Below are 71,565 nucleotides of genomic sequence, written 5' to 3'. Positions count from 1 at the left end.
ATGGAAAAATCTTCTCAATGCCTATAGGTGAAAATGAATAGTGATTTCGCCTACCCACGTCACCATTCAAATTTCAAAATTTCATCGTATGGTCACGATTGTCTAATAGTGTTTTATTTTTCATTTTCTTTCTACAAATCAGAATGACCTAAAATTGGGAACCTATGTACATCTTACTGAGGCGCATCTAATAAAAATATATAAAAAAATTATCCGCCAAAAAACAATTGACCAAAATACCCTAAAATCAATTTTTTTTTTTTTCAAGTAAAATATTTTTTTTATATTTTTCAAAGATTCTCCTATTTTTTATGAATACACGCTGTAAATTTCAGATCATTCTGATTTGTAGAAAAAAAAATAAAAAATGAAACACTACTCGACAATCGTGCCCATGCGATGAACTTTGGACGGTGATAGGGATAGGCGAGAGCACTGTTCATTTTCGCCTATAGGCGTTGTGTAGTGTTTTCCTCACTCTCTCTATATATATATATATATATAAAGCTCAAATTTGAGGCCTAAATATTTCTGACTAGAGTGTATTTATAAAAAATACAAACAAATGTAATAAAATAAACAAACGTATACATTTTTGGTTTTTTTTATTGAATTATTATTTTATATATTTTTAACACGTGTATGATGGTGAGAAATGAGAAGTATAAGATCCAAATTTGACGATTAATCAAATAAAATAAAATTAAAAGACAAAAAGAAGGACTTGAGTGTGAAATATGAAATATATTGTTCTAACTTTAGTCTTAGGTTTTGTCTTTCTAATTTCAGCATCGATATTTTATCTACTGTACTTAATTATGTTTCGAAATGGACGATAAATTGTTTAGCCGTTTAATGGTGATTTTGAAAAAATTAACAGGTTAATCCGCTTCTCACGGGTGACCGCCAAACTCGCCTATATGCATACTGGACAGTAAGCTTTTCTGTTGCTGAAAATGAATTTTTTAGCTGACAATCAATTTATAAATCCGAAAGTTATTAGTGAATTACATAAACATTTTGTTCATCAATTGTCATTACTGATGTTAAGTGGTGCTTCATTGATACATAACAGCGTGATGGATCCAAACAAGACATGCTGCTATAATCTCTTATGTGCAGGATTCATTCAAACAAGCACTGCAATAAGCTTGGGCATCTCTTTGCACCCAGTTTCATCTTATGGGGGAGACCAATATGACATGTTTACTGATATCTATAAGGTAATAAGAGATGGTATATATGTAATCAATTTCAAAAAAATTCTCAACAATTTTTATCGTTGAATGTTGCGTTTTCACGAGATCTCTCTCTTTTTTTCGCATTGATATTATTCATGCAATGCTTATAATTTCTGATTCAAATGTCTACTGGAAAAAGCATTTATTCATTTCATGAGTCAATGTTGAAATATGCCACTAGTTTCACAAATGAGCACTAGCTAATATGTTTTTCAAAACACATGCAAACACACAACAATAAACCCTGTAACATCCACTAAACCCTGTAACATCCACTCGATGTGCGATCCCAGGACAGTCAAAGTGATAATTGGTGGTTATCATTCGGGGGTGACGATGTCGGGTACTGGCCTGCCTCCCTTTTTAACAACTTGACATGGGCTAACAGGATCCAGTGGGGAGGAGAGGTCAAGAACCTAAAATATGGTGGGTAGCACACAACCACGCAAATGGGTAGCGGTCACTTCCCTGTCGAGGGCATAACCAAAGCTAGTTTCTTCTTCAAAATGGGCTATATAACCTGCCAATCTTCCTCGCCTGATTCAGGCGAAGAATATGAAACATTCACAGACCAGCCTGGTTGCTATGAAGTTGCTCTCAATGGTGATTACTTTTTCTATGGGGGACCTGGTAGAAATCCCAATTGCCCTTGAGGGATAAGCATAAATATGGATTAATATTCAATGAATTGTTCATATCAATTCCACGGTCCGTTCTTCTCAACAAAATAGTACACATTTTATTTTTCCTCAACAAAAAATGGAAGAGATATGAACTAGTGGTGACTATGCAAAATTGCAAGTTACTCTCAAAATTAAACCATCCAATTAATAATGTCTAAACTTTTCAAAATTTTAGATTTATGGTTGTTCTTAGCCGACCCTAATTAATTGGTGTGTTTTATGTGTTTTGATAGCACTCGATTTTATGATTGTATTCATCTATTTGGTATTTAGCCAACTGTATATGCATTCTGAGGTGGAATCCAGGTATTTGCGATTCCTGGTTACAAGGGGTTCCCGATGACCCAATGGATACTACTAGGAATCGGGCTTAAGTCTGAGTAGTTAGCATTCGGCATTAGCAATGCTACATCTCAAGTTCAATTTCCTACCGCTAAACTAACCAAAAAAAAATTCAGATGCTATTGATCAACATATGCAATTGGTATCATCTAGTGTTGTATGGAGTACAACCTTGAAACTAGAGTTTTTAAATCTTTCTCTTTCTCATTGTTGGTAAGATTATATTGAGGAGGGTTAATTATCATTGGTGGTAATGAAAAAGGGACACTACTACGAGCAAAGAATTAATGTTGTCGTAATGTTCCCTTCATACCTAACGAATGCATATATTTAAGATGGTGATTTATAGCCCTGTGATAATTCCCTTGAACCATGTAACTAATTAAATTCACGTGTTGGGCATATACCACTCAGTATTTTAAAAAAGGAAAAGTTTAAATAAGGTTGCAATTTTAAAATATAGAATTAATGTGCACCCCAAAAATAGGCAATAAGATGAGAGAGGATAGACTTAGGTTGGTTGGCTATGTGTAAGACAAACCGAGTACAACACTTGTTAGGAGGTACAACTTAGTTCAAGTGGCAGGCTAAAAAGGGATGAAAGGTAGGCCCAAAAGGATATAATTTGAAGTAGTGATAAAATATATAGCGATTTATAGCTTCACTAAGAGTATGATCCTTAATAGAGCAGAATGGTGGACCAAGATTTGTATAGCCGACCCCAATTAGTTGGGAAAAAACTTTGATGATGATAATGATGATGAAGGTGCACATCAAAAATCCATCACAAAAAGATGTTTTGATGTTGGAAAACTCTCTAATCGATAGTCTCGAAATTGATATGTCTTAATATGAAAAAAAACATAATGTTTTGAATACTAAAAATAGTGTATCTTGCAACATATTATCTAGACCATCCATTTTCAAGATTTTAATGTCTTTATAGCTCTTCTTGATTTGAACTATTCCATCATAAACAATTTGGACACCAAAATTACGTAAAAATTATATATACATAGAATTTGGAGGTATGCCTTACTTTGATTGTTTGAGGTTACAACTTTATGCAAACCACACCCTAAAAACAAGATAAAATTTTATATTTAATCATTTAAAAAAATGTAGAAATCAACTAACCCTTATAAATAGGATGTGATAGCGGATGATCATTTAAGCCTATGAGATCTTAAATCAATTATTGTAAATAAATCATGCCTTGCCATCTTTCCCTCCAACAAAGGAACCACGTTATGCTTGGCTAAGTTTACACAAACTATAGAAGATTTTCCCCAAATTTTCAAGATCACTAGTAGAACTTTCCCATCAATGTTCTTGTGAACGAGTCTCTAAGAAGATTTTCTCCAAAATTTCAAGATCACTAGAAGAACTTTCCCATCAATATTCTTGTGAACAATTCTCTCTCTCTCCCTCCAAAACTTCTTGAACAATAAAAATTTTCGTTCATAAAATATTATCATAATTCTCTTGGAATTCATATGAGAGAATAACCTTAGGACGCGTTTTGATGGAAGGGAATATTAGATATTTGAAATCCATGGATTTTCAGTATCAAGGATTCTTGTCATGGATTCCTCAAATCTCTTCTTTGGATAAACTATACAAAATTCATAGATTCCTTACAATCATTTCCACTTTCATTGTTTGGTAATCAAACGTATTTTCATAGATTTTCAATTTGTTAAGAACAAAAAAAATGGTAGTAATTTAATGAAACATGATTATTAGGTAAATAGTTGTTACAAAATACTATCCAATTATTTAATAATACATGACATTTTTAGAAAACACGAAAATAAACCAAGACAATTATTAATTATTATTTAATAATACATAATTACTCGACAAGACATAATTATTCTACACTATTCATGACCATCACCTGCCCTACAAACCCATCAAATATTTCATCATAATATTGACAACCATCACATTTATCATTTATAACATTCACGACCATCATATTCCCTACCATTTATTATTAACAAATCATGATTATCTAACAAATATGATTTTTATTAAAAATACATATTTCATAAAACACAATTATTCAATAAGCATGATTACTCAACAAGACATAGTTATTCTACAATATTCATGACCATCACCTGCCCTACAAACCCATCAAATATTTCATAATATTGATGGCCATCACGTTTCCTACCATTCATGACCACCATATTCCCTACCATTCATAACATTCATGATCATTTCAGTGTATAAAACTTAATTGCGTTTGATAACTTTCATACAATCCATAACAATCATAGTCGATAATATTCTATAGCATTTACAAAATTCATGGCCTTAACAACCTACAACAATCAAACACAATCCAAAAACAGTCGTCAAAATCAATACAACTTTCATATATCTATTTGACTCATCATTATGTATTTTTAATAGATTACAAATCAATCACTAGCATCAAGTAGAAATGGCAACCAGTCCTTGCGTACCTCCAACTCCATATCTATGAACATTGCTACAATATCAGGGTATTCGACAAGATATTTAATTGCTTTATAATAATCATGGGATGTAAGTCCCTCGACCCTCTTCAGTCATGTCATCAACTCCTTATTATTTACAACTCTCTGCCTCCTCTTAGTCATTTGTTCCATTGCATTATCAAAAGCAACCGTGATCTCAAAAATAGAAGTGACAATTGCTTCACCCACACGACTTCCCTTCTTTTCTGGTTGTTTTATCTTTGAAGCTAATGAAGTAGTATCTTGTCGGGATATACCATCTCCATGCATAGAAGTCGTTGATTCACCGAGGTCATAGTCATCACCCCCTCACTGTTACATCCAATATCATCTATAGGGGGCCTATTACCTTCCAAATCTGTCCCAACCACACCATATCTTCCATCGGTTTTATCATCCCCAAGTACAATGGGCAAAGAACTAAAGAAGGGTATCATCTTGGTTCTATACATCTTAACTCTTGGATAATCCTACCATTGAGAAATACATATATTTATAAGAAAATAATATTTGCATTGATAAAATTAAAAATACATAAATAACAACTATTATACTATTAGGTACTCACTCCATAGTTCCTCCGGAGCTGTGACCTTGTGTACTTTAGCATCCAACCAAAGCCACTGTTGGTCATCATAACATTCACTTGATCGTATCGTCGCTTCCAATTCTTCATTCTATTTTTTACATATTCGGAAGTTAATACAATCCTAGTTACTTTCTCAAATTCATCGCATATTTCACTATATAAACCATTTTCAACTCTACACCCCAAATGCACTTGTTTGAGTAACTCATCGCATATTTCAGTATACACCTTACGCCTGAAACCATTTTCAACTCTACATCCCAAATGCACTTGTTTAAGTAGCTGGTCCACAAGGCAGTTGTCCATTTCATCTGTCCACATTAGATTTTTCTCTTTATTATCCATTTTTTCCTTCTCTTTGTGTTTTTTATTCTTCTCCATTCCTCTTATGAAGTTCCAAAAAAATACACAAACACATCAATTCAAATGCACTACATCGAATAAGACAATTCTATATTGTGAAGTTTGACATGAATTTATTTATTTATAATATACATAAAATAATTTACAATCAGTTTGACATTTAGTATGTTAGCTTTCAAAATCTGAATTACTTAAGCAAGTATGTAAGCACACCTGCAAATGCACAACATATGCAAACACATGGGATGGATCATATATGTGCACTTGTACTCTGCATGACTGTTGCACACAGCACAGACCATAGACCATATGGTACATTATGATCTCTAATTTATACCATTTGAAGTATAAACAATGTTCAAACATAACATTGCATATATGTGACAACAACATACATAAGTCATATTAAACAGCTCAGAGTAAATGTCTTTTGGTCAAAGAAAGCCTATACTCTAAGAAACACAATTGTCTATACAATACCAATACTAATAACTTGCAAATGACACATGCACAATGAAAAGATAAAACTTGCATAAAATAATAAACATTTATCAAATGTGTAACATTGATACCAGAGCAAAATCGAGCAAATTTTTATAGCAATCGGCAGACAAAAGTTTCAGCTTGTATCCATAAAAGAGTCACTTCACAGCTTTCCTATACTTATACAACTCTCATTTAATCAAATGGAGGAGAACCCATCAGAAATGCATAAAATATGCAACCAATGAGAGGGTTTGACCATGCTTAAATTATTTTTGCATCAAGGTTTCAGTGTGCTGAATTTTCCTCGGCATATATGTTGGTGATTCTTTGGATAACAATTCACATCTTAATGAAAGCATATATGTTGAAATTAACAAAAACCAATAACACAAGGCAAAAACCTTAATTATTGATAACTAAAAAAAGAAGTCTACATTACATTTATTAAAAAAATTGTTCATGCAAACCTTCAAATGTCATAAAGCTAGCAAAAGAACGTAATTAATTCTTTGCATATTAATAACTGTTGTTGCAACTTTCTTGAGATTGATCAATTAGGTGCAACTGATGGACCGACTGGATGGATTAGTATAAGATATATGCCCAATGAAATCACTCAGAGTGGAGAAATCTTACACAGCAACTCAACCCTAAAAAAGAATCCTACAAGTCTAGTAATCCATCAAATATGAATTTAAAGCAACTTCAAAGCAAGTTCTGCTCAAGATCAACTCCAAATAAAGAAATAGAACTAAGCATTAAAATGAAAAGTGAACAAGATCAACTCCAAATGAAGAAGCATTCAATTGCAAACTTTGATCATACATTGTATGATGTAATTTTAGCAAATTGATGTTCAAATCGAGGTCAATTCATTTCATTAAGCTACTGATTTTGTAGGAAACAAAATCAGCAACATATGCTCAAGATATTGAACCAAATCATCCATGAACTTTGAGCATTATGACCTTATGATCCAACTCAAACAAGAATCAAGCAAACTGTCTAGAAAACACAATCAAGCGATGATCTAAATGAGGGCAAATGACATGAAATTGAGACTGATACAACATGGTACAAAATGAGCCATGGAAATTTGACATATGGACCTAAATCTTCACGAACTTGAAGCAAATTGAATATAAACACTTCCAATTCTTGAGTCAAAAGCTAGCGATGAAATCCATTATTGCTATATTTCACATTCAACCATGAATAACAAAAAAAAAAAGAAAAGAAAAGAAAAAGGGTATCACCGGCTATTATGAACCAAATACAAAATACACATGCATAAAACTACGAGCCAATCCATAAGAACAAATAACATCTCAACATTGTCATTTAACATTTGTGAGCCAATCTTTAAAAAAGAAGAATATCTACATTCAAGTTCATACAATTCTTCAAAATTGCATGTGATAAACAAAATAAATGACTACGCCCGATAGTCATTCTACATCAGCTCAGCTAGTTCATCCCTTTTCCTTCTCCACTCATCCCTCGCTCGTTGTGACCTACCCCATACTATATCGAATTCTTGATCGATATTGTTCTCATCTTACACCCTACTTCCTCAATATTATCCATGGTAAATTGATCGCCCTCTACCTCCCTGATGAGGTTATGTAAAATTCAACAAGCTATGACAATCTTAGCTTGTGTTTGAACATTGTACATTGATGGTGTTTTGAGGACAGGGAAATACCCTTTTACCACTCCAAAAGCGCGTTCTACAATATTCCTTAACGATTAATGGTGTAGGTTAAATAATTCTCTAGCAGATTGAGGGGTAGAACTAGTCTTAAAAGCATTCAAGTGGTACCGAGTACGACGATATGGAATGAGGAAATCAGTTGTCTCTTACCCTTGGGATGAACCAGCCTATTTTTTCAACTGATTGTGGAGTGCAGTACTGGTGCATCAGATGTTGATCCTTCCCAACCAGCAAGTACGTATTGGAATTTCATATCGAAAGTGACCGCTGCCATAACATTTAGTGCTATAAATTGCTTCATGTTACGAAACCTTGCATGTTCGTGAGCAGTAATATGGGCTGGGATGTATGTCCCATCGATTGCACCAACACAATCCTATTTAAATTCATCATAAATAAGGTAGTAAGCATGATATTAGGAAGCTCTACATATTTAAAAACAAAGTGAGATTGTGATAGATAATCCACCACAAAGAAGGTAGTCATGGTGGCATTATGAAGGCTCTACATATCTGAAAATAATGTGAGATTGTGATAGGCAATCACCTTAAAATATGGGGCAAATGACTGTTATTGCGTATCTCTGGAGGAGTTGTGGAGCTAGCATGTTCACAAAGTTTGAGTAGAAGCTCATATAGCATTGAAATGTAAACTAACCATTTCGCCAGAATGAGAAAATCGGTTGCCGATCACTCTCTTTTTAACATTGTGGCTAAGAGTGTGCATAAATATTACTAAGTGTTCTTCTACAGACACCCTTCTTGTGGGACGCAAAAGGCCTCTATCCCGTAAGATGTTACGAAGATAAACAGAGGCACACTTACTCAATCTAAATTTGTTCCGACATTGTATATCTGATACATTAATGATTCCATCTATGTATTTGTTTTTTTCTAGGTCCCTATCCATATTTGGTTATCTATCTATGTAACTTGTATGGTACTAGGCCGCAGCTGTATATTTGGTTTTCTATTTATGTAACTTGTATGATACCAGGCCGCAGCTGCAGTACACGTAGTTGCAACTACCAACATAAGCATGGTTAACATATCAAATTCATCGTCCTCTTCTGTTTCCATTTCATTAGTCCAAACATTTTCCCCATAGTTGTTAGACATCTATCATTTTCCCCATGGCTGTTAGACATCTTCCGTTCTCAGATAATTCATTCTTAAAAACTACATAGAACTTAAATAACTTGCAAGAATATAAGAAACAAAGCTAAACATCAAATGTGAAACTAAACAGTAAAGTACGAACAATAAAGAAGTCGTTATACTAAAATCCAAATGCATCCAAATTGGAATGGAGATGCACAATATTAGTTCCAATCGCAAAAACATAGTCTCCCAAAATGTAGTGTTCACACTATAAAAATCCATGCCCCAAATTTGGTAATATCCAAGATAATATAAATCCATGCCCCAAAATGCATGTACCCAAACAGGCCCTTAGCGAATTCCACTTCAAATCTTTTATGGCATTTTAAGCATATTGGTTATGTGGTGTATGAAGCATAAAAATGTATGCAGTATGGACTATCTAGCTCGGTATGGTTGCTAGTGTAGTTTAAGGCAGAATTAGGCTATTTTGGTGGGTTGGAGGCTAGATTTTTGGACCAGGAAAATTTAGGGTAGGCAAGTAGGTCTAGATCATTTTCGGGCACATTGGAGACCAATGAGTAGGTCTACTAGAGTTCATTGCCAGTCAAGAATAGGAATATCTTCTTCTAATTTTGTAATACTTGTAATGCATCTTTGATCTAATAATATACAATACTCTTGTCAAAAAAAAGTAAAAAAGAATAGGAATATCTTCCAAATGGAAGCCGGTACCAGTGACCTCAGGGAACCATGAAACATTGAGGATGGGATTAAAAAATGGTAATAGAAAGTTGTATTCCAAATGTTATGCAATTTGTAAATCATATGAGGCAAATATGGAAATTTCCAGTTGCCCGACAACATTGAATTTTTTAATTAGTCAGACTCGGGTCTAATCCGTGTAACTTGGGCCCGACTCAAGCTTGGATCAAGTGTTGGGTCCAGCTTTAAGTTAGGCCTCATCAGGTTAGATCGTGGTACTTGACCCATTCCCACCCGCAGCGATGGAATAGTGGACCCCATCAAAAAGTCACTAAATTTATAGGAAAAGTTTATATAAGGTTGCAACTTTAAAATGTAGCAGTACAGATGCACCTCAAAAATCAATCGAAAAAGATTTTTTTAATGTTGCAAGACCCTCTAATTGATCATCTCGACATCTAGATGTATGAATGTGTAAAAAAAAAGAAGTTGAGTCATATAAATAATGCATCTTACAACACATTATCTAGACCGTCCATTCTCAAGACTTTCACATTGTATAGATCTACATGATTTTAACTATTTTTGGAGTTTAAAATTTTATAATTAGATATGAAAATGCATATTTAGATAATACTAATAATATTTTACACCAAAATTACATGTTATAATAAAATTTGGTGGTGCGCCTTAGTTGGATTGTTTAAGGTTGCAACCTTATTGAAACCGCACCCCTAATTTATTGGCACATACCACTATCCCTCTACCACCGTCAAACACATTTGAACCGACGGTGACGATCCACATGGTCACTTTATCATGACCATTTGAATCACAATATATTTTTGCTATAGAAAGTTGAAAATTACAAGTGTATCTCTCAAAATTTATGTTATTCATTAATACCCATTTTTGCATTTATTTTTGAATTACTTCAAATTTTCAAAGTCCAAATGTTAAAATTTGCAAAATAGCTAAAAACAAACTTTCAACCTTCAAAGTCTCAAGTTAAACAAATAAAAAATAAACTGATTATATATATATATATCATATTTTTAAGGACTGCAGTTTAAGTTTTCTATGTCAATTCAAAATATAAGAATATTTCAGATAAGTTAAAATTCGGACTTTTAAGGCTCAAAATTAAAAACTTCGATCATTCAATTTATAAGGTTTTGAGTTTTTTTTTGTGCTAGTTTATAAAAAGCACATCTTTGGACCTTCCGAAGTAAAACTCACATTGAAGGGAAATTTTGATGAAAGTTTTTTAACGTCCGTTGTTTCGAACGTCCTTAGACCTGAATTGAAAACGGAACAATTATGAAAATTGGGTGGGGTTCATAGGGAACATCAAACCTTGGAAAACGTACCCATTTTCACCACCACCTTCTAGAAGCTACTCGGTCCCATTATTCACACATTCCTAAGAATAAGGTGCTCCTACCTGTCGTTCCGGACACGAGCTTCGTCACACGTCCCTATCTAGAGTCCGTTTCTCTCTCTGGAAGATGAGTATTCTCTCTCTACCGCAAATGGATAAACTACGACTCCAATTTTGGCTTGCGTACAAACCCCTACTTCGTCACGTAACGGCAACGAAAATCAGAAAACCGTTTCAAAAATGAATAAAAATAGAGAGAGATATAAGTTGCAAAATAGGGTAAAACAGATTTAAAATTGAAGAAAAAAGTTGTGGAAATAGGAAAAAACGGTCCTTAAATTGAATAAAACTGGGTAAAGAGAGAGAGAGAGACGATAGGGGCAAATTAACGGTAATACATTATGACCATTTCTTAGTGAGCACGTAAACTATGCTCCCCCGACCGAGGAAGCATAATTTATGGGGGAGCAGAGTTTATTCTCACACACCCTACCTACTTGGAAGGATGGTCGGTTTCAATCAGAAATATAGGGAACTACTGTTTGAGAATTATTAGATGATTATTCGAGAATAAAATTTGAATTTAGAGTAGGAAGGATTGTTTCAATCTGAAATTTAGAGAACCGCTTGAGAACACTATTAGATAATTATTTTAGAATAAAATTCTAATTTAAATTTTTGACATTTAGATTTTAATATCTAAAAATTAAATGGTGTATGCTCAATCTCAAGATAAATTTTTTTTCATTTTTTTTTTTTTTTCAACTGCATAGATGGTACAGAATAAAACTTTTTTATCTAGGTAATCGGTTGAAGAGGTTGCATCCTCAAGTTCTAAACTTTTGATTCTAGATGGGTTTAACCTGAAGGAGTAAATGGACAATATACACCCGCAAAAGTATAATGTCTTTTGCCTTTCTTAATGTTTCCTGATGTGACCATATAACTGCGGCCCTTTAATGGTGTAGTTCAGCGGACTTCATTTATCTGGTGTGAGTGAGGCCGCATTATAACAGCACCATCTCTTTGCTTCTCTGTTGCTCCGGTATCCAAACTTCCTCAGAGATTGGGCTTCTTCTGCTTTTGAGGGAGACAGAGAGAGAGAGACTTAGAGAGAGATGGGAAGCAAGGGGAGGACGGCGATGGAGGTTGGACCAGATGGGGTGGCTCTTATAACCATCATTAATCCGCCTGTTAATTCTCTCTCCATTGATGGTAATGAAGTTGCAATTCCCTTGATTTATTTGTTCCTTTTTTTAAATTTTCCCCATCTTTTCCATCTCTGTGTCTGTTTTTTGTTTGGTCCCTAGCTTCGGAATTTTCTTCTTTGGCTTTTTTTACAACTTTCTGTGATCGCCTGATAATTTGATATCTATGTTTTCAATTGGTGTTACTTGCCTTGGCGTGCTTCATTTATTTTTGAATTAGTATTTTTTTTAATAATTTTTGTTTATTTTCTCCCCAACTTGGAAGTTATAGTGATTTTTCACAAGGTTGGTGGATTATTTATTTATTTCTATTGTTTATGGTGGGGCTTTTTTTTTTGATTCCCGCTATTTTGTTTTCTCAAAACCTGATGTTCCAATGTCTTTTATATTTTGTGGGGAAAATTCAAAAGCCTCTTTATTTATTATCACTTGTATCAGCTAGAACCCATATTTGCTTTGTCCTGATTTCACATGAGTAATCGATTTTAAACTCTCTATGTTTGATTACACATTATTTTGTGCTTATTTCTGATTTTTTTTCTCATTTTGTTTTTGACAACTATCATATTTATTATTTTTTCCTTGTGACGGCAAGCATGTTTTGAGCTTATTACCAAATATATTTGAAACCATGAGATCACTGTTCATCTATAAGAGCAAGTAAGTTGTATGATATCGATTTATATCTGCTCATGTAAATCTTCGGCATTGTATTTAGGTTGCTTGTCTGATTCGAGCTTCTTGGATATCTGTACTGTTGTATTAGCTCAGTTGAAATTCTTGGGTATAAAAAAAAAGGATCGTATTTAATCATTTCTTATAAATTTTAAGTTAGAACATCGCAGAATTTGTTGGAAAATAAATTGGTTTAATGATGGACCTTTCTGAGTTGCTTTTTTGATAAGTAACAATGACATAAATATTCAGATGTTTGTCGTAACATACTGTTCTCTTTTCTCAGTGTTGCAAAGTATAAAGGCAAATTATGAGGAAGCTTTACAAAGAAATGATGTGAAGGCGATTGTTATTACGGGTAATACTGATGACTGATATCTTTTCAGTAACCGGTTGGATAAATTTTTTGGGTTTAGTCTTACATCTTTCCTGTCTTTCTATGATCAGGTTCGAAAGGAAAATTTTCTGGAGGTTTTGACATCACTAATATAGAGGGAATTCAAATGGGAAAGGGTAATTTTATCATTATTTTGAACCACATTGAAAGGAACAAGATTGTTGTGTTTTAAATATGAACTGAAACTAAACTGCATTGAGTCTGTCTCCACCCTTATTGTACAGGGGCACAGCCAAAGAAGGGTTACATTTCTGTGGAAATCATCACCGATTTGTTGGAAGGTATTTCTTATTTCTTCCTTTTTTGTTTTTTTTTTTTGGGAAGTTCAGTTTTAGGAATCGAACTTGAGATGTAGCGTTGCTTAAGGTCAACTGCTAACCACTCACGCCCAAGCCCAATTCCTTCTTATATCGCTTTCTTTTAATTCTGTGATCGATGCCTTAGTTTGGCCTGTTTAGCCTAATACACTTATGTGGCCTGTTTTTTTTTTTAATTATCTCTTGGTTAGGGTAGAGGGAAAAAAAACAGAAAAAAAAACTTCCATTGATAAGAAAGTCAACGCTTTATGCTTTGTGGCAATTTTACTAAATGGGTTTGTATGTCAGGAGCACGGAAACCATCTGTGGCAGCAGTTGATGGCCTTGCTTTAGGTGGTGGACTTGAGATTGCAATGGTCAGAAACTTGGTTTTTGTTTTCAAAATCTTGTGCCTAAAATATTGATACTTTACTGCATGGATTGAAAGAACCAATGGCTATTCTAATATAGGTCAATATTTGCAGGCTTGTCATGCCAGAATCTCAACTTCTTCTGCTCAACTCGGATTGCCAGAGCTTCAACTAGGAATAATTCCTGGATTTGGAGGTAGACTGACAACACCAGTTCTTGGTTTTTTAAATGTGCATTCTGTATATGTAGATATGCCCCTTAAACATCATATAAACAAAGTGATTGTGTGAATCTGTTTGCGCATGCTATTTATCCAAATTGACAATATATTATAATCCAATGGATTCATCGTTAAGTATATCATAAGTCAATGGACTATGGAAATTGGAAATCCATGGTCCAATCGGATTATTGCCATCCAAGGAAACGATGGATAGTTTTGGAGGGAAGTGTGAATCACAAGCAGTGTCCTGTTCTGGTGTGTCTCAGTTGCTCTTCATTACTATCATATCATTGGATGGCCATGACCCCAATAGACTTTGGTTTTCTATAGACTATTGAGTTGTAGTATTACTTTTACACATCTGAATAGTGCAGTGGTCTATTTCAAGCTTTGTTAATTTGTGAGGAGTGACACCCCATAATAGTATTTGTTTGAGATGCTAACCCATATCTTTCTTTTCCTGAAAATACCGAAAGCTGTGAGATGTAAGTTTGGATACTTGAATCTTGAACGGTACACCACTTTATATAGGGAAAGCATTCCACTATTTAAGAGACAAAAAATAAATACACAGGTGGTGTATTTCAAGCTTTGTTAATTTGTGGGGAGTGACACCCCATAATAGTATTAAAGATGTGAGATATAAGTTTGGATACTTGAATCTTGATCGGTACACCACTTTATAAAGAGAAAGCATTGCATTATTTAAGAGAGAGAAAAATAAATAAAAATAAAAATAAAACCATTATAACAATTCTGTACCCCAGTTTAGTTTCTGAGATCTCTGTTTTGTCCTTCTTTTCCTTTTGAAATGAGAAACAAACACACTCCTCTTATCTATTTATTAAAATCCATGTCCTAGATTTTCTTGGATACTTGACAGCAATTCTCAAAGTCTGGAAATTTGTTGTCTTTGCAATTAAAGATACACAAGATGCCGGCCAAGCAAATTTAGTATTAACCTTTATGAAAATATTGATTAGTAATGGATGTCGGATACATGTCTATAAGCAATTTCTTGAGCATTTTTTTCTAGCATATTGTTATCAAGAACTTTTCACAATCTTTGGTCTTGTTTCTTACATGAGAGCTAGACGCATCTTGTACTTCCAGGCGGTCAATGGTTGTTGCACATGCAAAGATATACGGAACCTCAACTTTTCCTTTTTGGACTTCATGAATCCCTAAACAGTATATTCTATACATTTATGTGCTGTGCATAGTATTAGATCATCACCATCATCTTTCTCAAGAATGCATGATGGAGATGAATCAGTCTTTCACTCAACAGAGTAATGGGAGACTTTAACAGAAGAAAGGTCCATCTCCACCTTTAGTTGTTGAGACTGTCAGTGTAGATGATCTAAGAGTACTGTAGCCACTGTCTATGTAATGTGTATGGTATACTTTGCCAAAATGAAAAGATGCTAGCAAGGAAGTGTATTTTGGGGGTCGAGTTCCTTGTACCCCCTAGGTTGCCTGTTGCTTTGATATCATGAGTCTCATTGTGAGATGAATGGCTTAATTCATAGATTAGGCCATTTTCTATACCCTGGCAAAAGGTGGAAAGACATGAACACTGTGCAACCTAAAATGATGTTACATGGAGAGAAAGAGCACTGACTATTTAAAATGTGTCCAGATAACAGAAACGCCATTGAATGTAAATAATGCAAATGTGCATATGGATTACTTACACCCTAATTCAAAGGTGCAATGCTGAATTAAATTCCCTAATTGGAAAAAATGTGTTTGATTAAAAAATAAAGGGAAATTGACGTATAAATCCTTTTTTTTGGAATTAAAAATAATCCCCCTTCTTCATATTTTATGCCCAGGTTTTCTTTTTTGTCAGTTTTTTATTTTTCTTAATACAACTGTGGTCCAATACTTCGACTACTGGACTGTATGCAAGAGTTTTTCTTCCATAACTCAGTCCGGCACTTGAAGTACGGATCGCCTCTATTATTACTGCAAGTTCAGCACTTCCAGTACCAGCCCAACCTTTACCAACTTTGACTGGCTTTTTGCAAAAAAAGAAAAGAAAAAAAGGAAACAGTGAGGGAATATATTTTTTTCATCATTCAAACCAGTCTATTACCCCAAGTATCGAACTAGCTTCATGAAACATACAGCAAATATAGAGGACTTGGTATGGTACTTCCAAGTGCCGGACCGAATTTTGGAAGAAATAACTTTACAGGCAGTGCTGTACTCGAAATCGGGATCTAGCTTATTTTGGGCAAAATAGAAAATTGAAAAAAAAGGGTATCCCCAATGTAAAATATGAAAAATTGGGATTTACTGCTTAATTATGAAGAATACATTAATTTCCCAACAATAAAATAAGGAATTGAAATTTGAAATGGATGAACTCTAGTACCTTGTGTTCTTTTTTTCTTTTTTTAGCCTAGTGGGGATTTATGGCCTCACTGAGGGTATGGTCCTTGATAGAGGAAAATGGCAGAACAAGATTTGTTTAGCCGAACCCAAATAGTTGGGAAAAAGCTCTGATGATGATGATGATGTTATGCTCAGTTCAGTGACTGCTGAAAGTGGCTATTTGCTAATTCCTTGGGTCCAGAATATTATATTTTAACTTTAACATTGTGTTTCAAATGTTGCTTTCATAATGCACTAACGATTGGCATTTGCTTTTCAAGGCACTCAGCGACTTCCTCGCCTTGTGGGTCTTACAAAGGCCCTTGAAATGATCCTGGTAATTTCTCACTGTCTGTATTGTGTATTCTACATTTTTCTTTATCAACTTTTGTTTATGTGTAAGGAGGTCAAGTACACTATAGTCTAATAGAGTATGGAAAATCATAGTTCACTGAATCATCACTGTCAAAGGCAATGATGAACAGTGATAATGAGCCTGTGGCCCACCATTAGGGTCATCTCATTGTCCATCATTCATTGGACCATGATGGCCCCAATTGACTATGGTGTTCTGAGGTCCATTAGACTATATTACAGTTTCTCAAAGAATAAGTTCCTCTACTTTATGACAAAATTAGATGAGATGTCTGGTATCATTTTGATGTGTAGCTGTCCAAGCCAATAAAGGGTGAGGAGGCCCATAATCTTGGGCTTGTGGATGAATTGGCCCCACCAGATAAATTGGTGAATACTGCCAGACGTTGGGCGCTGGACATTGCTGAGTTCAGAAAGCCATGGGTCGCCAGTCTCTACAAAAGTGACAAGCTGGAGCCCTTAGGCGAAGCAAAGCAGATACTCAAGTTTGCAAGAGTTCAGGCACAAAAACAAGCTGCCAATCTCCAACATCCATTGGTCTGCATTGATGTTATTGAAGAGGGTATTGTTTCTGGTCCCCGAGCTGGACTTTGGAAGGTACTAGTTGTTGTCATGTATGTTTAATTGAAATAAAAAGGTCTAACGATGTAGAAATCTAAAGAGGAAAAAAAAGATAGCAAAGATGATCACACAAGAGTTTGAATGTTGAAATTGATGAAAGAAAAATAGAAGTAGGACAATGATGGAAGATGAACTTGAAGATAATTTTTGGTTGACTTTAATTTCAACAAAAAAAAGAAGAAGAAAAAATTTGTGTGATTTTATGGATCAATGAAGTTCAGGAAGTTATTCAAAATTCAGTAATCATACTACTATTTTAAGACTTTCAGTTCTGAATGGAAAAACTGGCTATAATAGTTGGAGAATATTCTGTACTCTGGACAATGCTCCTTTTCTATTCCATCTTACCGAAAGCTAATGGTGTTTAGGGTTTAGATATTTATGTTATGCTTCCTCTTTTGGATGAAAATGGAAGTTATTTTTTGTTTTGAACAAAGTCCAATGTTAATCACCTACGGTATGCTGATAGTCCATAGAAGTAAGGATAATGAGAGAGAGAGAGAGAGAGAGAGAGAGAGAATAACACAACCCCGTTGGCCTTTAGAACTCTCTCCATTACTAGCAAACTTCCTAGGAAGGTTATGTCCCTTATGCACTATGTTTTTCCATAGTCATGGGTTATTAACCCCAATTCTTTTCAAAGGATGGTGTGTGCTCAACCTTTACATGACATTCTCCATTTGCAGGAGGCTGATGCTTTCCAGCAATTGCTGTTCTCCGACACTGCAAAGAGCTTGGTTCATATTTTCTTTGCACAGCGTGCTACCTCAAAGGTATTGCTTCTTTGAGTGTGCTATATAGTTAAAACTCTGATCTTTGTCTTTTTTCTTTGTTGGATAAAGCCTAAACTTATTCGCCATTTTGCTATCTATTATATCCTTTTCTAAAGTCGAGAAACCTTGTACAGGTGCCTGGAATAACTGACCTGGGCTTGATGCCAAGAAAGATACACAAGGTTGCTATTATTGGCGGGGGGTTGATGGGTTCTGGAATTGCAACTGCCTTGATACTGAGTGGCTATCCTGTCCTCGTCAAGGAAGTAAATGCTCAATTCCTACAGGCAGGAATGGACCGTGTCAAAGGTGAGAATTTAAATAATAATGCATATCTGTTTTATTGGCAAGTTGCATTTGGGTATACAAGCTCCATCCAATTGACCCATGGTTTCAACTGTGTTTAAAAACATGTACCCGGGCATGAATTATGTAGAGGGCAGGTCGGAGTGGGCTCACTGAGTACTGTCTCTGACAATTCATGACTCGAACTGGACTCACTCTTATTTTAAAGACCTGGACAGACTCGATCAGGACTTGGATCAGCCATGTCGCGGTCATCCGAAACTGGCTTCCTGCCGTTTTCGAGTGACTTAGGCGAGTCCGACTTGCCTGGTCTCATAGAGTTTTTTGACTGTGGTTTCAAATCCAAAAAAAATTTACTGTGGTTCTTCCTTTTTTCTTTCTTTCTCTTTTTTTTTTTTTTTGAGAAACAGTATTGACTATAAAGTTCTCTTTTCATGTTGATGCTCGGTTTGCAGCAAATTTACAAAGTCGTGTCAAGAAAGGAAAAATGACACAGGAGAAGTTTGAGCGGACATTCTCTCTGATTAAAGGTGTTCTTGATTATGAAAGCTTTAGAGATGTGGACATGGTCATTGAGGTGAAAATTGGTTTTATACTTTTAGGAAATTCAGTTATGTGATTCTTTATAATTAGATACTGTTCTTCTATGAACAGTTGAATAATCTAGAACCTGCATTTCTAGTGATGAGATCTGCCATTCACTCTTTAAAATAGTACAAAAAGGACAATAGTGATAATCAGCGGTTTAAAAAACGGATTGGTGCCCTGGATCGGGCACCCCAAAAACCCATCCGGATCGGTGAATTCGGCGATCCGGATCGGGAATCGACTGAATCGGTCGGTTTTAGTCTTAAAAAAAATCCAAAAAAATTATTAAAATTCATTATAATTGTTGTTTTTTAAGAATCCAATAAAAAATGGGGGTACTCTATGATCCAAAATTATTACAACCTAACTAATTATAATATTATATACTTAAATTGAAATTGTTGGTTTACATTTTATAATTATTTTATTATACAAATGATAACAAATCCAAAATATCTTATAATATCATCCAACTTAAAATATATTATTGACAACTTTAAGAAAAAATAGTACATTGCATAATTTATAATGCAATTTTTTTTCCAAAAATCTAGTTTTTTAGGTTTCTAAAATAAATTTAGTGGAAAAGATTGTTAGTATAGAGAGAGAGATAGATATTTCAAATAGCTGCAGTGTATGAACCCCATCTTTAAATTAATATTCTTGAATTTATGTTAAAGACCATTGTGTTATAAAAATAAAAAAATATAATTAGACCATTTATTCTGAAGCAAAAAAAAAATCTAACCAAGTCATTCATATATGAGAGAGAAAAAAAGAGCTAACATGCTTCAAGCTTATATTGTATTACCTTTATATATCTAATTTAAGCTTATGATAATCGCAGCTCAAATGCATGTTTGAAAAATATGATACTTGTTGTATTAACTTTTATTTATTTTTTGACAAGAAATACTTGTTGTATTACTTTTTTTTTTTTTTTTGACAAGAAAAATAAGAATATGGTGTTGCTTAGGTACCTATTATTTATTTTTTGACAAAAATAATTTGTTTTTGACAAAAAGAACTTGTTTTTGACAAGAAAAATAAGAAGATGGTACTTTTTATTTTATTTTATTTTTTGATAAAAAAATTTGTTTTTGACAAGAACAATAAGAAGATGGTACGTTTTAATTTTTTTAAAACAAAATGATGCCCGAGAGAATTCAAACTAGAGACCTCTGCCATCAAAGACGGACATGATAGCCACTACGCCACAACATGTGATAGCTTTCATAATAAAATCATATAGTACCTTTTCAAACTGGCAGTGGGAATTGTCCCACATCGAAAAATTCAAGGACTGTTAATGGGTATAAAAGACCTGAGGACGCTCTTATCAATAGAAAATGCATGGGCATGGGGCCTCTTGATGGTCGTGGTGACTATCCATAATAGATTAAACCTTGTTTTTAAAAACAATATCCCAATTACCCTCGGGCAGTTCGGCGGTTTACTATTGAGACTAGAGCGGACCTGCCTGTTTTCCGGTAGAACCGGGCAGTTTACTGTAGAGACTCTAGCAGACTCGTCGATTCTTGTCTAGACTCGCCCGATTTCCGATATTGCATAGGAGTCGGCACGGCGTAGCCGATTCCCGTGACGACCCGGGTGATTCCGGGTCAACTCGCCGACTTTTAAATCCTTGGTGATGATATAACTAGAGGAATGCATGTACTCACAAAAGACTTATATGAGGTGTCTTTATTCTTTATGTTTTGGTTTCTATCTACAGTTAATCAAAAAATAGTGTGCTTGTATTTCATGTTCTAATTCATTGTTCTCCGCACCTATCCTGATCAGGCTGTTATTGAGAAAGTGTCGCTCAAGCAACAAATTTTTGCGGATCTTGAAAAGTACTGCCCACCCCATTGCGTCCTTGCTACTAATACTTCCACAATTGACTTGAATTTGATTGGGCAACAGACAAACTCTCGTGAGCGCATAGTTGGTGCTCATTTTTTCAGGTGATTTCCATTTGGCAACTGTTAGTATTATTGCATGCATGAGCATGCTTCATGTTCTCCATTTCCTGACTAAGTCCCATATATGTTCCATTTTGGAAATTTATGCTTATTACATGGTCACCCCATGTTTGTCCCCCCATTTTTTCTGACAATGCTATTAAGCTCCATTTTAGAACAGATATGCTTTATGTGGCCACCCCATTTTTTATTCTTCACCATTCTCTGACTGAGTGATTATGTATTGACAGCCCTGCTCATATCATGCCACTCTTGGAAATAGTGAGAGCAGAAAGGACTTCACCCCAAGTGATTGTTGACCTGATGGATGTTGGAAAGAAAATTCGTAAGACTCCCATTGTGGTTGGAAACTGCACTGGGTTTGCAGTCAACCGGATGTTCTTCCCTTACACGCAGTCGGCTCTCCTGTTGGTTGATCATGGTCTTGATGTTTATCAGATTGATCGTGCAATCACCAAATTTGGAATGCCGATGGGACCGTTCAGGTATTGAAATTGTGAATTTGCCATATTTTGGACTTTATATAATGGAAAACATTGCCTGGAACACCAGGCATAGGTTATGCAGGTGTGCAAATTTAAATATCAGGACAGCCCCTGAAGCCATAAACTATGTTGACAATTTTACCCATGTCAAGAGTGCTATTCCATCTTTTCTCCCATACTTATCATAGTTAATGCACTGGACTAGTCCAGGGGTAAAATAGTTTGTTATAATAAATTGTCCTGATTTTTAAAATTCTGGACCACCTACATAATTATGGAGTTTTTCCAGGCATAATTGTGTATTTATACAAGTTTCTATGGAAAATACATGGTCAGTTATAGTCTGGATTGTCTCAAATGGCAGCTTTTAGCTTTTCACATCCATATGGTTACAATAAGTCCCTGTCTGGACTGTCCTAAATTACTGCTACTGGAAACTCCAGCCCCTCTTTTCATGGTCTTATGCTAATCTATACTAGTTTATTTGATGAATTAAAAAGTATATTATGATTTCCTCTTTCTTTTTTTAGAAAAACTACAGAAGTTCCCTTACAATCAAAATGGCCATGATGCGCCTTTTTTTTCCATATACAACCCAACATACCAGCTGAGATTACTTTGTGTTTTAGAGGTTTTTAAATTTTGTAGTCCATTTGGAATTACTTCAACAGAATGCTTTTATCGACTCTTTTTCCTTTTGCCCTTCTTTTATTTTTTTGGCAGCAGGTGCATTGTTCAATTTGTAAATACATATCATCATGCACACTTGTTATTTGGCAACTCAACAACCTTTTAAAACTACCCATTCTGCTAGCAATGAGACATTCATATGGCGATCGATTCATATGGCGATCGATAGCGAGCTATATTTAGGCTGGTTCTTCCCTGATCTTTTATTTGTTATTCATGCAGGTTGGTTGATCTGGTTGGTTTCGAGGTGGCAGTTGCGACAGGCATCCAATACCTGGAAAACTTCCCTGAAAGAGTTTACAAATCAATGCTGATACCGATTATGGCTGAAGACAAGAGGGCAGGTCAGCTTGATTTTCTTCTTGCGTGTGTTTGTTCTTCGAGCTCTAAGTGAGTTCCTTTTATTTTGTTGACCAGTGCAACTTTCATTGATGATTGCAATGCCTCTCTTCAGGTGAAAAGACCAAAAAAGGTTTCTACATATACGATGATAAGCGCAAGGCCCGTCCAGACCCTGCAATAAAGAAATACATTGAGAAGTCACAATCAATGGCTGGAATCAATCTCGACCCCAAGGTATATTTCATTGGCCCGTACTCTTCTTGTTGGTATTCCAAATTTCTAAATCCTTTACACTATTATACCTCAGATTGTAGACTCTGGGATAACATTCTTCCTTCACTTATTGCCATCTCTTACACAGTTGATGAAATTGTCGGATAAAGATATCATAGAGATGGTTTTCTTTCCGGTCGTCAACGAGGCTTGTCGTGTCCTTGCTGAAGGAATCGCAGTTAAAGCATCTGATCTCGACATTGCCTCTGTTATGGGCATGGGGTTCCCCCCATACAGGTATGTTGCTATCAAAAAATTTACTGTGGTCCTATGGACCATGGAGAAGTAGTACCCGAGGGTCATGGCTACTAATCATATGATGTATGGATGGATGGGAGAAAGATTGCGGGATGTGGGATCCAAAAGAGCAGAACAATTGGCTGCTACGATATGTCCTATCCCAGCATCATATAATCGGATGGCCATGACATCAATGGACTCAGTTCCCATACTCTTTGGGATTATTGATATACTTTTCCACGTTGCTATTTCCCCCACTTTTCAGAACAATAGGGTTAACAGGATAATCTGTTTTGTGCCAAGATTTGTGTATATAAACTAAGATAATTTTGCCACAATGGAATTAGGGGAGGAGTTGTGTTTTGGGCCGATTCGTTTGGAGCCAAGTACATCTGCTCAAGATTGGCGGAGTGGTCGAGAACATATGGTGGTTTCTTTAAACCATGTGCCTACTTGGAAGAAAGGGCAGCTGGTGGCTTATCTCTGGTAATGTCTGTTCTTGTTCACCCATGTCTTAATTTGAGGTTATGGTTTAATAATTTAACACAGTTGGGTGGCTGCGTGGGGATTGGGCAGGGGCATGAGGGAGGGTGAGAGAGATTTTCAATATAATTGGATCACAAGCCAATCTATATACCCATGTTAGCTTATGCGGTGCCCGAAAATGCATCTTAAATTTGCTAAAACTTTGGTCCATGGTTTTTGGTCCTCATGGCTTTTGACTATACATCTCGAGCAGGAATAGACAGGGACACCATGTTAACCTCATTGTGCCATATCTGGCTGATAGTCTCCTTTACTGCTTTTATTTTTAGCAGTGTTCGCAAAACCGGCCGATCTAACTGCTAACCACTTAGTTAGATCAGAACCGATCACACTGATCGGTTCCAGTTTTGGTGATCAACCAGTATTTTAAACGTTAAATAGAATACTACTTTAAATTGAAAACAATTGTTTTAGAATGGATTATTGGTTAGCGTTGAGGATTGCCTTTTAAGTGAATCAGGGTTCAAATCCCTTTGAGCCAACGCTTTTTTCTTTTGGTTGCGTTTTTCCTTTATTTCATTTCGAAGGTTCAAAAAATTTACCTCCTCCATGTCGAAGGTTCAAAAAATTTTCCGGCTCAAAAAATTTGCCAGCCCAATAGAATTGAACTAGAAAACTTCTAGTAAGAAAGTCCTTTATTTATTTCGAAGGTTCAAAAAATTTACCTCCTTCATTTCGAAGGTTCAAAAAATTTACCTGCCCAATAGAATTGAACTAGAAAACTTCTAGTAAGAAAGTCCTTTATTATTAGACCCACTAACCAATACACCATTTATTATTTAGTTGATAAAAAGAAGGGTTTATATTATATGTAATTTAATTTTGTTTTCATTTTCTTTTAAAAAAAGAGTTTGTCAAGTTGATTTTTTTAACACTATTTTAATATTCATTACATTATGGTAAAGATTAAAAAAAAATTAGTCATATAATCACTTTTATATTTTCTCTTTTTTTTAAGAAAATTTTAAAAATAACCCTGGGGAAAAATCGATTTGTTAAACTCCATTTTTTCATTAACTTTCAGCTTCATTTGAGTGTGTTTTGTTTTAATCACATTCTTATATGCTTTTCATATTTTAGTAGATTTTTTTTTGTATCTTTTTTTTTTTTTTTTCAACACTTTTTTATCGTTCAGGACTTTTTCGGTTAGAACGGTTGAATAGGCCGGTTTATCGGTTGGGCCGGTTAAATCTCTTTCGGGCCCATGTCCGGTTAACCGTTCCGGTTCGATTTTGTGAACACTGATTCTTAGGGGTATCACTAATTTGCTGATGAGACCATCATCTTCTTGTTTCTTACTCTGATTGATTATCAATCTGATTTGCAGAGTGCCCCACTCCAGCAAGCAAGACCTCGAATGTAAGTCTCAGCTTGAAGAACATTAGCAGTTGGTTTAATGTTTGCTTCTTTTTCTTGTCCATTGGCTCCAAATCACCCTATAGATCGAAGGGTGGGCCAAGGATACAGTCAATAATGGGAGGGAAGATCTAGAGAAGCCATTGTTGTTTTCTGCTAATAACCGACCACGTAACAAGCCTAGTTTTAGTTGATGAGTTCATATAATTGGCATATAAGGACTGCATGTATTTCTAATGAACTTATATAATGTAATGCTGGTGAATGGTATGGGAGTTTCTTTAATGTCGGTACTTTAATTATAGTAATGCAAGTCTTATACGGCTATAGAAATATGTGCGAGCTGGTTTAGATTATATGAGTCAATACCTCATTCATAATTAGTATCAAATGAAATCAGACAACAGAGGCGTACATTGGTTGTAAGTAGATCAAGGGCAGGGCGATCACAAAAAAGCACATTTTAAATCAATAAGATTGATAGTCAAATCATTAAAATTACAGATTTTATGTGAAATATTATTTTTTAAAAGCCGGAGCATCTCGGTATTGAGAGAGAAGTTTATCCTGTTTATCTTGAAAGGAAAAGTAATTCGTGTGTCGCGGGACCCCCTTTCATAATAGCATGCATTGAACACTCATCTGGCAGTCAGGGGTGTTAAAACTATATTAAAATAACAATAATAATTATTATTATTTCGTATTTATTCTAATTATGGTTTAGATTTTCAATCTTTAGGATTTGAGATCCAAAATCTATTTCTAAAATAGATTTTGAAGAGAAGATTCATTTAAAACCTTTTCCCGTGATAAAAGTAAAAAGATAAATGATTATATGCTCTTATTGAGCATTTTACCTATGATTGTACAAAGGTAATAAAAATTTTCCGGTTAAATCTAATTATTTAGAACTTTAGATACCCTAGTTCTTTGGTCTTGTGAGAATATTCGCTCTGTGATTTAAAAGTAATTTTAGAAGTTTCAAATAATAAACGCTCATTGAGTACTTTTGTCTACGTGATTAAGGGCACGTTTGGTTTACGTGAAAACAACATGACAGTATTTTCGTATCAATCGGCAGCTGTGAAGAAATGCACTGAAACCAATTGATGTGAAATTACTCACACATGAAGGAGGTTTTTCATGTTAAAATATTTCTCGGAAACTATTTTCATGCAACTCAAATGTGTCCCCACGCTACGCTTTGCCTCTGCACAAGCTCGTCTTTTTCATGAAACTACGTGAGGCACCTCTTGCAATTTAACATCTTCCTAGCTGAGAGGGGCGAGCTGGTCCATCTCTTGGCTAGGTCCTGCCTGGCCTGGGTAGGGCCTAATAGATTTCAAAAAATTCTAATAAAAATAGGCGGGGCAACGCCATGCCCAGGAATGGACCCCCATCCTATCACCGGCCTTGACTTGATCCTCAAGCCAAATTTAACCATGGGCCCTGAGTCCCTGACTATACCAGGCCAGGCCACCTGGCCCTTTGCCATAAAATGTCGAATTACATAGAACACCAAGCAGCCTGGCCCATTGCCATAAAATATTGAATTCCCTGTCACACCAGGACCAGGATATGAAGCTGGGCATCCCAGCCCAGTTGTTCCTTCATTTCCCCTTCCTCAGATGCCGTTACATCTCCCAAAGTGTGATCGATAATGGAAAGTCCGGTCTAGAGTGTGTTTGATAATAAAAAGTTCCTAAACCTTCCAAGAAATCATTAAATGGAGAAATTGGAGCTTCCATGCCAACCCATGGAAATTGGTGGAAAAGGCTTCTTCCACCAATCAGCAACATCCCTAGGGAAATCTTTCAAAAATTTAACGGTATGAGAACTCTTTGAGAAAGTTATATCATCATTGTGCTGAAACCACATTTTTTGTTGTTTTTTTTTTTTTTTTTTTTCAATTTTTGTATTCCATACATTTTTATCTAAAACATATGTAGAGTTGCAGATGGGAACCACCTTCAAAGAGTCCTCGCATAAACAGTGGCTCTCGTACCATTACGCCCCCCCCAATTGTGGAAGGGTTCGAGTATTCGTAGACACATTTATCATCGGGGTTTAAATTATCTTGCAAAAAACTCAAAATGCTCAATAACAAACTCATTTATTTAGTTTTTTTTTTTTTTTTTGACAAGGTTACATAGGAATGCAACTTGAGATGCAGTGCTATGAAAACCCACTGTTACTGTCTTGATCCAAACCCAACTCCTACAAACAACTCATTTATTATTGTAGGATTTACTTTTTAAGTTTCATTTCAAAAAGATACTCTTTGTAAATTCTATGTAAAAACTCTCATATTAGCCCCATTAAGGATTGGGAGTCTTGAACACAATGGCACTTTGACAATGTGGCCCGTAGTTTGATCTGAATTACAAAAGTATCTTTATTATTCAAAGTTTGGATTATCCAATAACTAAAATACTCCGAGTTGTTTAGGATTGACAGTACATGACCAGTTGTATTTTTGTCATTTGATAATTCTGTATAGCCCACCCTTACAAATCAAATGTACTTTTATAGTTTAGCTCGAGCAACTTAAGTGGCACCTTTTCTAAAACTGCCCATATTGTTCCGAGTACATGATAATATTGGAAATTGGAAGAAAAAAAACAACAAAATTTAAGGATGTATCTTTATGAAATTAAACTTTAAAAATAAACGTTGCATGTCAATTGTGATCTTTTGAGCCCCTTATGATTCTATGAGATAATTTGAGCCCTTTTATTTTTTTAATAATTTTTTTTTGAATTTTGAGTTTGGTCAATGGAATAAATGCAACCATCAAATTTCACATCCAATGATCAAAATTACTCGCGATCAACTTGTACCAAAAGTAAATGGTCTCATTATATACTTTTCCATACTTCTATCATGTTTTTTCTTATGTTTTTTCCCTAGACTTTTAGGGTTTGCCCTTGTTCTTTTTGGATATGTTTGGGCTTCTTTTGAGCTTTGCATGGACTTGCCCAAGTAACTCAGCCATGCCAAGGACTGAGTTTGTGGGCAGCACTGAGTAATAAGATGCTAGCTAAGAGTATTTTTAAGACCACATATTTTGCTTGTGTACCCTAGAAAATGCATCCTCACTCTAGAAGTGCCTAAAAACATGTCACAGCCTAGGATTGAACTGGTGTTTACAAACCTGCCAATCCTAAATAAGAATCATTGTTTCAAATCAAGAATTGGTCCTGGACAAACCGATTGTCAGTCAGAACAAGGTATCAGTCTAGTTTCGGGTGACTCACCGGGTTCCCCTGAGGGAATCAGGCAATCTAGTTAGATAACTCAATGATCCAGATAGTCTTGTTCCTCGATAGCGTACTTAGGGACAGACCTCTCTAGGAATTCGTTTTTCCTCACAGGGTTGGAATACTAAGAGGCTGTTTGGATACATGAGATGCCTGTCTTGGGTATAGGCCTCTTTAGGAATTGGCGTGGTTGAGGATAGGGGTGTATGCTGTTTGGATAATATGGTAAGAATTTTGGAAGATGCATGTTGACTATTTAGAACGCCTTAGTGTATCCAAGATTTCAGTATTGCTTTTTTTTTTTTCTTATTTTTTGCTATCTTCTTTAATTTTAAGATTTAATAATGAACTTCCCATTTTCTTTCCATTATCCAATGCTGTTTCTTGACCTTGATGAAATAATTATTCGTCATTTTCCTTTCCGATATTACCTCTAGTTAGCAATTTTACATCCCAAGATTTTTGTTGTCCTCAATCTATTACAAACATCTGAAATCTTCGAAAGGGTAAACCAAGCAACACGTTTTTCATAAAACTACACCATTTGGTAGTCACTACGTCCCTATTGAGGGAAATAATACTGGCATTCGTATTTCATTGTTCTATTTATCTTCACAGGAAATTTTAAAAACGAGAAAGAAAATTATTAGAACCACTAACAACTTAAAAAAAAAAAAAAAAGCAACTAGAAATTTTAAAAGAAAAAAGAAAATCATCATAACTATTGGGAGCAATCAAGCCCATTAAAATTAGGGTGCGAGATGAGACTCTAAACAATTAAAGTAAGGCACACCTTCAAATGGTATCAAAAAAGAAGAAAGAAAATCATTAGAACAATCAAGCCAATTAAAATTAGGGTGTGGTTTGTAGATTCTAAACCATCAAAATAAAACACACTTTTAAATAGTGTCAAAAGATGTTATTTCGGTGCTGTAAATCTTTGTGATGCCCTGAAAACCTATTTTCAAAATTTAATTATAAAATTTAAAGCTTCAAAAAGAATATAGATTGAGCTGAATCGATATAGATTGAGCCGAAAACTTATATATACTTGAAAATCGTGAAAATTAATGGTCCAAAAAATGCATTACAAGATGTATTGTTTCTAAAACTAAAAAATTCATTTTTTCTCATATTCATATATCTTGTAGCCGAAATGATCCATTTGAGTATTTTTGGGCATAGTAAGAACCTCTTCTAGTAAAGTTTTGAGATGTGCCTTAATTTGATTGTTTAGAGCCTCACTTTTCTAACAGAGAAAAAAAAAGGAGAAGAAAAAGAGAAAAATTGTAAAGTCGACCTCCGCCTTTCTTCTCTGTTGGGAAACAGCAGTTGAATCTCCTATGTTCTTCTCCAACAATCGGGCGCAATGGCTCAAGGATGAGGATTCAAAAACCCCCTCTCCATTAGGCTCTGCCCGAGATCGAAGATCACCCATGTAACCCAAGCTTCAAGCCCTAATTTTAAACAGAAGATGCAGAGACTCAAATCATATGAGCCCTTTATATAGAGCCTTCTTTGGAAATCTGCAATGTGGGTCATCCAAATTTAGAGAGAGGAGAGAGAGATCCTAGGGTTTGTGGTACAGGTATTAGAAATGGGGTTTAAACTTTACAGGTATAATTGACAAATGAACTCTGAAAATTTTGAAAGAGGTGTTTTGTCCATGGGCGTTTTTGTCGTTCTCAAAACCAATTCGCGCGGGAAATATGCAGTACCTGCAAAATTTAAAAAATGCAAACCCCCTTTTATGTCATTTTTACTCTCTAAAACCCGTCTCTCTCTCTCTCTCTCTCTCTCTCTCTCTTTCTCATTTTTCCCTTCCCAAAGTTTCTCCGTCCATGGCTCATTTCTCTCTCTAGCCTACCTCCCTCTCTGTTTCTCTCTCTAGCAACTCTCGTTTTCTCTCTCTCTCTAACACAAAGCAGGTGGTTCACTGGCCATCAACACCCCACCTCAGTTGGAAACTATCGCCATGAACTCCCAGCGCTCTGAAACCCCAACCCTAACTGAAGAGGAAATCATCCAGTTAGCAGAGTCATCTGCCTTCTCTCTCACCCCCTCTGATCCTCTTCTCAATCACCTCCTCTCAGCTCCGGAGTGCCTCATTCTTTCTCTTCTATCAAAATCAGAGTCCCCTTCTCTCTTCACCAAATCCATTTTCTCCCTCCTCTCCCCAGTTGCCCGCTCTTCCCCCGAGTCTTCCTCTTCCCGTATCCTTCTCTGTGTCCTCCTCGAATTCATTTCACTCACACACCATGAACGCACTTCCCTGGACACTTTCTCTCTCATTGCGGAATCCCTTGATGCCCTCCCCGTTGTTTCTTTCTCCAAGATCTCAGAATCCCTTCTCTCTCTTCTTGACTTGATTAGCGAACCTGATGATGCCCTCCCTCTAGAGCTATTGCCCAGTCTTCTCTCTGTTATCAAGTCCTCCGGAAGCAATGGCCCCGATTGTGCTGATACTTTCCTAAGGTCAATCCTTGATCGTAAATGGCCTCGGGTGCTTCTGATAAAAATGGTTCTCTTATTAAGAGACCTACCTCTGAATCAAGCACAAGCTGAAGATTATTTAAAGAAGGTTTTTGTTGAAATGGAGGAGGTGGATTTGCAGGACCTTCCATCCATTGTTTACCACCTTTTGATCATGGCTTCGAAGGGGTTAAAGAAGCCTGTGGTTTTGGGGATTATTGGGTTTTTTGGGAAGATAGAGAGAGGGCCTGGTATAATTTATCGACAGGTTCAGGGAACTGTTCTGCTTCATGTGAATTTTTCGGTTAAGCAAGACCCGTCTATTGGGCACGAGTTGCTTGGTCTCGTTAAATCTGATATTGAATTGGTAACTCATTTCAGTGTTGCAATGTTGCTTTCGGTTGCGAGGATTAGAAGGTTCACTGAGACTGCGATTTCTCTCTTGAAATCAGTGGTTACGCGATCTCATCGAGAACATAGGCTCGCGAGGTAATGATCAAACATAGTGTGCATGATAAGCAGGAGTGGGTTTATCTTCGTGGCAATCTTAATTGAACTTATAAGGGCTACTGTGATAATTGATTACTTCTGTTTTGGAACTCAATGTTCAGTTGATGATATTTTTATAGTATTGTGATGCAGTCTTACTCAATTTTGATTGTTCGGTTGTATTGGTTTTTCCTTTATGGAGTTGAAATCATGGTGCATTATTGGTTTCCGAGTTCCCTGTTTTTATTCATTTCTGACTAAGTACAATTCTTAAGTTCATAAGTATATAATTTGGATTGTTTAGTGGTATTTCTTGAATCATTTTTGGTCCTTAAATCATGTTCAGATGTTGAGTTTTGTTATAGATTTTATGCATGCAAGTTTTTGTTCTTGTTTCATTTCCAGGCAGTATTAATTCTGCATTGTCATTGTTTGTTTAAGTTTTATGCAGTTTGATTGTTAATTGGTCATCATCATCATCACTCATCATCATCATTTTAGCCTTTTCCCAATTAATTGGGGTTGGCGACATGAATCCTGGTTTTTCATTCTGCTCTATTGATTGTTAATTGGTTTTTTTTGTTTATTTCATTCAGAAATAACATTCTGATGAGTGGCTTTTTTTTTTTTTTTTTTTAATGGTTTCAACATTCTGATACTTTCTCCATTAGCTATGAATTTTACTGGTTGATTTGTTAATTTTGCAGTTTCTTTGATGTTAATTGCTGGAATTTGAATCTCATGACGCAGTTCATGTATCTGTGAAATCCCTGAAATCTGTAGTTTTCAAATCATTCTGTTTATTAATCTTGCAGAGATTGTAAGTGGGTCCCTGATCTACTCAAAGATCATTGTTTACTAACAGTCAGAAGGATTGAGCAGGCTGTTTTGAGAACTGTAAAATTTCCTCTCTCTCTCTCTCTCTCTCTCTCTCTCTCTCTCTCCTATTGTTTTGCTGTAGCACTTCATGAGGCATGGTTTGTGCACACTTTCAGATAGATCAGAAGCTGCTGATATTACAGTGGCTATGTTTCCTCTTGTGTCCCAGGTTCAAGAGAGCAACAATGGCAGGGAGCATATCCTCCCCAGCATTGTTCAACTTGGCTTTTGCTTGCTTGAATCCTTAGAAGATGGAAATGGTAAAGGAGATAGTGCCTGTGATCCTAATGCTTTGATGGGCATCGAGGAGCTAGGCATGCAAACAATCAAGACCCTGTTTGAAGTCCACGACATGGCAAGAAATGAGGTTGGTTTCATCTGCTAAACTCCCAAAACCTATCTTTCTCTATCTAACAATCCTGTTAATCATTTTGACTAAGAACAAGTACCCTGTGACTTATTGATTTCAATAATTCTTTCCAGATCATTGAGCAATGCAAGTTCCGTATACTCTCTCTCAAACCTCAACAAAGTGTATCAATCATCAAGTAATTGCTTATCATAGTTCCAAGGATTTCACCCTTCTTTTCTTGTTTAGTTGATGATATTTTTTTGTATTTGTCTTTGTAGACTACTTGGGCGACTGGTTCAGAGTAACCCTTACCCCATGCTCGAGCATGTTTCCCGCTTGAAGGAGTTGTTGGACTATTTCTCTTTCATGCATTTGAAAACTTCTACTTCTCTCATTGCTGCTCTATTGCCCCTTGCGAAATACAGTCATGATCTCCAGGTACCACTTCTAAAGCACATCTAAGGAACATATGCCAGGCACAATCTGGTATATACTATATGGTACACAGAAAGGACATCCTTGTACATTCTTAGAAACATATGGTGGATACAGCACCGCTTCCCAATGGACATCCACCAGGCTGCGGTTGATATTCACCGTCTGTCATTGAGAATGGACGGATACCATGCTGTTTGTCAATAATAACATACACAAGTGGTGTATATTATATTCCCCTTTTTCCGATGATGTTTCATTTCTGGAAGAGATTTGCATCAGGGGGTGCAAAAGTTGCTGATGTGAAAGTATTATATGACAGAGATATATTGTTCTGGTTGTGAGGAAAGCTGTGTTCAAGAGAGAGGATACAGTTCGTATTGCTTCGATTGATGCTATCATTAAATTGATGTTGGAAAGTTCCTCGAAAAATGAACCCGATTCTCTTCAGCAGTTTTCCAGCCAAGCTAGTTGCAGTCAGCAAGCTGAGTTACCCAATGGCATTGGAGTGGGTCTCTTTCAAGAGATGCGAGGATTACTTCGAAGATGCCTGAGCCAACAAGTATTCATTCTGCCTCTCTCTCTCTCTCTCTCTCTCTCTCTCTCTCTCTCTCTCTCTCTCTCTCTCTCTCTCTCTCTCTCGTTTATAGCACTGAATACTGATATTGCGTTGTTCTTGTTTCTATCATCTCAGGCTACAGTTAAAGAGAGCATGTACTGGGGCCTTGTGAAGCTTGTGTTGTCTGATACTTCTGTCGTAGGACCTGTTTTTGAATTCCTTAGGCCCCACTTCCTTCAGTTCTTTGAATCCAAAACGGTAATGAGCCCATACCTGGCAAAATACAAAAAAAAGAAATAAAGTATTTTTCCTTTGAATCCAAAACTTACTCAGTGATTTATATAATAGTTGTGTTGTTAAAATGATATGCAATTGCATTGTTAGAGTGAGGAGTTTAAGATTAAGCTGCGAGATTGTGTCAAAGCTGAGAATGGCATTCTTCAAATTGAAGAACCTTTAGATTGCCTCGTATCATGTGTCTCTTGGCTTCTTTTTCTTAAGCCACAAGACAAAGCCTTTCAGCAACCATGGTCATGCTTTGGGTTTTCCCTCTCACAGGACAACGAGGTATTCACTTGTGATTAGTCCTTTTTATTGTGAGTGATCTACCAATGTAGACGTAGGGAGGGAGGGACAAATTCGATCCAGTCTAATTCTTTTGAAATTACTGCAGGCTGCAAGAATTTCCTCCAGTGAGTCCTTTGCAGATACTTTGATGAAGATGAGGAAGTTTTTGAGGAATAAAAGTTTGGAAGGTTTGGCTCTTTTCTCCCCAAATCACGTTTCATTAAATTTTTCTAGTTTCTTAGCATTGTCTCTCCTCTATCAATAATCTTGCTTCTTACTAATTTCTGATCCTATCTATGTCAAATCAGATATACTTGGTACAAACCAGGATTTGGGTTCTCAAACTTTGGACGGTGAAAAGACCAGTTTTTATGCTTGGATTTTATCTGGCATAATTCAGGTGCTGGTTAATTTGTTAGCAAAGGAGATCGGGAATGCAACAGATGCCCAAAACATAGATCTTGAGAAAGAAATTATTGACTTTGTTGTGTTTTATGATTCCTTGGAGAAAGTTGCCTGTAATAAACAAGGAAAGAGTCATCGAAAAGGACATCCAAAGGCTAATAATACTCAAGATATCCACGGTGAAACTGAAACCAGAGAGGGGCAGAAAGCATACCCTTCAAAGTTTTCTCTAGTGAGAAGTCCTTTCTTATCTACTTCAAGTATCTCTTGTCTACTGGAGCTTGTAGTGAAAATTTCTAGATGTACAGATTCTGAAAATCATAACAATCAGTATGTACATCTAATGTCCTTTACCTTGAAAGCATGCCTTTCTCATCTTAAAGCCTTTCAATCCCTAGAAGCTGATAGTCCATTAAAGGGCTTGATTTATGGAGACATCAAGGTCTTAGGGTCTCGGTTGTTGCACCTGGTCTGGTTAATGAAGTCTTGCTCAAGCTTAGTGAAAGATCAAAGGAAAAAGGATAGCAGAGGAAGGCTTTGTGGTGATGATCAAGGGGAGGGTTTGGTCCACTTGGGCTTGTCTTGTTTAAAAGAATTGTTCAATTTAGTTGGAACAAAGTTTAAGCTGATTGAATTGATTGAGGAGATGAGCAAGAGTTGTTTAGAAATTGTTGAGGATGCTGGTGGAGGTGAACTTTTTGGACCTGATTTGGTTGGGGGAGAAAACGAAGGACAAGCTATACATCTTTTTCTAGTAAAGGTGTTAAGAAAGCTGTTCACGGATCTCCTCATGCATTCCCATTTTCAAGAACTTGAGGTAAATCAAAGGCGACTTCTAGTTATCATATGCCTTTTAAAAAGTTTTAATAATCATTTGTTATTTTTGCTATTAAGATATTTTACAAGCTCTATTATGGAAGTTGGCCTCCATTTCTTATCCATTTATGTAGTTTTGTATATAATCCATATGCCAATTATACCAATCATAGCACATGTGATTCTAATAGAGTGATTATGGAATTTCATTTCTTTCTGTGATAGTGCCTTTATTGTCTTCCTTAACAATTTGACTAATTTTTTTTGGAAAATAGTGTTTCGAAACAACTTTGTGCTTTAGTAGAGATTTGTTTGGAAATTTTTGGTCAATTTTCATATGTAAGGTCGACATCATACATTTGGGCATCAGGGGTACACAATGCCAATGTGGACCAATTAGACCGTAAAAGTGGCTCTCTCTCATAGCTATGTGGAGGGCCACGTAGTGACATGCATGTTGTGTATTGGCCACGTGTCACCATGGGGGTGAGATGTGGCTTTGAGTACTCAAATAGTAGCTATCCAAGCACTGGTGCATGGGGGCTAAAGAATCGACTACTTCATTTTGTTAGTGACCCTTAGCAACCAGCCTCTATTTAGAATTTTTGATAGTACCAACCGAATTTGTTTTCCTTTCAAAAATTCATTTACATCCCAAAGGCTTAGTACGGGGAGGTAAATCCACAAGTTTGCAAGTATTGTGTGCCAATAATGAATCTATCTTATCATTGATCACTGCCCTACTAAAGGGAGTGTCATAAGAGGACATAGCCTCTTGGAAGTTCTTGAGATTTTCTTCTAAAAGATGCATTTGAAAATGAGGTCTAGAATCAGTTAGTTTCCTAACTCTTTTTCTTCTCCGACGTTCAAATCTTAGTATAATCATGCTCATTAGGTTTATGTTTCTTGTGTTATCACATTCTCTATCATCTCACTAATAAATATGCATTCAAAACTCTGCGTCGACTCTATGATTACATTGGAGTCCAGGTCTAGAAGCTTGTAGTCTTTGCTGTGTTCATCATGCCCCATGAAAACACACTTAATACACTTGGGTCCCGATTTAGGCATCTTATATAAGGTCAGGGAGCCTTGCCAAGGCATACAACCCCAAACCTTGAGGATTCCTAAATAATGTTTCCTTCCTTTCAATAATTTATATGATGGAATATTTGAATTAAAATATGATATTATGTTCAAAATGTAGTACTCAAACATCCAAGCTTCTCCCCACAAATTAGCAGGACGATTATAACTAATGAGCATCGCATTAACCATGTCTACGAATGTGCAGCTCTCTTTTGTCGGAACTATTTTGTTGTGGTATGTGCGGGGTAGTAAATTGGTGAATGATTATGCTTTCTCCACAATTTTAGTAAGCCCTTGGAGCAATATTCATCACCTGCGTCACTTCTCAAAATCTTTATTTCCAAATTTAGTTGATTTTCAACCTCAGTTTTGTAAATTTTGAACTTCTCAAATACTTCATCTTCATCCCTTAAAAGGTAAACATTGGAACTTAATAAAGCATGCTCAATACTCTCACACTTAGGATTAGGTCTAAGATACTCATTTTTTTCAAAGCACGATACTGACATGGTCTATTCTACCATGTCATAATGGAAGATAATTGAGCATATACATGCGCAATTATACATAATTATATGAACTATTAAGATATCAAACTTATGAGCCACACTATAAAGTTGTGGGAGAGAGTGATCGAGCAACGACTAAGACATGAAACAAGTGTATCAGAAAATTAGTTCGGTTTTATGTTAGGGAGGTCAACAATTGAGGCTATTTTTCTACTTCAGCAACTGGTTAAGAAGTTTAGAGAGATGGGAAAAGACCTCGACATGATCTTTATTGATTTGGAGAAAGTATACGATGGAATAACTAGCGATTTAATTTGGTGGCTGTTGAAAAAAAAAAGGAGTCTTCAGAGGCTATATTGACATGGTGAGAGATATGTGCGACGGAGCACTAAGTAGTGTGCAGACAACTAGTGGAGAGACAAGTGAATTTCAATGACAGTAGGCCTACATCAATGGTCAGCTCTGAGCCCATATCTCCTTGTTTTGGTTATGACTCTTAATAGAGCAGAATGATGGAACAAGATTCATGTAGCCGATCACCAATGTTGGGATAAGGCTCGGATGATGATGATGATAATGATTTAAGCATATACATAGCAGCAGAGGTACCATGTTTCATTATTCATATTGAGTTTAAACATGCCTTTAGAGGCCTATCCCATACCTATAGACACACTATTCTTTGACAAGACAAACTTCTCGGACTCAAAGATAAGCTTAAAGTCTCGCTTTTAGAACATTTGTTGACACAAGATTTCTCTGGACTTCAGTAGGACAATAAACTTCTAAAAAGGTCAGGACTCTTCTGGACATGCATTTTGCTACTACCCTTTTACGAGCTAATTTGCCGAAGAATTACCCGTATAAGACAGATCCGTTCCCACTATTTTGTAAGTTCCAAAAATGTTCCTGTTGCTAGAGATATGTTTGGTGGCACCAGAGTCTACCCACCAATCTATAGTGCTGCTACTAAGTTTACCTTAGAGATTATGGTGACGAGCTTCTATTTGGCCTAAGCCTTTTACTTCTTTTGAAGAGTAAATTCTGCACGTGATTGATTCTCCTGCAAACGGTTTCTTCTCCTTGCCTTGAGTTTATTTGGCTTTTAGTGCTTTGTCTTCATTCTCATTACTCCTTTGCTTCTTTTCTTTCTCCGATCTCTATTCCCAACTCTTTGAATCTCAACTTCTTCCTCTTTTGGACCCTCAACCAAATAAAAATCATCTGCGACTTCTATCACATCTTGTAGTTTTCTTTCTTTTTCTCTTCACAAATGAGTTATTAGCTGCTCCCATTGTTTAAGAAAAGGTCCGCTCGGTGTCTAGGCGCTCGGAGGGCCTCAAGGTGCATGCCCAGGCTTGGTGGCCCTCCCTGGGCTCCAGTGCCTGTGTGTCTGCCTAGGAAGTCCAGGTGGGCGCCCAGCACCTGCTGCCTAGTCCTGAGCAGAAGCGAAGGCACATGACCCTTTTTCTGGGAATAAAGTGCCCCCCAAGGCCACTTCGGGACATTTTTGGCCCACAATTTTTTCATAAAAGGCTATTGGGGTATTCTAAACCTCCGGAGTGAAAAAAAATTTGAATTTAAGGCTGTAAATCAATTTATTTTGATATTTCTGTGAATCAAAAAAAGAATTTGAGGTTTGAGCAAGCATCTAAAAGCTTTTCCTTCATTGTTCGAATTTTTGTATTTCATCTTGTCAAGTTTTGATCATGTTCATGCGTAAATATGGAGCATGCCATACTCAGTTTGGATTAGATAGTTGGGGCTAATACATGGACTTGTTTAGGGTTTTGATTTAATAAAATTAAATTTTCAATGATTTGAAGTTTTGAAAAGTGTTTCAACCTTCATGGGTATATATTTGCATGGAAAAAGTTAGTTAGACTACATACAATTGCAAAAAATATACAAAATTAATACAAAATGTGCATATATGTGGGCTGTTCAGCACATATGTAATTTTTCATCTCAGGGCGCCAGGTGCTAGGCGCAAGGCTGGCCCGAAATCACTCCCGCGATCCCACTTCCTTCTATTCAAAAGGCGAGCAAGCAACCCTTAAACCAAAAGGCCCTCAGAGGGCTTTTTGCCTAGACTAAAGGCCACCTACCGTTTTTTGAAACACTTACTGCTCTAAGCTAATATCTTTAGGCTTGTGAATACAAACATTTCTATAATCTTTCGAAGATGGGGGTAGCTTAGCCACAATGGATACTACATGAAATTGCTCTTCAATCTTCATTCCATTAGAAACTATACTTGAAGTTCGTGTACTTTTGCTAAAATGTGTTTGTCATTGGCGATTTTGAAGCCCAAATCTGAATGAACTGAGAACTTTCTTCCTGATCTCCTTATATTCATCTGCAAATGCTTCTCAGAGGTCTTTTGCAGCTGGCATTCTTGAGTAGAGATTGAATTGATGATCACTCAAAGCATGCAAGATCTACCCTTTACGTATGTAATCATCTTCTACCCTTTAGTCTTTTTAATGATAATTGAGAAGAACGTGTTTCTGTTTGCTGGGTCTAGACTGGATGATGATTCATTATTCGGGTTATCTCCAGTCTGAGCACTTGCAGAACTAGAAGGGCCAGTATTGGTACTGACAGGGGGCATGGTTTCTTCTGTAAATAATCCACCCTCACATAATAGAATCTATTCAAAATGATAAAAATCAAGGAATGTAATTTAATATAAGGACATAACACCTCAAAAGTATTTAACCAATATTAAAAAAAGAAAAACCTCAATAGTATTTCATCACAACAACTTGGTTAGATTTCCACTAATCATTACTTCCCAAGTAACATGGTGATTTTAAGCAAGCTTATTTCCTTAAACTCTAGATTCTTTCATAATTCTATAGCTATAATATCTCTACGTATGCTATCTGTGTTATTAAAATGTGATTTATGCCCAAATAAAATTTCAACTTCTCCATGTATTTGATTTGACCATGGCAGTTTAGTGGGAAAATTGGCCTCCTTTTCAGGTTCTCTCAGATATAGCATTGCTTCTGGCACACAAGTTGCCAAGTGATGGAAGAAATTCACATGGTGCCTGGGCTGATTCCATCAGCAGAAATGCGAAAGTAGAGAATGTAAAGGCTACCCGAAGTTTGGTTTCTTTGGTTATTAGTTTGAGTGATTCACAAAATGATTTGAAGTTGGCTCGAGGAATGGCTTCCGAGCTCTTGAAAGTTATTGGTTCTGAGGAGATGGATCCCTTGGAAAACTCTGAAACTTATCCCATTATAAATCGTTCAACTGCTAATGCAATAGCCACCCTGCTCTTAAATTTGATCGAATCAGTTATTATTGATTTTGAATGGATGGTTCCAAAGCTTAAGGCGCTCTTCTCCATAAACCTTGAGGAAACATTTCGTCACAAAAGCAGTGAGCAGTGTGGAGGGAAGACACCAAAACTAATGTTGGAAGATGCTCTGTACTCCAGGGCAGAATCACTCGTGCAGGTTTTGTCATGCTTTACTGAGATGTCCCTTAAGGGTAAGATAATTGATATTTATCAAAAATAAATTTATTCACAAACTATTGTATGTTTCTCTCTATTGCAGCAACCCTCCTTATGTTCCCTTCATTGTTCTCTGACTTCTTTTAAATTCTAACATGGTGTGTCCCATTTTTATTCAATGGCCATATGCACTAGATATGGTATGACACATAATTCTCATATATATTGTAACAGATAGTTGTTGGTGCAGATCCTCAAGCAGAGTATTTGCTAAGATTGGCCGCAAAGTTTTACAAGCATTTGGCCCGGATTACAAAGCTTCGAATTGCTCCTAAAGGTTATAGACAGGCTTTGCCCGGCATTAAGTTTCAGACTCTTGCAGAAGTGACCTGCAAGAAGCTCACTGGACCTCTCTACAAGTTTGTGGCTGTGGTGCAAAGGGTAGGTCATGTACTCTGTAATGCTTTTCTGGGCTTCTGAATTAGTTTAGTCTTCTTTTTCTTGCACTGACGTTGTGGGAATTGCTTGCTCAGTGTCCCAATAATTAGAACTGGTGAAAATAGAAGTAAGGGATCGATCAGATGATCAGTCATAAGACCAATTTTGGGGATCTAATTATGTTGATAATATACTGTTTTATACAGTCTGATTGAATAAATGGGCTACCTGATGTAATCTTACTGATTAAATGGGCCATTGGTCAGTTAATCACCTAATATGTTAAAAATGGTTTTGCTTCATGGAGGTTCCACCCCAACATAAAATCTTTTATGTTGTAACGACAATTGTCTCTGACTCTTTCAGAGAGCTAGTAGCAAAATAAGACTCATTAGTATCAATGATTTTTGAAGGACTTTGAACACAACATAATCCTGGAACTGTGGGTTCTTGTTTGAAAACTAATGCATATTAATCATTTACCACTGTTCTAGCATCTTGGAAATCTTTTATTGTGTGGTGCGCCCAGTGTTTGCTCTTTTATCTCTGAATTCTGAAGCTCCCCAATTTTTAGTCCCTCAAGTTATTGCCGAGATATTTTTACGTGACCGTGGGTATCCTTTTCAGGAGCAGCAAGAGAATATGCAGAACAGGGGCATGGCTAACAAAATCAAGAGAGAGAACAAGTGCATCCCAAACCTGATCTTTCAAATCGAAGACTACGAGAAGTATTTAATCCAACTTAGCAAGCTCACCAAAGTGAACTTATTGAGGCATGCTAAGCGTAGCACGGCAAGGGACTTCAAGATTTTGGATACAAGAGATAAAGCTAATCAAGAAGAAAGGCCAATGCATGCGTCCAGTCCTTCGACCCCTGAAGATTCAAGAGAGGAATCTGAAGAAGAGGAAAAAGAATGTGAAAGGCTCAGTTCTGATCCTGAGCCTGGTGCTGAAAATGGAGTGCTGGACCCTGAGTCAGGGGCTGATGATCAAGTGAGGATGAGAGTGAAGAGCAAGGGGGTGAAAAGGAAGAAGGTTGTTCAAGACTCGGAAGAAGAGCACAGTGAGTAGAAAAGGGTGAACAAGGTTGTAGACGAACTTGAATGAGAGTCTATGCTGTATTCATAATCGAGGATGGGAGTTTCTTGGGTTTGTATAGAGAGAGAGAGATGGTGTATAGTTCTTTTGTGGCTTTTGGTCTTGACCCTGGTTTGGGTGAAGATGGTGTACAGCCTTTTTCGTGGCTTTTGGCCATGCAGCGTGAGAAGCACTGCATTGCATGGTTCTCTGTCACGTTGGGAGTGGAGTGAGAGATGGAGGTCGTTTGGATATCTGGAAATACATTCTCAGAAATGTATTTCCATAGAGATGGCATATTTTTGTGTTCGGGTGGAAGTTTTGGAACAAAAAGCATGTTACCTGGATATTATTATTTTTATTTTCTAACAAAAAAATAAGGAAATTTGTAGCATTGCTTTTATCTTCAGAACTTGATTTCTAGCTAGAATTCGGAGACGCTCATTTTATAAAATAAAATTAATTCTACCAAAACACCACCATGAGTTGAAGATAAACTATGTCAAATTTCAAATTTTTCCATGGATTCAAACAGCCCCTTACAAACACAAGAAAACTAAAAAGAGAAAGGTTAGTGTGATGTACTTTGGCTATAAAAAAATTTCAGATTTTCTCAATGGAATTACCGTTAATGATAAAAAAAAAGAAAAGAAGATTTTTACTAGGAATTGGGCCTGGAATGGAGACTTCTCAGTTGACGTGGTATATCTCGAGTTCAAGTCCTTTGACTACCGAACTACTTAAAAAAGAGAGATTATAAAAACGCTCCTGGCCAATGTTTTTAGGCAGCATTTTTTAAACTACATCATTAGTCCCAGGGCTATTTTTTTTATTTTTAATTTTTTTGCATCCAACCCCATGTAAAAAAATTAACTTTTTTTACAAGAATACCCATTAAAATGCATGTTTTTCTTTTTTTCATCTCTACTAAATCCAAGTAACATGTGTTTAGTATGGGGTATTTTTGTCAAAAGATAGTGACTATTTAATTTTTGTCAAGTTTTGGAAATAGTGCAACTTATAAGGTATTTTTGGACCGTCAATTTTCAAAACTTTCTAGTTTTCATAGATATGCTCGATCTACACTATCTTGGAAGCTTTAAATTTTATAATTAAAGATGAAAATATATTTTAAGGCTATCACAAAGATTTTCAATAATGAAACCATATTTCTCGACACTATTTGAAGGTGGGCTTTACTTTGATTGTTCAGAGCCTCGGCTCTATACAAATCGCACCCTATTTTAAATGCCTAAGATAATTCACATTTATGCAACTCATCCTGAGGTTGGTGATTATTAAAATCAAGGCAATCATGGCAAATTGGGGAAACTAACAAGGCGTTTCTTTGGCATTATAGTTCCACTAGATCATATGATGAATAGTTTGGCCTCCTGGCCTAGTGGTACATAAAGATGTAAAGGCTGGAGCACTTGCTCTTACCATTTAGGGAGGACAACATATTATTTATACTTTGTGGGTCATATATGGTCCATAGATCAGCCATCATCATCCTTCATCAATGGATGGTAGAGATGAAACATTCTGCTCAATGGATGGTAGAGATGAAACATTCTGCTTTTACATCAGTCACTAACAACATCCTAGCAGTAAATAAGGGCCGACGATGCCAGTGGTAAACACTAGACATGCAATTTCTATAGTGTAAAGAAGCTAGATTTTAAGCCTGAGGGGAACATTTAGCTGTTTCCCCATAGTTCAGATCTTGTTTTCATTAATTATCCATGCCTTCAATTTGAGTGTGCATGTTGGTCTCTTTTGAAGCTGTCAACAATATAATGCTAATTTCTCATCATCTTTTCCTGAGAATTCTTCCTAGAACAATGTGTGGTTATTAGAGTTTCTGTTCAAGGGTCTCATCTGTTTGTAATAGAGAAATTATCTTTAAACAATGCATGTGAAAGGTCTGAATTTTGTGGAGTTGATTGAAAGAACCTTTTCTTTTGGATATAAAGAGAGCCTTTTGAAAATCACATTTTTGCTTGGCTCCAAAGAAAAAGGACTAAATCTGAGATGAGCATGGATGGGACACGGGACCCCATGTGAAAAATGAAGGGATGGGCATTTCCTTACCCCACATTTGGATACATATGCATAGAAGGGCACTTAGGACATCTCTTCAATTCTTTTTCATGCATGAATGTGTTTATGCTATAAAGTGTGACTATGTTGCATCCATAAATATGTAGATATATGTATGTCTACATGCACATGTATCAAGGGGCCAGTTAGTTTGTACTTGTTTTGCTCGCTCCATCATCGTCATTATCAAAGCTTTATTCCAACTATTTCGTGTCGGCTATATGAATTATATTCTTTCATTCTGCTTTATTAAGGGTCATACTCTCAGTAAGATCCATATGTCCTTTTAGGCATTCCGTTGTCTTTTTAAAGCCTTCCACTCGATCCAAGTCGCAACTCTTGAGTAGTAAAATATATTGTTTGGTGTGCTCCAGCTATTCATGAATCAATTAGCGACTACTACCATCCAAGTATAGTTGCTTTTATTATGCTTTCTACCTGACATATATGAAACTATTAATCATGGTTCCTTTTCTTATTCAGTATTGGTTATATGCAAACTACGGGGTCACTTACATGACACATAATGTTCTCTTAGTTAATCTGAGGGTCACTTGATAATCTTCAAGCTTTATTGCTTATTTGATTTTTCTTGTGTTGACTGTTCTAGAAGGGGTAGTGTTGTGTACTACCAAACACCAACGAAGTAAACAAGGGAAGCCTAGAAAATGGCCTGCTACACCTTTGGTGGACAAGGTGCGTGCTTACTTTGAATTTCCTTGGGAAGTTAAGATTTCATTCAAGATGGGACTTGCATAAATGTAATAGAGGTGAAGTGATTAGATTAGAATCATTATTGAGGAAATGGGCAACATCACATGAAAAGAAGCCACCTGAAATCCCTTTATTAATATAGCAGGGTAAGCAACAATGACTAAAACACCCCAAATCTCCATTCGAATACAGTGAACATGTGGAAAAGTTTAAAATAGTAAGTTTACCCTTGGTACAAGAAAGTCATGATCGCCTTTGGCTTGTTAGATGTGAACTTGGATGGTTGGAAGTATGTTATAGGACGTATTTAAAATCCAAAAAAAATATCTCGAACTTTGTAACACGTGTCTGGTTGCTCAATTTCGGCCAAATAATTTTAATTGTTACCGCCAAAGTTAAAGGATGTCATAGTATATAATCCCACCTCAAATGAGGCTAAGAAGGCCTAGCCTATAACTTTTACGGAAAAAAATCACTTAAGGGTTGAAACCCCTAACAAAATTCTATTTCAATAAAGTACATTTGAGGATTTGCTTTAAAATTTCTATTTCAATAAAGTACGTCCTAAAAAAAATGTTACAAATTTCTAGATTGCGTCAATCTGGTTTTGGAAGCCCGAATAATTTGGGCACTTTGATAATTTTAGCCCCAAAGAGGCATTAATAAAATAACATAAGTACTCCTGTTAAAATAAATAATAGTTTGTTTAGTATTTGAAATGAGGAACAATAAGGGATAATTATGTTATTTGATACAGCTCTATGTTAAATGATGTAAATGCCCATTTAATTCCTCATTTCAAAAAAGAGGGGCATTTACATACTATTTATTATTTGGAAACTCCAAATAGAGGTATTTTTATCATTTTGTCAATGTCTCTTTAGGTATAAAATTACCAACAAAATTATTTGGGCTTCCCATCACCGAACAAGGGTAATTTAGAAACTTCTAAATTTTTTGTTTAAGACATACTTGATTGAAATAAAAATTTAAAAGCAAACCCTTATATACATATATCGTGATGTTTTAACTTTTTTAATGATTTTGTAAAGAATTTCAACCGGTTAATAGTTATTATCCCCAACTATTATGCCCAATTATCGAGCCTAGAGGTCCAATGCCATTAAATTAATTGTTCAAAGTTGAAGTTAACACGTCCTGGGACTGGCACAATTGATGATAGTATAAATCGCAAACTCCCCTTAAAATCATGACCACATTACCTTTCACCCAAGGAGAAATCTTGCAACATGTTTTTAGTTTTTATTCTCTTTTTCATTCGGGGTATTTTAGATATTTTACCAGAGGGTGGAGTTCTTTTAGACCCAAAGAAGTTCCTAAGTCTAGAGATGTTAGGTTGTGATTCAAATAAAGGGGTACAGAATTTGGTGGTCATTTCTATGTAATTTGCATTGCCCCACCACCTCCTATGCTAGGCCGACATGACGGCACTTGTATCCTTTCCCTTTGGGCAACTAGTTTCTAATCAAGGAAATCCCTCTCTCTATCTCTCTAGGCAAATGTATGGTAATCAAAGAGCTGTCTCTCTCTACTATGAATAGTATTTGAAAAAACTTTATATAGATCCGAGGATCTAAACAATTAAATTAGAGTCAGGCCTCAAAAATTTTATTGAAAGAGGTTGTTTCGATACTCAAATTTTTCAAATTTATTATCTAGACATCAAGATGCATGGACATGAGAAAAAAATAGATTTCAAGTTCTGAAAATAGTACATCTTGTAACATATTTTTTATTGTCAATTTTTAAATTTTTATAGATCTGCTCGATCTACACTATTTTTGAAACTTTAAATTTTATAATTAAATATGAAAATATATTTTAAGGTTATTACAAAAATTTCCAGTATTGAAACCACATTTCTCGACACTATTTGAACGTGCGCTTTACTTTGATTGTTTAGAGTCTTGGCTATACACAAATGGCACCCATAGTAATTATTTTAACAAGGTTGGTGCTAGAGAACCCTCAATCGCATCAAGAGTACGCATACATGCCCCATACACGGAGGGGAATGGAACATGGGATCAATAGATCCTTGAGTTTTGTTGGCATTTTTTTTTGGAATTATACACTGAGGCTATTCATTTTTAGCTATTGGACGTCAAATTCAATAAATTATTATTATTATTATTATTAGGAGAAAATCCAATAAATTGAATTGTCTTAAAACATTTGAGAAGTTTTATTTTGGACTTTGTGCCCAATCAAGGATGCATCCTCAACTATCCGATTTCACATCCTTTGGTCAGTAATAATTATGACCTCCTCGTATCAAAAGTAAATAGTCTCTTTGTATACATTTATTTTCTGGATAAACAATTTTACCAGAATTATTTATGATGAAATGAGATCCATAGTCCAAAGTATTTGGTAACCCAATTTCTTACAATTGAAATCATGGTGTGCTTTGTAGATTTTGTTTCTTAAAATTGAAATCATGGCGTGCTTTGTAGATTTTTCTAGTTGTTATAAATAGAGCGGAAGAGTAACAAAGAAATTGAATAAATTGAAGTGGTGGTGCATGAAAGGTATGGTTATTGTCTTAATTTTTACCATAGATTTGATATTTAAAGTATGGGAATGTATACAATGAAATTATTTATCTTTATTACAAGGAGTTCACAATCACCCATGCTCATTTGATGTCAAATTAAAAAGCTTGGGCTAGTGACAAAGTCTAAGAATTTTTTTTTTGTTGAACTTTGAGTCTTTTCAATGACATTCCTACAACCATTCAATTTGTAATCAAAGTAACAAGAGTTATTGTGACCTTCTTGTATAAAAAGCAACTGATCTGTTTGTATATTTTTCCCTGAAGTGTCCATCATATTTCATTGGTTCGATTTTTTGAAACTGAAAAATGCAAGAAATTTTTTTTTCCACTTTCGCGGTGGCTTTGAGCAGGACCCCATTCTTCACACACAAAAGAATTTTGCTTTGCTTTTGATCCAAATTTACATGTGTTTATGAAAAATCTCAAAAAAGTATTTAAAAGATAACCAACAATCATTAATAGTTATGTAGTGGAGAGAGAGAGGAAATTGGGCGCTAAAATAACATGAAAATTGACTAAAAAAAAGAGAGATAATATAGGTAGTTTTTCTTTTAGTTAGTAGAGGAAAATGGAGAAAAATGAAAACTATTACTTTCAAAGAAAAATGAAAACCATTAGTAAGAGATCATATGGAGTGTGAAAATATTTAGTCCAACATATATGAAATTGGTTAAAAAGTTTGAAGGAAAGTTACATTAGAATAGAGATACACCAAACAGTTGAATATCGACCTTAGAAGCCAACTCTAAATAGAAGGAAAGCAAAAGAAAACAATTACTAAGATAAAACATTCCTTTTTCTACCTAACAAAATAAAGCATATATTTGGAAATGTACATGGAACTTTTTTCTTTGGGTAATTCAATGGGGGAAGGCAGTCCTTATTTTATTAGATAGTTTAGAAGTTAGTTTTTTGAAAGTGCCAGTGGGGTGGTGTTAGGGAATGAAAACCACAACGTGATTTGGACGACCCCAACCCTTTTCTTGAAATGTAGATGGACCTTCGGGTTATTTTCTAGTTTCTTTCCAACCAACTCCCCATGAAATTGAGATCAGGGAAAATTAATTTGGAAAATAATATTGTTTGAGTGTGTGTGGATAATAAAAGAGGCCCACAACAAGGATAGAGCTAATTCGTAGTGGTTCTTTAACTTCCCCCTTTCTATTTAATGCCCCATTTGCATCATTCACAAACCAAGAATTAGTGCAAAAAGAGCTCTTTACCATAACAAGAGAAAAACTCTTTTTTTGTCAATGGCACCGCAAACAGAGGACCTAGAAAGATGGCCACCCGTAGAGGAGGTACGAAGAGTTTCAAACCTATGCCACCTTTTATGTATATTTGCTTTCTTCACTTGCATAATGGTCTAGCATGCAATATCCAAATCTCTAGGGTTTAGACTGGTTAGCCTTCTTTATTTTTAGGCTGCCCTTTTTTTTTTTACATGTTAACAGTGGAAATTGAAGATGGGAAGTTCCGCCACCCTAACCACCAATGCTCCAACCCCATTTGGTAGTTAGTATTGGGGAGCACCATTTACCGCCCCGCGTTAATTGGTGTTTGGCGGGCTAGGTTCGTTTCGGTTACATTACGAGTGGGCCCTATTAATATTTCCCTTCCACACAATCAAACACAAAAATATCATGTAACACCACACCGAAACCATAATGCTATGTATGTTCTCTCCAGTATCAAATAACACCTCTATTGTGGGAATGGGGTTAGGGTCATAGTGGTAGCTTCACCTAATGCCCTAGGCTTCAATTCTCACTGACACCTTTGAATACCACTAATTATTTCTTAAAAAACAAACGGGTAGGGGCCTGTAATCCCACAGCTCAATTCTCTTATAGGATGACATTTCATCTTGAACCTTTCATATTACAAATCTATCAAGATATACTTAAAGATATGAACTATTTATCATTTTACTTATATTTTATGATTTAATGTAAAAATTCCTAGCAAAGTACACATGATCATGGAATAATTAAGAAAGGGCAAAATGTTAAATAGTTAGATTAGTTTCCCTTCATATTTCTGGGCAAATGGGGATTTCCTTTTGTATCCGCTTTCAAATAGAATTTAAATTCATGAAATAAGCTTGCTTGATCAAAGGCTTTTTTTCTTGGGTAAATATGTGGGCTCAAGGCTAGGTGGTCAAGGTGGGTAGGAGCCACAACATGACATCTCAAGTTCAATTTCTACCCCAGTTAAAAGACCCTTTCCCCACTAAACTACTCAAGTTTTAATTACCCAATAGTAAGACCCAAACTAAGGACATGATATTACAATTTTCAACGTCATAATCAATCAAGCCCAATTCCAAATCTTTACATCTTGCAAATATCATATTTCACTTTAGCTTACTCCAACCCTAGATTAATCATTATCATTTTCAGTGTCCACTTTTATATGCTTTTAAAGAAGGGCCTAGCATAAGTTTTGAGGTCTCTGGGGGCTTTAGTCCTGTCACTTGTGCTTATAAGGAAAATCAAAGATTCAAATCCTAAAATACCAAAAAAGAATAGGGAAGTTTGACATCATTCATTTATACTTTGGTGCGCCTCTTATTCGGGAATACGGGAATTCAATCTTCAAAGGCACAAATGCATTCAGTTGGGGCCTTGGCGGTAGTATCAACAAGCTCTATGATATAATCTCTGGCTCCATTCTCATCAAAGGGTAGGGACCCAATTCATCACTTACATGTCTCTTTTTTTTTTTTTTATATTTACCCCAAAAGGGCACAAATACATCTAATCATGAGATCATCTACCTTCGGGCAAGAAGGTCACAGTCATCGGTTAGATTTGGTATCAGGCTCCTCGAATAATACTACTAGTGAAGCGTAAATATACCTCAACTCTGTAACACACTCCCAGCCACCGGATGCCTAAAAACAATTGTCTCCTTCTTGTATTTTTGTTTAAAAATCTTTTAGTATACAATACCAAAATGAAAAAGCGAAACTACCAAAATACATTTGAACTTATGGACTGCTTAACATTTTACTTGTTTCAAGCATTTCTACTCATGGTCATGTGCATTTTGATAAATTTACATGGCAGACCTTCCGTTTAATTTACGCTTAAAATTTGCCTTTTTTTTTTTTGTTCATACGTAAATTGCTCTAAAAAAAATACCATAAAAATTCAAAATGAAGCTCATGCATCACAGAGCATCTATGTAAGATTGCCTTGTTTTAACATAAAATTCTCAGGTGTGGGATGAGCTGAAGCGCATCGGCTTCATTGCCCTCCCCTCCACCGCTACTGCCCTCACCGGCCACGCTCGCGGCCTCATCTCGGCTCTCTGCCTTGGCCTACTTGGCCCCATCAACCTCGCAGGTGGCTCCCTCGCCCTCGCCTTCATCAACGTCACCTCACAATCTCTCCTCTCCGGTCTCGCCCTCGGCATGGAGCCCCTATGCACCCAAGCGGCTGGCTCCAACAATTTCCTCCTCCTCTATACGACCCTTCTTCGAACTATGGCCCTCCTCGCGATCTTCGCCCTTGTCATTGCACCACTGTGGCTAGCCATGAAGCCCCTTGCCCTAGCCCTGGGACAGGACTCGGAAGTTGCGACCGTGGCCGCGGTGTACTGCAAAGCAGCACTACCCACCCTAGCAGCAGCGTGCCTGGGGCTTCCGATGAGGGTGTATATGAGATGTAGGGGGTGGGTGGGAGCGATGGTGTGGTGTGGGGCTGTGGGGGTAGTGGTGCACTTGCTACTTGCTTGGATTTTGGTGTTTAGAGTGGGAATGGAACTGAAGGGGGTGGCGGTGGCGGGGTGGTTGGCGGAGGCGGGGGTGGCGGGGTTGATGTCAGTGTGTGTAGAAAGAGGGAAGAGTTCACGGGTTGCGGGATTGAGAGGGGGAGAGGAGGGGGGTTGGAAGGAGTTGATGAGGATGGCTGTGCCAAGTTGCGTGGGAGTGTGCTTGGAGTGGTGGTGGTATGTGCTTTTCCAACTTAAACTCAATTAGAGAGTGAGTTAAAAGAGCAAATTGCTTACGGACACTTTTCGGGGGTTTATTAGCGTTTGAAGGACAAAATTGTGACTATGACCCTCCTTATCATTATTATTATTATTATTATTATTATTATTATTATTATTATTATTATTATTATTATTATTCCTCAATTGTCTTTTTATTCAAAAATGACAATACTGGACATGAGGGCGCTTTAATCTCAAATGCAAAGAGTTGGATGGTGTTCCAATCTCAAATGCAAAGAGTTGTCTGGTTTTCCAATTACTAGACATCTAGCTTCTTTGTTAAGTAGTGTACTTCTTTCTTGTCTAATGTTCGTATTATTGGACCGCTCTCTAAAATCCCAAAAACCGAATCAATCCTTTCTTCCTGTCATTTTTTTTTTTCTCATGATCTTTCTTTCCTCCCTCTCTAACCTAAAGCCCTCTTTCTCTGTGGAGCAGCCATCTGAGTCACAACAACAGACATTTGGCCCTTTAATCATGTAGCTAATTTGCTCCTTTTTATATTTGTGGAAAAAGAGAGCGAGAGAGAGGGCTCTGGGTTGTAGAGAGAGAGAGGAAAAAGAGAACGAGAGAGAAGAAAAATGACGGGTCGAAAAGGGCACACATGGTTTTAAAGCTTTTTAGGGAGTTGTCCGGTAATATGAACATCGGATAGTATTCACTGTCCGCTATCAACACTACCAGACACAAACTTCAACAAACAAACTAGTTGTCCGGTGATATGAACGCTAGACAATTCTTTGCGTTGCGGAAAGAATAGGCCTTCATGTCGAGTGTTGTCATTATCGAACAAGAGGGCAGCTAAAGAAAAAAATTATCCAGGTGATACTCATAATTTATAGCAACAATATCATCAAACTTATAACCTCCCAAAAGTGTCCGTACATGCTCGAAAAACAAAATATTTGAATGTTTGTGTCTGCGTGTGAGTGCGTGAGTGTGAGACTCAAAGTGCAACATCGGATTTTGTCTTTAAGAGAGAGAGAGAGAGGTGGTATTTGTGGAAGAGACGGAGAGGATTCAAGAAGTGAGTTTAGTTTACAAACGATGAGATAAATAGAAACTATGAAAAATTACATAGGAAAGACCAATAAAGCATATAGTAATTTTTATTCGATTAAAAGAAAAAAACCCAAAGAAATTGTTTGTCAAATAACCCCTTGCCACTATTCCGCTTACAAGTAACCCCTCTTACGCTCATGAAAAAACTATTCCTCCAATGCGTGCTCTTTTATTTACATAAATAGATTTTCGGGTGCGGTATAGAGCTGAAGCTCTAAAAAATTAAAATAAAGCACACCTTCAAATAGTGTCGAAAAATATTGTTTCAATATGAAAATCTTTATGTTAGCCATAAAATATATTTTTATCTTTTTTCGACTACCCCTTGAAAGTAATCTAAAACAAGTTAAAATATGTTGGCCGCTGGGAAAGGTGTGGTGTGGCCGCTGCCTTCACCACCAATCAAACATGCCTTTAGAGAAAAGAAAATGATTCAATGTAGCAGCACCAAAACCTTTTGTCAGATTTTCATATTCAATCCTCAATTTTTGTTGCTACCTTTTTTGTTTTTAAGAGGTAATGCAATCTGTAAGGAAATGAGGTGCTTAATCTTCACTTTAACCCTAAAGGTTGTATGAGATAAACTATCTTAATAAAATATGAGATAAAGGTCTTGGATAATTTACCAAATGATAGGTACATGTGAGAAAAAAACAGTAGGGCAACAGTAAAAAAAGATGATCCTAAATCAGATAAAGTAACAGAAATAAAATTGTGGTTTTATGGTTGTCATTTTGCCCATTTCAAGCCCTAGTAATTGCTTATTATACTATTTTGGCGAAACCAACGGTAGGGCCACAGTAATATCAATTGAATTGAGCATCATATGGACGTAATGCATGTGCTTGAGGCTTGTTTGTGAGGCCCATCTTACTCTATCCTTTCATTGAAAGAAGAAGTTGATTTTAAATTTGGAAATAAACAAGCTTTTGCTAAATCATCCCTATGTATTTGTACCACTAAAACATTTAAACATCTAGTAAGCAATGCAAAAGTTGCCATTCCTTAATCAATCTAAACTTCCTATATTTAACATCTATTGAGAACTCTTACTGTTCTTACTGTGTTTATGTTGAAACTAAATTATAAGCAAATTTTTTGCTTTCACCAGAGAAGTATCGTATGTTGTCATTTGGGTTTTAGACAGTTTCCTAGCACCTTGCCAACCTTCAGATTTCAATAAGGGAGGGTCGGGGTGTGCCTCAACTGAAAATCCATTAGATTTGAGGTCTTTGACCAGGCGAGCAACACACTCCAATCGTCCACTGTTGGAATCGGATGGTTGAAGAAAGCTGTAGGAAAGTGTTTCAAAGCCAAACAATAGCATAGGATACAAGCCCATACCCTTATCCTTTTTAGGGCCAAGGTTGGCCTAACTAATGGCTCCGAACCAGCAATGCGCCATACATTTGGGCATTTGATTCATCGTCTCACTTTCTCATATTTGCACCGTAATCAGTTGCATGTAATAACAAGCATCAGATTGGTTTATTCCAAGACATGTTTGGCTTTTCTAGGTGGATCTGCTAAACTTTATGAACTAACCAATACTTTTGGCCAAACACTTTACAGGTATGAGCTAATGACACTTCTAGCTGGCTACCTATACAACCCGAAAGTTACCCTAGCAGCGGCCGGTATCATCATACAGACAACTTCATTGATGTACACAATTCCGGTTGGGCTGAGTGCGGCAGCAAGCACCCGAGTAGGGAATGCGTTAGGAGGCGACCGGCCCGATAGAGCTCGCATAGCCACATGGGTTGCCATGTCTCTCGCCGTCATAGCTTCTCTCTTGTGCTTAACTTGGACAATTTTGGCCAGGAAACAATGGGCAGGTTTATTCACTAATGATGAGGAGGTTCTAGAGTTGGTTATGGGTGCTTTGCCAGTGATTGGGCTTTGTGAGATTGGAAATTGCCCTCAAACTACAGCTTGTGGGGTGCTGAGGGGGAGTGCTAGGCCTGCAATTGGTGCTACCATAAATCTTTACTCTTTTTACTTGGTGGGCACCCCAATTGGCATAGCTTTGGCCTTTGGTTTTGACATGGGTTTTGTGGGTTTGTGCTATGGGCTCCTATGTGCTCAATTGGTATGCTCAATGTCTATTGTCCTAGTAGTTTTGAGGACTGATTGGGATAAGGAGGCCCTGAAAGCTAAACACATAGTAGGAATAGATTCACATGAGTCAAACCTAGAGGTTGTTGAGGCATGCCTTAAAATGAATAGGCAGATTAAGGTCTAATGAAGCAGAAGCTGGTGAAGTAAGAGATAAAAATTAACTTCTTTGATGCATCATTTGAGAACTTTGCAGAGTTTATGCTAGCACAATATGAAGAGGAGGAAGATCAATGCTTTGTTTGTCTTAGGGAAAGGCTAAGAGTCATTTGTCATTTCCTCCCTCAAAAAAAAGATTCATTTGTCATTTCCTTAGTATTTAATGTATGCTCTCTTTTTTTGGCATGTTATATTAAAGCGCCCTGTGGAGGTTTCCTTTTCTTTTTTCATTTTACTTTTTTAAGAAAGTTGATTATAGTAAAATGTAAGTTAATCTACAAGTTGATATACACTTGTAAGTTATTTTCTGGAGTTATTGTTTTGTAGTGTAAGTAAATTATTCTTTATTTTTATCTATATTATGCACTTCTGTCACTTTTAAACTTGAATATCATGTGTTAGCCATTCAAGAGTTTTAACCATCGAGCATAGCATTCTAAAAAGAACACAGTTTCTATGAGTCCTTGGACTCATATGTAGAAATACGACCCCCTTAATAATCCATTTTTAAATTTTGGCCTTGATTTTTGAGGAATATACAATTCGTAATATGGAGATTATTAATGTGTAAAAAAATAAAAATAAAAATGGTATTTTTTTAGAAGGAAATATTTGAGTAATTGATTTTGTCTTTGTCTTGCAAGGCCCATCATTTACATCCATCTTTGGATGGATGGTTTATGCCTCGAGGGGCACAAATGTATATGGCCCCCGACGCATAACTTGTTTCCTCCAATATAAGAGTATATAGTAAATAGGGACATTATAAAAGGTGGACTGTATTAGGGTTATTCTCCCTCCCAATGACGAGCACTGAGCTTTCTATTAAATCTAATTTAATTTGGAATCTTTGCATGATTGGATCCGTTATGGACCTTTGAACACCCACCTCAGTCACATGCATACCAAGTTATATCATAGGATAATGATCCACTCAACACCCTATGAAGACGGTCCATGTCTGCCCGTCTTCATCACTTTTCCATATTAACATTAACCCTAAAATAGTTCTAAATATTTAAAAAATATGTGTAAATTCCAAAATAATATCCTTATATGTGTCTTTAAAAATCAACGTGGCATCAACATATTAAAGGTATAAAATACGTCACACATGTCGGAAAGTTCTAAATCCTGAAAGCTTCCATGTTGTCGAGTAGACATCATGAAAGGCTTCTACCATCACAGTTAAGAGAACAAGAAACATGGGATAATCTAGCCTCACTGTCTCACTCCTTTGGATGCTTTTAGGCTTTCCATTGGTAACAATGGATAAATATTTATCAGAGATGCACCTCAAATCCATTGTCCACCTAACGCCGAAGCCTATTACACCTATGATATTAATACAAACAACCTAGTCCACCCAATCGCAATATTTTCCAAATCTATTTCGTAAATGATACCTAGTATATCTTTTTTTTTTAAATGAATGCATTCTTGTGCTATCAGAAAATGAACACATATCGTATTTTCATTTCAAACCCAAATACATCGGCCGTGTTATATCATTTCGGGTCTTAGACCATATCCCCGTATTCACCTTGATCAACACAATCTTAGAAACTTGATCAACACAAACTCATGATACTTTGTGCATCCTCTTACATGTTTTGGCTATGTTTTTCTCGTGCAATCAGCTTACTTCTCAATTGTCTTTCTCCATAATTTAGAAGAAAGCTCTCTCCATAGCACTATGTCATGATTATCTTATGATCATACGGTTATCACTGTCCCATAAATCAGTTGGACGGTGATGGTATGAGAGTTGTCCGTATAATTTAACAGTGACATGCTGGAGGTTCGCTGTTCTAAATTCATCACCGTCAAATATCTGTTTTAACGGTGATGCTTTCTATATCCATGTGTCTCCCGATTCACGTAGGTTTCAAATCTCTCTCTCTCTCTCTCTCTCTCTAAGTCGGCTTACTAATCACGCGAAGCGAGTGGCTCCGTTCTCTCTCTAACTACGTCCCTTTCCCAACCATCGAAAAGCTCTCTGTGCCGAAAGGTTTAAACAGAGTTACTGAACCATTTCTGCATCTTTCCAGCTTCAAATCTCTGCAAATATGTTCAAGAAGTAAGCCTGTGTTTTTCTTTCCCTTTTTACCTTTTGCTTTTTTCACATATTTTTCATTATTCTTTTGGGATAACTGATATGGCTTGAAGGTCCTCACTCTCATTGCCATTCTCGTTTTCTTTTTGAATCTTATAACTGTTTTACGAGATGCACACTGAAAATCCTTATAGGGCTCCTGTAAATGACATATTCTAATGGATTCAGGACCTTATATAATGTTTGTTCCGTACAAAGTCTCGCAGTTGGATCTATGCTTTCTCTCCCTACCTTTTACTAATTTTCGTAGTTGGCAAGTGTATTTCTAGCAGAAACTCGTAATTGTGTCTTTGTGTATGCAATGAGAGAAAGTAGGGAAATAATATGGAATATTGAGAAGAGTATTATTCGGGAGTTAATTTCTCTCTTTTTTTCTGTGTAGTTCATTTTATTTGGGAATTTCCATTGTACTCTATGATTAAGTGTTCAAAAGCTTTTTATTGCGGTTTAATTTCCTTTGAATCCTAAAGCTTTCTTTTTTTTGAAGCGCATGTTTATAAATTGTTACTGTTTTATCATGGAGCTATCAGCCTAGTTGGCACCATTTTTAGTGTTCATATCAACTAAATCAAGTGATCCTTGTTGTATCATCAAAAGTCTATAAGGAAAAGGATTTGTTCGTTGGCTCGACCAAGGTCAATACAAGGTTGAGCCTGCAAACAGCATAGTCAGTGGGTGAAATTTTCGTGTCATCTGTGATTCCCCTTGTGAAACATTCAAAAAAAAGCTTTCAAGCTCTTAAAACCCTAGATCTGATCCTCCCTCAAATGGATGGTTCACAGTCGTTCTTGGAATTATATTAATTTAGAGCATCTGTTGAGCTCGAAATCATCCTATTTTGATCTCTTGTAATGAACTGATCTTGGGTATCACAAAAGATGATTCAAAATTTTTGAGATAAAAAATTTCCTGTTGACTGTGTGTTTTTGGGCTTGACCATGTGTTGTGGTGATCGGCCCAACTACCTAATCCATACCCAATCTGAAAGCCTAGAAAAATCCAGTTTCTAACTTACCTTAATGTTTCGAGAGATACAACTGTAATTATACAAGGAATATTATACCATTTTGCTTTTTATACGTTATCAGAGTGGTAACTTGTTACCTTAGAGTTTCTCTAGACTATTTAATTATGCTTATATGCGGCGCTTTTAGGTTTTCATCAGAAGATGTATCGTCACATAACCAGGTGAAGGCATCTGTTCAACGTAAGATCCGACAGAGCATTGCAGAAGAGGTTTGGTCTTCAATTTTCTGGTGATGATTTCTTACATGCACGCCATTTTTCATTCTCGATTCTCAAGGGCATGAATGTTTATTATATTTATATGCTTCCAAAGTACCCAGGGCTCGAGCCAGTATTGGAGGATTTGCTTCCAAAGAAATCACCTCTCATAGTTGCAAAATGGTGGGTCCCTTTCCCTTTTCATTTATTTGATTTCTTAGTTTATTATATGCATCTAAATAAAAGTGAAAAGTGTGAAGTGCACAATCACTGTTCATATTCACAACTGCGACCTAGTTTTGGTTCTTATTTTTTGGCTGATTTTTCTCTTCATAACCATTTTTTCTTTCTTAATATAACTGATCCCTAAGGGCCCGTTTGATATCATCCTAATACCCTGATAGTTCAGGGTAATATAGAATCTAATATAATTCTGATTACATAAGTTTATAAATCGTGTTTGACAGGTTTGAATCATATATTTTAGTAGTAAAATAACTTTCTAATATCTGAATTCTCAAAGATTCTAATCTGACTTGAATTTTCCAACATGTTGAAAGCTGTATCACACGGCCTCCTGTTTCTCTGTCATAATATTTGATGGGATTTGCTGTTGGCCAACTCTTCTTTCATCTCTCTTTAGCTCCCAACCCTTGACCCAATGATCTCTTACTCCTTCCATTCCCCTTCTTATCTTACCAAATCATACTTATTCTTCATCAAGACATAGCCATCATCATGGACATCACCACTCTCCTACCCACTCTTCTAGCCCTTCCCTTGATTTCTTCCTAGTTGTCTTGATTGAAAGCTTGGTTTCTGAAGCCTTTCCTGATCAATCTGAAAATGGTAGGGGCACGTCTAATTGCGCCAGAGAAACCCTTAAGCTCTTCCTATAATTTCCCATGTTTCTCAACAAGATCTCTGTGATGTCTCTCTCTAACCTTCCTCTCTATCTCTCTCTGACCTCCCTCTTTGTATTTTCTCTCGCCCCAACTAAAAAATGAGTGTTTTCTCAAAAAAAAAAATAAAATAAAAAACCCAATTGCCAAATCTGTAATGTCTTTCACTCCACCCTAATAATGTCACACTTCTTAAAACCTATCTCCCATTTTCTCTCAAAATATCTTTTTGGTTTCAATGCAAACCAAGTGCTTAGGCCAGGTCCGAAACCAGTTGAAATTGGGATTTGATCTGGTGCCCCTTGACTCATTATGTGGATTCTGCCTGGCCGAATCCAATCACATTTTATTCAACCCCACTGGGTCTCACCAGGACATACGAGTTCAGTTGTCATTTTGTCTTTCTAAGGAAACAGGCTCATTTGTTAGTTCACAGTTAAAAGCTTAAAATAAAGTATAAAAAAATAGTCATATATATGAAGGGCAAAGTTTATATAGAGCCGAGGTTCTAAACAATCAAATTTGAGCCTACCGAAAAACTTTCATTGGAAGAGGTTGTTTTGATGCCATGCCCAAATATCTTCAAATTGATCATCTCGACATCAAGATGCATGGACATAAGAAAAAAATGGATTTCAAGTTTTGGAAATAGTGTATTTTGTAACGCATTTTTAGACCGTCAATTTTCAAGATTTTCATAGATCTGACGTTCTACACTATGTTTGAATCTTTAAACTTTATAAATAAAGATGAAAATATATTTTAAGGCTATCACAAAGATTTCCAGTATTGAAACCACATTTCTTGATACCATTTGAAGGTAGGCTCTTAGTTGATTGTTTAGAGCCTAGGCTCTATATAAACCGCACCCATATATGAATACGTTACGTATAAATTTTGGATTTTGTACTAGAGTCATGAAATTTTATTTAAATTAGATCTTCGAGATTGTCTTCCTTTAATAGAACCTTTAGTTTATTTCAATTTTAAAAAAATATGTTAATTCTACACTATATAAATTCTTCTAAAATTTCTGTAACCGTATATTTGACCTGTGGTGTCGATCCATCAAGTCCCAGGTTGATCTGACCCGGTGGCTAAGTAGTTCAAGTTCTGATCTGGATTTCTGAACTATGGACCCTAATGCCGAAGGCTTCCTTGGAAACCCAAACAGGTGTTAATGAATTAGACTCATGTTCATCTATCTACGAACTTACACATTGTAGCATGTAGGTACATGACCTAGGCAGTCCTTAAAGATGTTTGCTGGATTCCACAGGTAAGGTACCCTTCTTGCCCAATGAGTTTACTTCTACCTTTAACGAGCTGGACAAAGAAACCATGCTGGCCCTTTAGCTCCAGAAGGAACCCAGTATACTTCCGTTGAGGTTAGGGATAATGTCCCGTTGGCTGGACACCTTCCATCTCTATCCATAAAATCGGGAGATTCTGAACACAGTCTTCTACTTTCTCAAGAGCTTCACTTTCCCTTCTTTAAATTCCTCCCTTATATGTAGCTGGTGTATAAGTCTCTCCCCCTCTCTCTGTTTCTCTCTCTTGTGCCCGTGACAAGACAAATTTACCCTTTCTTTGTCCTATGATGGACCATTTAAATCCACTAAAGTTTTGTTGTGGGGTATTGACTGGAGAAGATGCTGCTCTCCAAAAGGAGCCTATGAGTTCATGAGGCAATAATCTCTTTTGGATAGTTGGGGAAATCCAAAAAATACCAAAGTCATTAGGAGAAAAATGCAGATCTCCCTCTCGAAGTCATAAGAAATAAGAAGATGCTGCCCTAGCAATTTTGCGTTTGAATACTTGATGCAATGATTTGTAAGCTGGAACTTTTGTGCTGGATACAGCTTGTCGTCAGGGTCTTCTATCTCAAATCAAACTCCTCAAACATAATGACATTTGGAGGTGCATGAGATCAGTTTTCTTAGTCTTTTCATACGTGAGAAGTGCTAGAAAAAGACTCCTCAACATTCAAAACTGGAAACATGCGTATCCATTGTTCAGAAACTCGACTCGTCCAAGGTACTTGGCCCTTGCTGAATCGGGTGACTCGAGCAAGTCTGAGTTTGCCTCCTGTACAGGGCAAAAAAGCCCTAGAAAAATCAAAACATAATAAAAATATGAAAAAAAAATATAATGAAGGAAATAAGAAAAAAAAAAAACTGAAAAAGTCCAAATAAGCTTAAAAAATCATTAAAAAATGTATCTAAAAAAAGCTTATTTAGAGATGGAAAGATTTAAAAAAATAAAAAAAAACGAAAAATATAAAAATAGGGTTTATGGCAAAAAATACTCACCAATCATTTCCAAAAACATCCAAATCATATAAAAAAAAAAATTATAAGCTCCAAATTGGAGACTCTTTATGTGTATCCCTTTCTTTTGTCGTTTGTGTTTGGAATGATCTCAGTTGGTTTTTCTTGTAAGCCTTCTTTTTGGTTGCTATAGACCATTACGTTTATTATTGTTAGCGTTTTGCTTGTCTCTTGCTTCTAGTTGACACGCTTTCCAAGGAGGGCAGCTGAATTTTTCTTAAAGCTCTAGAATAGGTACTATGTTTCATGGATTTGCCTTCTTTATATGTGGAACCCGAATTTATATATGAACCAAAGTCTGTAGTATTTATTTTCCTCTCTTTTTATAAATTATGGAGTATTATCTATTTAGCGTCTTATTGTTTCACATAATATGATTTCTTTACTTGACTTTAGTGGTCTTTCTTTTTCTTGTAGTCAAAATCATCTGAATTTGGTTTTGGTGAACAATGTGCCACTATTTTTCAATGTTCGAGATGGGCCGTATATGCCAACACTACGACTTCTTCACCAATGTAAAGAATTTCATTTTTTTTTTTTAATCTTCTGTGTATTGGTGTCATGTTCATATTTGAAGCCAAGTTATTTCTATCTCATAGTTAAATGTCGTTCTCCTTTTCCCATATTTTTTAACCTTTGTACTCATAAGAGAACAGCGTTTCTTATGCTCTTAGCCAAGATTTTATACTTCTTCAAGAACATGCTTATTTTTGTTAGGCAATTCACATCCACTTTTGGGTGGTACATAGATCTTCCGTACACGGTTCATTTGATTTTCAATCTGTAAGTTGTTTTTAAGCGAACAAAATATGCATTTGAATATGTATTTATGTCTTTGTTACTCATTTGTAGATCCACATATAATGAAGAAACTACAGGTCGATAGGGGTGCAATCAAATTTGTCCTAGCTGGGGCAAACATAATGTGTCCAGGTCTTACTTCCCCAGGTGGTGCTTTGGATGATGAAGTTCTGGAAGAAACTCCAGTGGTATGGACTATTTCTAGATATTATCGAAGGGTTGTTAGTTTTGGGTAATCTGAAATTATGGTTGTATAAATTAATTACATATTGGGGACTAAACTATAAATTCGACTGTAATTTGTGTCATTATTTTGCTGTTTTCTGAGCAACAAATCCTTTTATGTTTTTCCAGGCCATCATGGCTGAAGGAAAGCAGCATGCTCTTGCTATTGGTTTTACGAAGATGTCAGCAAAAGACATGTAAGTCGACATTCTGAATTCGGTAGATTCTTGTTGTCATAATGGATCATGACATTTGAATCGTCCTTTTTTTTTTTTTTGTGGACCACATTTTTCTGATGAAATGGGCTTTGCCTTTCTAATTAAATATTAGATTACTGAGCAATTTTTCTATTGAGTTTCTGATATCAATGATGGATTCGCCTATACAATGTTCTTGTTTCCAGTGACTAGCTTCTACCAAAGACATTCTGGTATAGGAAGCTTGGCTAGAGTGCTTTGCTTTAATGGAAGCTAATTCACATGTAAGTGGTGCTATATGTCGTACCGTTGACTCTATCTATTCATTGATCCATTGGCTTGACTCGCTCCCTCTTTTTCAAAGAATTTATGAGCTGGGAAGACCTGGAAAAGAAAGAATCAAGAATGTCATATATCTCAGGAGCTAGATCAGTTCCCAATGAAAAAGTAGAATTGCCTCAACAATAAATGATTGGACCTAAAACAGGCATTCAGGTTCATTATTGATTAGGTATAAGTGGGAACATCAAGATGAATGAGTTAACTTAGTATCAGATCAACAAAATGGTGTATACTTTCGGTTAGTTATATAGCTCATTTTTAGTTGGAAGCTTGAGCTTGTCAGACATTGCAAGCGATAGGTACGAAGAGATTTTCCTCTTAAGTTCCCGTTGATTTCTTAAGTTTGTTTGGTGGAGTCTCTCCTAGTGAGAAAGTTCAAGGTGCTGAGGGTTCTCTTCAACCCTGAGTATCAAAAATAGGCAATATGATTCGTAACCGAATCAATGACTTCTTTGGCTTACGTACAACCCTTGTGGCTTTCATACTATCTATATCCCGTGACTCGAAACTGGATTGTTTTGCTTTTATCCTATGTTTTGCTTTTGGTTTTTGGTCGGTTGCTACTCAGACTCTTATTGTTGCAGAGGTTTATCTTCACATGCACATACTTGGTTTGTGTCTTTGGATAGTCTGCCTCAGTTGACTCAAATCACGAAGTGATTAAGAAACTTAGTGTAATAGTCTGATTTTATGAGATCTTGAAATGCATGATCATTGTTCTTTTCTATTAAGGGCGGGTTGTGTTGTGGGTGGGTGGGTGGGTGTGTGTGCCTGTGCACCCGTGTGCATGTCTGTGTGTTTGTGTGCGCGCGCGCCTATGTGGGTGGCGTTCATATCTATACAAAGTGACTATTGTGGTGTGCCCTTTTTACATGCGTTTATTCTAGGGTTCCAAACAGTGGTTTAAAAAATGGATCGGTGCCCCGGATTGGGCACCCCAAAAACCTATCTGGTTCGGTGAATCGGCGATTCGGATCAGGAACCAGCCGAATCGGTAGGATTAAGCCTTAAAAAAAATCCAAAAAAATTGTTAAAATTCATTAGAAATGTTGTTTTTTAGGAATCTAATAAGAAATGGGGGTACTACATTATTAACTTTCATTTTTTTCATCAATATGCGAATATTGAGTTGTTCTTTCCCTGTATGAACTTATGTTAGCCATTAAATTTACATCACACGAAAAAAAAATCATAGAATTATCATGGATGAAGTATATATTCATACATGGACTACAATAAAGAATGGTTTAAATCGATGAAAAAATGGCCATCAAAATCTCGAATTGGCGGAGAATCCTAATCCATTAAAAAGCAAAACCCAAATTATTACAACCTAACTAACTATATTCTAAAATTATTACAACTTAACTAACTATAATATTATATAATGAAATTGAAATTGTTGGTTTACATTTTATAGTTATTTATTATACAAATAATAACAAATCCAAAATATTTTATAATATCATCTAATTTAAAATGTATTATTGACAACTATAATAAAAAATAGTACATTACATAATTTCTAATGAAAATAAATTAAAATAAATAAAATAAAAGATTTGGTTATCAATGTAGAAATAAATTATAAAGTGGTATGAGTTAGTGTTATTTTTCTCTCTTAAAATATCCTTTAAACTAATATTTTTTAACATTCAATAGACTAGAATTAGTATTATTTTTTGTTTTTTTAATATACTATGAGCTAGTACTAAGTTTTAATCTCAATTAACTACTTAATTAATTATTAATCATATAATGAAATAATCCCGTGAGATAATAGCCTAATAGACTTTTTATGTTTTATTTGGGTAGGTAAATTTAAATTTTTTTGTGAAAGATAGGGGTGGTGAGCACCCAATTATTATTTTTAATAATTTTTTTCTTTTTTTATCAAATAATTTAATTACCAACATCGGGCATACACCCTTCTTATTCACGACAAGCATAGACCATCGGGCGTACACTGTCGCGCGTGCACCATCACAGCTTTTTACCTTTAAAGTTCAAACGTTTTATAAAGTTTCAAACGTATGTTAAACCTCACGTGGGTTTAGTAGGAAGCAAAGGTACAAAGAATAGTCCCACATCGAAGAGATGTGGGATAGAGAGGCTCTATAAAAGAAGCAAGCCAATCAACTTTGTCAACATATGTAAGCAAGTGGGGCCATATAGGTGGGTCGTGTACGCAGATGTGAGCAAGTGGCCTCGAAATTTGAATTTAATACAAAAACAGAAAAATCAAGTCAATCATGATGTCATCATGACATCATCGGGGTGAGTCGCGAGATCATGATATCATCATGTCGTCAGTGGGGCAATTCACTCTCGCAACTCGCCGATTTTCAGAAAAAATCGCCGTTTCAACTCTAGGGTCACCCGGTTTTCGAGATTTCGCTGGAATCGGCACTGGGTGGCCCATTTCGATGTCGACCCGGATGATTCCTAGTCGACTCGGCATTTTTTAAATCACTGGTTCCAAGTGAATCTTATCTCTTTCAAATTGAATTTCTTTAATGTATCTACGTTATATTGTTGAGTCATAAAATTGTACAAAAGGTTCTTTTCATTACTAGTCAGCTACATGGAAGGATAATCCATATACTCAGGCTCATCCTAAAATTTATTACAATGAAGGTTGCTTCACAGTAATCTATCCATGAGGCTCCATTCTGCATGAACGAACTTGTGTTTTTATTGACTTCCCTATACGCATGCTGAAACGGGATATCTGTAGGGTTACCAATCTTTAAAATTTCCTCTAAAGAATCTGCACGGCTTCAGGGATCATCGTAGACCTGCTAGTACATCTTTGGACTTTTTTACATGATTCTGTCAGCTTTGTGACGATATTCAGCACTTGCATCTGCTTTCAGCACATTTCATAGAATCAATTTCGCCAGAAAGTTTTGGAATTATATATTGTTTTGTCCACAGTCAACCAACCAAAAAAAATAATAATATACTAATCTGCCTTCCTTGAGTATACTTTTCATATGTTCAAACCTTCTTGCAATATTGTAATATTGATATATATTTAAAACTACTTTAAGAAACATATCTATGTTTTTCAAGTTCGGGAGAATTTAGGTGTGGCACCAATAGGTGATAAGATGAGAGAGAATAGACTTAGGTGGGTTGGCAATGTGTGGTGCCGACTAAGTACAATACCTGTTAGGAGGTGCGAGTTAGTTCAAGTGGAAGGGCTTAAAAGGGCTAGGGGTAGGCCCAAAAGGACATGGTTGGAAGTAGTTCGCAAAGATATGGAGACTTATGGCCTCACTGAGGATATGGTCTTTAATAGAGCAGAATGACAGACCAGGATTTGTGTAGCCTACCCCAATTAATTGGAAAAAGGCTATGATGATGATGATGATCTATGTTTTTCAAGTGTATAGAATTTGAGTTCGATTTTACTACCCTCTATAGAAAACCATTGCATATAATTCGATACTGAATTCCTGAAAAGCTTTCCAAAAAAATTCCCAACATAAAAGGCACAATAGGTAATATGCCGATAAATTCCCTCCAATATTATTTCGATAATGATAACTGTCACTATGCTTCTCACAATAACACACCTGCTATTCTCAAGCAATTCCTAACTCTTATGCATCGGATGTGTATGCTATGTAATGGGTACCTTTTCTGCTATTATAGACTTACTACTTATCTTGATGGTTCCATTATCAGAAAGGTTGAGATACTTGGGTTCTTGGCATTGACTTAGGTAGGGTGTTGGCTAAGTGATACTACCAAGTATGTCAATTGTCTGAAGAATGGTCTAGTTGATATCCTTATATCTGACTTTTTATCAGCCAAAGAAAACTGCTAGAGTTGGCATGCTTACCTAGAAGATTTTCCAGCTGCCATTGCATGGAGTCAACTTGTTTGCATGGCAAGTCAATTCTGCTTTCTGAGTTGCTGATCTATGGACACATGGATTTAGGAGATGGGCCCAATTTCTGTATTAGGCCTTACCTATTCCTGCTCCTAGTCATGGTCCATTGAAGCATAATAGCATGTCTCAAATGTTTCTGTGCTCATGTTTTCTGGATTGTTTGTTTCTGTATTTTCTCAATCTGTCCGAGTTATCTGATGCTCTAAGCCATGATTATGTGAGTTAGCTCCCGCTCCCCAATTTCGTAGGTTACTTAGTGATCAGGCAAGGGTAAGTCTTGACTAGGTGAATTATGATTTGATATTCCAAGTCATTGGTATTGTTGTGATAGTTCCTTGTTTTAAGTTTGGCACCATATCACTCTAAAATAAGCAATGAAAAATTGCAATATTGGATATTATGAGGTTTGGATTTTGGAACTGCATGGGGGAGATTGGCATATTTTGGCTGATCAAGTTGTTCAACAAAATTTTAAGAACAACAAAAATGCCAGATGACTGGAGAAAAGTAGTGTGGTACCTATTTACAAGAACAAATGAGACATATATAGTTGTACAAACTATCAAGGGATCAAATTTATGAGCCACTCTATGAAGACGTAGGAGAGAGTAATTGAGCAATGATTACAACATGAAATGAGTGTATCAGAAAATCAATTCGGCTATATGCCAGGGAGGTCAACCATAGAGGCTATTTTTCTAATTAGGCAATTGATTGAGAAGTTTAGGGAGAAAGAAAGAAGCCTCCACATGATCTTTATTGATTTAGAGAAAGCATACAATAGGGTACTTAGAGAGTTAATTTGGTGGGTGTTGGAAAAGAAAGGAGCATGTAGAGGATATATTGACATTGTGAGGGATATGAGGCAGCACTAACTATTTGTCCGGAGCATTAACTAGTTTGAGGACAACTAGTGGAGGGACAAGTGAGTTTTCAATGACAGTAGGCCTAAATTAGGCTTTCAGCATTGGGCCCATATCTCTTTGCTTTAGTTATGGACAAGTTAACTCGGCATCTACAGGACGAGATACTGTGGTGTATGTTGTTTGTGGATGACATAGCTTTAATTCATGAGACTGGAGTCGGTGCCAATGCAAAATTAGAACTTTGGAGGGATGTTCTAGATTTTAAAAGTTCTAAAATTAATCGGACTAAGATAAAGAGTATTTGGAATGCAAATTTAATAATAATAGGAGTAGAATTGAGGAATTAGTTTATGATTGATGGCCAAAAAGTACCTAAAAGGGATTATTTTCGATATCTTGGATCGATAATACATGAGAATTGAGAGATTGAGGAAGATGTCGCTCATAGAGTTAGAGTTGAATGGACGAAGTGAAGATGTGCTTTTAGAGTCTTATGTGATTGTCACATACCAATGAAGCTTAAGGGAAAGCTTTATAAGATGGCTGTAAGATCAGCTATGGGATAGAATATGTTGGGTGGTCAACTAAGATGATGATGTTGAGATGTATGAGTAGCAAGACAAGAAAGGATAGGATTCATAATGAATAAGTCTGGGGAATGTAGACTTAGGTGGCCTGGCCATGTGCAGTGACGACTTGGAATAGCACTTGGGATGGGAGTGATTTGGTTTAAGTGGAAGTTCCGAAAAGGCAAAGGGATAAAAGGACATAATAGAAGTAGTGAGAAAAGATATAGTGACTTATGGTCCGATTGAGGATACGGCCCTTGATAGAGTGGAATGGCAGAACATGATTCGTATAGTTGACCCTAACAATTGGGATAAGGCTTGAATGGTGATTATGATGACAAATATAATATAGTAATGCTCCTTATTAAGTTATAATATAATTGAAATTAGGTAAATGATCATTAGGAGGGTATCCATTATCATGTGAGTTTGTTACCTTGTTTACCTGGTTCCTATAATTGTAGAGCTGCCATCTATTAAAGTGGGAGATCTGTATGTTGGGGAAGGCCCTCTGAGCTGACCATTTCCCTTAACAATATTATCTGCTAATTTAGAAATTTTATTATTATTCTGTGATTAGCATATGAAAATAAGTACCAAGAATAAAGATCTTTATATGAGTATGTGATGCTGACTGAACCTTTTATTCTTTTTTCCTTTGTGTGTGTGTGTATTTATGTTTGTATGTATCTGTACCCGTGTTTGTGCTGAGCGTGCTTTGGGTTTCTGGTCTTGAAATTGAAATTGAATGGATTCGTTAAATTACTGCAAAGCAGTGAATAAGAACTTAAGAAACAATTACCAAGTCGACCTTGCAGGTTGCCACATTTTGTTAATGAAAAACACAGGTGTGCATGAGTTCATCTTTATGTAATATTTTTATGCTCTTGTGACCTAAAGGCGTCTTATGCAGTGAGTTTCAAATTGATGACACTTTGATAACAGTAAGATTTCTGAATTTATGACATGTTGGGTTCATTCCCCACCTGGGCGTCATTTTCTTTTTTAATTCCTCTTCCCAGAATTTTAAAAACTTCCCCGAGATTTTACGAATTGGCTGTTCAACTTATAGAGTCAATTCAGTTTTGGCAGAGACAGTTGACCACTAAATTTGAGTTTCTGAACATTGCTGACTGCCGCAAAGAGAATCTTCTCTTTCCATGATTGACCATTTGATTAACCCTGTCTACGTGCTTCTTGTTGCAGAAGGACCATCAACAAGGGGATAGGTGTGGATAACATGCACTATTTGAATGATGGTCTTTGGAAGGTATTTTAATGATGCATTCCATGAAATAATAACTGTCTTCGTTTCTGGTATTTATTTAGATTTTGTCCAATTAAATGGGAAATGTTTGCATAGGGAGCCTCCCATAATTTTATGGTTGGGAAAGACCCTAGCAACTGTTGGATCGATGGGCGGTGTCCACACGATCTAGTAGGTTATTGATCTGCTAGATTGACAGTTTGGATGACATTGGCCAATGATCCAGCGTTAACAAGAGCCTTTTCCTCACAACGTAACCAGAGCTTATTGCGTGCTCCATTTTCTGCCTTTTGCTCCATGTTGACACATGTTGACATGCTCTGACCCGGGTCCAAGATGTTATCATATGTGTTGGATGATTAACTCTTTGAAACGTGATGCATCGACATATATATCGTGTTACTACTTAGACATTTGGTATCAGATTTTTATATTATAAAAAATGTATAGGAATTCAACCCAACTTTTCAAACAAAGAATACAAGCCTCTACCACTAGGGTTCCCATTATTTTCTTTTATTGTTCTTTACTTCTTTCCTTTTCTCTTTCAATATCTAAGAATGAGAAAAAAATGGTACTTCATATCTTGGACTGGCCTGACTAGATCTTTCCATCATTCCCCTAACCGTCGATATATTATTGTAATTCCTGATTCCCACCCTAATTTGCAGATATTCTAAATTTCTGCTGCTTTTCTAAATTTTATGTAAGTTCTGGTGGTTTGGGAAATGTTTGAAATCAGCTATCTTCAATTCAGAACAAGCCAGCCACCTTGTCACTGTGTCTGTGTGTATTTGTGTGTGTGTGTGTGTGTGTGTGAGAGAGAGAGAGAGAGAGAGAGATACCTTATCACTGTGTGTGTGAGCGTGAGAGAGAGAGAGACCTCGTACTATATAGCTTAGGTGTTGTAGTTATAATTCCTCTCATTTTATATGTAAATTCTTTGGAACTAGTGTCTTTTTAGGGATCCCAATTTTATCTTCAAATCGGTCGCACTCTGGAAATTTTGCTATCGAGAGAATGCTCACATTATAGTTTAGGCGGTGGTGTGATAATTCTTATTGTCATATATACAAGTTTTTTTTTTTTTTAATTATTGTTATTCTAGTTTCACATTGCCATTGATCCACTCTTCCCACACCCAAGTTTATTCTAAACAAAAAGAATGATTATTTAACCTTGCATTATTTTTCAGACGGAGAGACTGGATTGAGGATGTGGCGTTGGAGGAACCGTTTTGAAAGAACCGTTTCCTCCCTTCCTATATGATGGCCAAGGTTCTATATAACACAGAGAGAGAATGTAAATGTTTACTACCTGATATACGTCGAGATTATCAAAGACTGTTCTTGTATGGGTTTGCAATAGTCCGTGCATATATGAGGCAGCTGTTTCACCTTTTCTTTGCCTGCTCAGATTGCATGTCTCTGCGATTTTGTTTTTGCTGGTGACTTGTATTTGCCGGTTGAGATATTTTTTTCTGTTAAAAGAGAAAATTATTTAGTCAACACATTTTGACAAAATCTTGAAAAAGAAGTACTGATGGTTGATGGCCAGATAGATAGAAAGATTTTGGCTGAAAATTTTGTGGACAATTGATCATACCTTAAGCTGTGATCTCTCTCTCTCTCTCTCTCTCTCTCTCTCTCTCTCTCATATTGCAGGATGCATGCCAACTATGCACATATATGGTCAACATGAGTGCGCATTTTTGCACTTCTCTTTCTTTTGTGTATGTGCATTATTGCAGGTTAAGCGCAGGGACCAGATATTATACTTCAAAGGAGTGTGGTATAAGATGCTCATACATCCATTATCCTCGTGTGTTGAAGGTGTGTGTGACCTTTATGGACAGCTTTAGAAGCAAAAAGGTAATTCATTCTCACAGTCAAGAACATAAAGTCGATATTAGGTACGAGAACCCATGACTAAACCTTAATGTGGTTGAAGGTTACAGTAAAAGAGATTGAGAGATTTACATTAAAGATTTGAGGGAGGAAAACTTATGAAAAAAACCAGTGGTGATCGA

General features: G+C 36.2%; 4 protein-coding genes and 1 pseudogene across 15 annotated transcripts; all 5 read left to right on the top strand.

Moving 5' to 3' along the window:
* The window catches only part of LOC148783437 (protein neprosin-like), a 9,506-nt pseudogene extending 7,612 nt beyond the window's left edge, over positions 1-1,894 (top strand).
* Positions 1,895-12,183: 10,289 nt separating this feature from the next.
* On the top strand, positions 12,184-25,580 carry MFP2 (multifunctional protein 2). The gene is made up of 18 exons (XM_011623601.3): positions 12,184-12,329; positions 13,284-13,355; positions 13,445-13,510; positions 13,619-13,675; positions 14,000-14,067; positions 14,176-14,257; positions 16,949-17,004; positions 17,337-17,639; positions 18,350-18,436; positions 18,571-18,745; positions 19,198-19,319; positions 21,134-21,297; positions 21,546-21,800; positions 22,713-22,834; positions 22,945-23,066; positions 23,194-23,342; positions 23,693-23,831; positions 25,219-25,580. The coding sequence occupies exons 1-18, from the start codon at positions 12,233-12,235 to the stop codon at positions 25,252-25,254; spliced, it is 2,172 nt and encodes a 723-aa protein (XP_011621903.1). The 5' UTR covers positions 12,184-12,232; the 3' UTR covers positions 25,255-25,580.
* A 4,094-nt stretch (positions 25,581-29,674) lies between these two features.
* LOC18430264 (fanconi anemia group I-like protein) lies at positions 29,675-42,457 on the top strand. Of its 2 annotated transcripts, none has more exons than XM_020664845.2 (13): positions 29,675-31,468; positions 32,284-32,365; positions 32,517-32,714; positions 32,831-32,895; positions 32,978-33,137; positions 33,457-33,696; positions 33,829-33,951; positions 34,078-34,260; positions 34,367-34,448; positions 34,569-35,482; positions 40,070-40,583; positions 40,799-40,989; positions 41,614-42,457. In XM_020664845.2, exons 1-13 carry the CDS (start codon positions 30,483-30,485, stop codon positions 42,055-42,057), a joined length of 4,182 nt encoding a protein of 1,393 aa, XP_020520504.1. In that variant the 5' UTR covers positions 29,675-30,482; the 3' UTR covers positions 42,058-42,457. The 2 variants fall into 2 exon arrangements, with proteins under 2 accessions (XP_020520504.1, XP_088715692.1); XM_088859566.1 differs by having other exon boundaries at positions 29,740-31,468; positions 40,046-40,583.
* A 6,202-nt stretch (positions 42,458-48,659) lies between these two features.
* Positions 48,660-55,024, top strand: LOC18430265 (protein DETOXIFICATION 55). Its single transcript, XM_020664866.2, has 3 exons — positions 48,660-48,759; positions 50,682-51,412; positions 54,092-55,024. Exons 1-3 carry the CDS (start codon positions 48,712-48,714, stop codon positions 54,762-54,764), a joined length of 1,452 nt encoding a protein of 483 aa, XP_020520525.1. The 5' UTR covers positions 48,660-48,711; the 3' UTR covers positions 54,765-55,024.
* Positions 55,025-56,789: 1,765 nt separating this feature from the next.
* On the top strand, positions 56,790-71,119 carry LOC18430266 (pseudouridine synthase and archaeosine transglycosylase (PUA) domain-containing protein). 11 transcript variants are annotated; one of them, XM_088859561.1, is made up of 9 exons: positions 56,790-56,876; positions 58,067-58,148; positions 58,259-58,319; positions 61,550-61,602; positions 61,786-61,883; positions 62,221-62,357; positions 62,524-62,591; positions 69,476-69,539; positions 70,732-71,119. In XM_088859561.1, exons 5-9 carry the CDS (start codon positions 61,856-61,858, stop codon positions 70,747-70,749), a joined length of 315 nt encoding a protein of 104 aa, XP_088715687.1. In that variant the 5' UTR covers positions 56,790-56,876; positions 58,067-58,148; positions 58,259-58,319; positions 61,550-61,602; positions 61,786-61,855; the 3' UTR covers positions 70,750-71,119. The 11 variants fall into 11 exon arrangements, with proteins under 11 accessions (XP_088715687.1, XP_088715685.1, XP_088715688.1 ...); XM_088859559.1 differs by having other exon boundaries at positions 58,252-58,319; XM_088859562.1 differs by having other exon boundaries at positions 58,067-58,168.
* The last annotated feature ends 446 nt before the right edge of the window (positions 71,120-71,565 follow it).

This window comes from Amborella trichopoda, chromosome 2, assembly GCF_054954075.1.
Source record: "Amborella trichopoda isolate Santa Cruz 75 chromosome 2, AtrichopodaSantaCruz75HAP2 v2.0, whole genome shotgun sequence".
NCBI classification, from domain to species: domain Eukaryota; kingdom Viridiplantae; phylum Streptophyta; class Magnoliopsida; order Amborellales; family Amborellaceae; genus Amborella; species Amborella trichopoda.
This window is presented reverse-complemented; position numbering and strand designations above follow the sequence as displayed.

What these genes read in the sequence shown, in the direction of transcription:
- MFP2 (XM_011623601.3), top strand. Translation starts at nt 12,233, where the DNA reads ATGGGAAGCAAGGGGAGGACGGCGATGGAGGTTGGACCAGATGGGGTG. An exon ending in TAATTCTCTCTCCATTGATG is followed by an intron (nt 12,330 to 13,283) that starts GTAATGAAGTTG and finishes CTCTTTTCTCAG; the next exon opens with TGTTGCAAAGTATAAAGGCA. An exon ending in GTGGACTTGAGATTGCAATG is followed by an intron (nt 14,068 to 14,175) that starts GTCAGAAACTTG and finishes CAATATTTGCAG; the next exon opens with GCTTGTCATGCCAGAATCTC.
- LOC18430264 (XM_088859566.1), top strand. Translation starts at nt 30,483, where the DNA reads ATGAACTCCCAGCGCTCTGAAACCCCAACCCTAACTGAAGAGGAAATC. An exon ending in CGAGAACATAGGCTCGCGAG is followed by an intron (nt 31,469 to 32,283) that starts GTAATGATCAAA and finishes TTAATCTTGCAG; the next exon opens with AGATTGTAAGTGGGTCCCTG. An exon ending in GAGGAATAAAAGTTTGGAAG is followed by an intron (nt 34,449 to 34,568) that starts GTTTGGCTCTTT and finishes ATGTCAAATCAG; the next exon opens with ATATACTTGGTACAAACCAG.
- LOC18430265 (XM_020664866.2), top strand. Translation starts at nt 48,712, where the DNA reads ATGGCACCGCAAACAGAGGACCTAGAAAGATGGCCACCCGTAGAGGAG. An exon ending in GATGGCCACCCGTAGAGGAG is followed by an intron (nt 48,760 to 50,681) that starts GTACGAAGAGTT and finishes TAAAATTCTCAG; the next exon opens with GTGTGGGATGAGCTGAAGCG. An exon ending in GTGTGCTTGGAGTGGTGGTG is followed by an intron (nt 51,413 to 54,091) that starts GTATGTGCTTTT and finishes AACACTTTACAG; the next exon opens with GTATGAGCTAATGACACTTC.
- LOC18430266 (XM_020664960.2), top strand. Translation starts at nt 57,071, where the DNA reads ATGGATTCAGGACCTTATATAATGTTTGTTCCGTACAAAGTCTCGCAG. An exon ending in GACAGAGCATTGCAGAAGAG is followed by an intron (nt 58,149 to 58,251) that starts GTTTGGTCTTCA and finishes ATGCTTCCAAAG; the next exon opens with TACCCAGGGCTCGAGCCAGT. An exon ending in AAGATGTCAGCAAAAGACAT is followed by an intron (nt 62,592 to 69,475) that starts GTAAGTCGACAT and finishes TTCTTGTTGCAG; the next exon opens with AAGGACCATCAACAAGGGGA.